Here is a 72,089-nt window from a genome sequence, read left to right on the forward strand (position 1 = left end):
CGCCGCGCTTCGGGCACGGCCTTGCTGCGCATATTAATATTCTGGTGTGTCTTGAACCTGGACTCAGGGCAGAATGTAATGCGCAGGCGTCATGTAGAGCTGTCTTTGGAGACTTTCGGTGGCTCCATAGTCATTCGTACTACGCAAACGCAGCATCTGCGCAGTACAGGGGGGTCCTTATCCGCCTGGGGAACTTTCTCGGCAAGACACCGTAAATCAGGGGAGATGTGGGCATGCTCAGTGACATCATGGGACAGCAGACAGGAAATAATACAATCTTAACTTAAATAAATAAATAAATAACAAGCAGGCAAGTGTTGGATATAAAAGGTTGTAGCTGTTTTATTATTGGTTTCAAACAAATAAATAAACAATCAACCAAAGTAGATATAAGCTTTAAGCAAGCCTAGCCACTACGACTCAGGCTGCATATAATAAATTCCCAACTTTATTTAAAACTTTTACAACATGATAAACAGATAACTGATGCATAACTTAATTTAAACCTACTAGTCCCCCTTTGCATAAATGGACCTTTTTTTTATTTTATTTTTTTTGCAAAGGTGACACTACCACATAATTACAGCCATGACAAAAAATAAAAAATAAATTGGGGGGAGGGGAACACCACAGCTCCTGTCTTCTGAGGCGAATGAGCCTGATGCAGCGGAGCTCTCTTTTATAGCCCTATTAGAGCCAGATCAAACCGGCTCAAACTTAAATAAACCAGGTTCCACACAAGACCTGGGAGAGGTCACTTGTACCCCTCTCCCAGGACATGTGACAGTCACCTGGCTCTCCCCAAGAGCCACATGTCTCCCAGGGGGAACCTGAAACCGCCCACACCTGCCGCTCTCCCATAAGGAAAAGGGGGAATTGAAACTGCCACCCCCCTTTTCCTATCATTCTAAAGAACAAAAAGGATTACAACAATACTAAACAAGTAAGGAGATATCTACAAGCAGTGTTCATTAGGGTATTTTATGCTGATTTACATGGGGCAAAGTTGTGGGGGAGAGTTTTACAACCACTTTCAGCGCTTGTTATTGTAGTTTGAAATCCAACTCTGTATCCCGACCGGAGCTGGGCCTGGGCTATACTGGACAGAACATAGGTTGGTGCAGAGGGCCATAGCTCCCAACTTTCCCTGATTTTGAGGGACTGTCGCTGATTTCGAGGGATTATCCCTGATTTGGAGCAATGTCCCTGTGTCCCTCTTTCCCCCTAATTTCCCCCTCATTTTGGTCATATATATATATATATATATATATATATATATATATATTACACAATCCAAAGGATAAAGCAGCACTCAAGGGGAGTGAAGGGTGTCCCGACAAACAACGTGCTGCCCAAAACAGTTACCAAAATCTGCTTGTCACTTTGAATTTTACCCGCTTGCCAACCGTATAACTTACATATATGGTGGCAAAGCAGCGATTCTGCATGTCTGGGGCACGCATCCCACTCCCACTGTCATTATACACATCGGGAGCTGATCTGTGGGTACCACAGACTCGAAGTCTGCCAGCGCCCACCGATCATTAGGCAGAGAGCCAGAACAGTGATTTGCCTATGTAAACAAGGCAGATCGCTATTCTGTCAGTATGGAAGGCATCGATCCTGTGTTCCTGCAAAGCGCGAACATGGATCAATGCCCCCCCTAGTAAAAGCACCTCCCACACAGTACACAAGCAATGGCTAGCACACAGTTAACCCTTTTCTCGTCCCTGATGTTAGACCCTTCCCAGCCAGGGTCATTAATGTAGTGACAGTGCATATTTTTTTAGCACTGATTGCTGTATTAGTATCACTGGTCCCAAAAAAGTGTCAAAAGTGTCAGTTAGTGTCCAATTTGTCCGCCGCAATATTGCAGTCCTGCTATAAGTCGCTGATCACATTACTAGTAAAAAAAAAAGAAGAAAAAATTCCATAAATATATCCCATAGTTTGCAGACACTATAAATTTTGCACAAACCAATATACACTTATGTTTAATGCACACTGGGCTTTAAAAAAAGTCTGTTATCTGGGGAGTAAAAAACGCTCATATAGAGCATTTTTTGTACAAAGTTTAGATGATTTTAGGAGAGTTTTACGTTTTTTCTGCCTCCAAGCTCCAATCAGAAACACGGACTAAAGGGTTTTTTCTGCCACTAAACGTTAAACTCAAAATATGCCTGCAATCGTCCTAATGTGCATGGGCACATAGGATAACATTGAGCTGTGTCTAGAGGCAATTTTTTAATGCCAATGTGCATGGAGCCTAAAGGCCAGTACACACGATACGAAAATTTGAAGTAAAATTTCATCTCACGAACCATCTGCTGATTTTAGGATCACTAGTATGGTGATTTCGACAGCCGATTCCGGGTTTTTTTGTCCGATAAAAGCTGGATGTGCAGACTATAAAAATTTTATCGGATGTAAACACAATGTCCGATTTTCGTATAATTTATCATTTAACCACTTAAGCCCCGGACCAATTTGCAGCCAAAGGACCAGGCTCCTTTTTGCAATTCGGCACTGCGTCGTTTTAACTGACAATTGTGCGGTCGTGCGACGTTGGCTCCCAAACAAAATTGGCGTACTTTTTTTCTCACAAATAGAGCATTCTTTTGGTGGTATTTGATCACCTCTGCGGTTTTTATTTTTTGCGCTATAAACAAAAATAGAGCGACAGTTTTGAAAAAAATGCAATATTTTAAAATTTTTGCTATAATAAATATCCCCAGAAAATATATATAAAAAAAATTTTTTCCTCAGTTTAGGCCGATACACATTCTTCTACATATTTTTGGTAAAAAAAATCGTAATTGCCGATTATTGATTGCTTTGCGCAAAAGTTATAGCGTTTACAAAATAGGGGATAGTATTATAGCATTTTTATTAATATTTTTTTTTTACTAGTAATGGCAGTGATCTGTGATTTTTATTGTGACTGCGACATTATGGCGGACACATCGGACATTTTTGGCACATTTTTGGGACCATTGTCATTTATACAGCAATCAGTGCTATTTAAATGCACTGATTCCTGTGGAAATGACACTGGCAGTGAAGGAGTTAACCACTAGGGGGCAGTGTAGGGGTTATGTATGACATGATGTGTTTTTTTTTATTGTGGGGGGCGTGGCCTGGCATGTGATGTCACTAATCGTCCTTCCCTATAAAAGGGAACGGACGATCAATGACAGCCACACTAGGAAGCACGGGAGAGGTTTGTTTACACAGACCTCTCCTCATTCTTCAACTCTGTGACCTGATCATGGAACAGGGTGCGTTGGTCCCGCGGCCACGGTCACGGAGCTCAGGACTGGGTCGGGAGCGCACCGCCGGTGGCGCACTCCCAACCCACAGCTGGGCACTTAAAGAGCCATGTACAGGTAAGTGATTGTGCCCAGCCATGCCATTCTGCCGATGTATATCGGCGTGAGGCGGTCCTTAAGTGGATAAACACTGCAGAGTGTGGTGACACTCAGATGGATTTTTTTGCTTTTTCTTTTTCATACGGCAGTCCAATGTTAAAACGATTCAGAGGGTGATATACCTGGATAAGAAGCCATATTGAGACTTCGAAAAGCATCACTCCTTATATCTACAGACCTTGCAGTTGGCAATCTGCTACATAGGATTTCCTGTGATTACCAGGAAAATAAATTAGGCAAGCTTCTCTTTACATTACCATGCAATACTGGTGTCCTTGGTGGGCGCCTATCGGCACATCGCCTCATTCATTTGTTTAAGTTGCATCATGTAATATTTTGCATATAAGACAAAACTATGACTGTATATACACTTACCAAATACCCCTGAGCAAGGTGCTCGAACCAGAAACGTGTCGGGTACCGGAGACCACTTTATACCGCAAAGTAATTTTTTATGTCATGCAAATCATGTAACCTGTCCTGTGTTCTTTGTCTTTTCTTTTATTCTTTTCTGATTTTGTAACATGTATATTTTTTGATATGTCTTTTTAAAAACCAAACAATCGTTTTATGATCAAATGATTTTATGTATACACAATAAACATATTTTCTTATCTGTGTGGTTGTTGCCTACAAAGTCCCAATGAAGGGGGTTCTTCTTTTCCGATTTTCGTATAATTTGTACGGTTTTCGTACGAACAAAAATCGTAAGAGCAAGACTATGCATGCTCAGAAACAAAAGAATACATACAAAACTATTCAACGCATTATGTCACTTCTGAATAGGGCTGAAACTAACGATTATTTTCATAATCGTTTAGTTGGCCGATTATTGTTTTAATTAACCACTTGAGATCCGCGCTATTGCCAAATGACGGCATTAGCGCGGATCTACTTTTCCGGGACTACGTCTATTGACGTTGTCCCGTGTACGAGCGGCCTGCGCGCCCCCTGAGGGGCGCGCGCGGCGCGCTCTGTGATCGGCGAGTCCATGAGACTCGCCTGATCACCGATCCGTGCAAGGGGTCGATCCCGACCCCTTATCACGTGATCAGCTGTCAGCCAATGACAGCTGATCATGTGATAGAACGGAGCCGGTAATCGGCTATTATTCCTCCTCACGCTGACAGCGCGAGGAGAAAAAAAAAAGCCGATCACCGGCGGCCGTGATCGGGACATCAGTCCCGATCACGGCCAGCAGTACAGGCGACCACCTGCCCCCTGCCAGTGCCCACCTGCCCACCGCAGTGCCATCCTGAATAAAAGTAAGTGCCCCCCATCAGTGCCCCCCATCAGTGCCCACAGTGCCACCCACAGTGCCACCCACAGTGCCACCCACAGTGCCACCCACAGTGCCATCCAGCAGTGCCACCAACAGTGCCAACCACAGTGCCCACAATCTGCCTCAAAGGTGCTGCACCCCAGTGCCGCCCATCAGTGCCCAGCAGTGCCGCCCATCAGTGCCCAGCAGTGCTGCCCATCAGTGCCCAGCAGTGCCACCTATCAGAGCCACCTATCAGTGCCACCTATCAGTGCCCATCAGTCCCATCTATCAGTGGTACCTATCAGTGCCCATCCGTGCCACCCATCCTTGCCACTTATCCGTGCCACCCATCCGTGCCATCTTATCTGTGCCCATCTTTGCCCATCAGTGCCGCCTTATCTGTGCCAATCGGTGCCGCCTTATCTGTGCCTATTAGTGCCGCCTTAACTATGCCTATCAGTGCCCACCAGTGCAGCCTATCAGTGCCCACCAATGCAGCCTATCAGTACCCACCAATGCAGCCCATCAGTGCCCACCAATGCAGCCTATCAGTGCCGCCTAATCAGCGCACTTCAATGAAGGAGAAAAATGACCCGTTTGCAAAATTTTATAACAAACTATTAAAACATGATTTTTTTTTTTTTTTTTGCATCTTTTTTTGTTTGTTTAGCAAAAAATAAAACTCCAAGCTGTAACTAAATACCACCAAAAGAAAGCTCTATTTGTGGGAAAAAAATGATAAAAATGTCATTTGGGTACAGTGTTGTATGACCGCGCAATTTTGAATTTTGACCCGCCCTTTGAAAAAGTCACGAGGTGTGACGCAACGCGTCAGGGAAGGAGCTAGGTGGAGCGCAAATTACTTCCGGTCGCGGCCGAGACCGGAAGTTCGAGTCTGCTACGGGATTGCTGTCACTATTTTTAATGTAAGTGTGGATATCATTATTAAAAAGCTGGTTATACGTTTCTACACATGGGAGTCCCTTTGTTTTCTTCTATGCATATTACTAATGGCAACCGGATGTGTTTGAAGAAAAGGGGAGAAAATTGAATATATATACATGGTGGTATATAGCGATATAAACAGCGGTACTCCATTGGGGCTGGATCGTTAAGGATTCTACGTATACCTGAATATATCCTAAACGCTCTTTTGCCAATTACTGGAGGTGAGAGGCTGGGGAAAATAGTTGGTGCACGCACTGGGCACTGAAGTTTGCACAGAAGTTTGCAGTGGACTATCACCAATAGATTATCACTTTTATATTTTTTGCATGGACTTTGATATTATTTATGCATGGTTCCAGTGGACATTTATTTTTGCCAGTATGCACTCTTGCACTTGAGTGATTATTTGTAATGTACTATTATTGTTTATGCACTTATACACGAGTTTGAATTTTTTTGCATTTATATACACACACGTATTTGGATTTATATTTATTTGCATTATCTATGCACCTTTAAAGCACTCGAAGCACTTTCATATACTATATTATGGTTTCATTTATGAGCTAGATTTCATTTTTACTATTCATAATATTTTATAGTATTTTACTTTTTCACTTTCTAGGTAGCGCCGCATTTATTCACTCATTTTATATGACCGCGCAATTGTCATTCAAAGTGCATCAGCGCTGAAAGCTGAAAATTGGTCTGGGACTGAGGGGGGTTTAAGTGCCCAGTAAGCAAGTGGTTAATCTATTATTCGGTTAATAATCGTAAAAAAAAAAGTGTGGTGTATAATTTAGTTAATATGTAAAGTTAAAAAAAAAAAACAATTTATTCTTAAATATCTATATGTAGTGGTAAATATAAGTAACCAATTATATGGTTAGGGAAAAAAAAATCTATAATCCACACTCTGAGAATAACCAACAGAAGAGATATACTGTATACACTACTAGAGGTTGAATCTGGTAAATATCATCTGAAAAAAAATAATGTATTTAAAGAAAAAAAAAAGTTAAAGTCTGTTTTGCAGATTTTCAAACAGAACTGTAATATATTATATGCTGGCCATACAAAAACAATGTTTTCCTTAAAAAAAAATGTTTTTTTAAGAACATTTGTTTCTTTTTTTTAATCATTAGTGCGGTCAAATGGACGTTCGGTTTCAACCACGGGAACATTTAGAAATAATAGAAAACCTCTAGATCAAAGGAATTTTCAGACAGTGTATGTGGTTTTCGTTCATAAATTACATTCATTTTAAAACAAAATGTTGAAAGCAATTAAAAAGCAAACAACATTCTTTCATTTAGCGAATGTACAAAGATTTTTCGCATGGATATTCTCATCTGAAGATTGATCCGTGTGGCCAGCATAAGGCTCGGTGCACACCAGTGCAGTTTGCTTTTGATCTGTTTCTTTCTGCAGTGCTTTTTGCTGCACGTTTTTGATTTTTGCTCACGTGATTTTGCTGCGATTTGCATTTTTACATTTTTTTAGGCTTTTTTTGCCCGATTTGTTTTTGGGCAGATTAAAAAACACACATTTCTGCAAAAAAACACACTACGTGCTTTTCTGCAGCTTCTCCATTGAAGCATATTGAACCAAAAAAGCACCGTTTGAAAAAAGACCTTGACCCTTTCCAAATACGCAGCGGCTGAAAAAAGCATAGATGTGAACATGTCCCATAGGAAACCATGTTAAATAAACTGTAGTGCGTTTCTGCAAAAAGCACCGAAAACACATAGGTGTGAACCAGGCCTAAGATGTTTAGTAACAGCAGCATGCTTGTTTTTTTGTATCGCCTCTCATCATTGGGTTAAACTAAAATTAGCCCTTTATTGTACAAAAAGAGCAAATAATCGCTACTATAAGGGGTTCGTTTTTTTTTTTACTGTTGAACAGTAATATATAGTACTTATATAATAATAAATACACTCAGAAGTAGGATGTGGGCATTATAACTAGGAGTCAGACATGAAGCTATATGAAGGGTGGAAGGGATATAAATATTTTATATTAAAGTAGTACTAAAAGTTGAGACTTGTTTTTTTTTTTTTGATGGATATTTTAAATATAATGCACAATACTGATAAACGTTTACATTAAATGTAATTGTAATCCCTTTCATTACCTCCACCTTCTCTGGGTTCAGATGCTGATCTTCCCTGAGTCTTTAAAGTCTTGTTTTTTTTTTCTTTAGTTAAAAGGAACAAACATGTTAAACTTACCTGCTCTGTGTAATGGTTTTGCACAGAGCAGCCCCGCTCCTCATCTTCTAGGGTCCCCGATCGACACTTCTGGCTCCTTCTTCCTTCGGAGTGCCCCAATAGAAAGCTGCATAGTATAGTATAGAGTGCCGCCTATAAAGCCTCATACACACGATAGGACTTTGTACAAACTTTCCCTTGGATTTTTGTACAAAGGGTGTCGGCCCTGAACTTGTATTGCATACACACAGCAGGACATTTTCAACCAACTTTCACCAAATCATGTGTTTTTCTGCTCTTTACCGCCACCTTTGGTCAACTTCTGTATTGTTGTCTGATCTTTTGCATTGGTTCTGAGCATGCCTGTTTGTACTTTGTACAAAAGTCCTATGGTTTTCTGTACACATGATCAGACTTTGCTCCATCGGACTTTTGTTGCCAGAAAGTTTGTCCGTTCGTACAGCCAACAAAAGTCAGATGAAAACCAAAAAAGTTTGTCCGATGGAGCATACACACAGTCGGATGTTGCTCCAAAACAGCTAATTTGCATGTTTGTTGTCAAAAAGTCTGATCGTGTGTATGGGCCTTTAGAATGATCAAGCGGCTGAACAGCTGCTATGATTGTTTTTATGGTGAAGGGAATCGCCAGCTGAAAAAGAAGATATATGAATGATGTCTGTAGCTGCAGGCATCATTCAGATATCACCGCTCAAACCCGATGACATCATATATTATTGGGCGGGCGTGAAGCAGCTAGATAAGTTTAGAAGAGTTTTACAGGGTTTTTTTGCCAGTGAGCTCCAATCAAAAACGGGAACCAGAAGGTTTTTTTCCGGCCTCTAAACATTGAGCTCAAAATATGCCTGTAATCATCGTAATGTGTATGAACACATAGGATAACATTGAGCTGCTTCTACAGGCAGAACACAAAACTCCTGTAGAAGAAATGTTTTTTTAAGCCAATGTGCATGGAGAGCTATTGGGATTTTTTTAACAAAAATATGTAGCAGAATATATATTGACTTAAAACTGATGAAGAAATTAGATTTTTTTATGGTTTCTTTTTTTGGATATGTTTTATAGCAGAAAGTAAAAAATATTGTGGTTTTTTTTATTGTCTGCTTTTTTTTTTGTTTAACCACTTCAATACAGGACATTTATACACCCTTCCTTCCCAGACCAATTTTTACCTTTCAAGCACTCTCACGCTTTGAATGCCAATTACTCAGTCATGCAACATTGTACTCAAACAAAATTTTTATAATTTTTTTTCATACAAATAGAGCTTTCTTTTGGTGGTATTTAATCACCACTGGTTTTTTTTATTTTTTGCGACATAAGTGAAAAAAGAGCGAAAAGTTTGAAAATAAAACACTTCTTATTAGTTTCTATAATAAAATTTAGCAAATAAGTAATTTTTGTTCATAAATTTGGGCCAAAATGTATACTTCTACATCTCTTTGGTAAAAATAACCCAAATTAGTGGATATTATTTGGTCTCTGCGAAAATTATAGAGTCTACAAGTTATGGTGCAAATCATCGAAAATTGATCACACCTGATCACACCTGAAGCACTGACAGCCTATCTCATTGCTTGAGGTCCTGAAATGTCAGGAAAGTACAAATACCCCCCAAATGACCCCTTTTTGAAAAGTAGACAGTCAAAGGTATTTAGTAAGAGGCATGGTGAGTTTTTTTGAAGTTGTAATTTTTTCCCACAATTCTTGGGAAAATTAAGATTTTTTTTTTTTTTATTGTCATAATAACAGGTTACTTCTCACACACATCATATGCATACTTCCAATTACACCCCAAAATACATTCTGCTACTCCTCCTGAGTAGGGTGATACCACATGTGTATGACTTTTACACAGTCTGACCACACAGAGAGGTCCAACATGCAGGGAGCACCATCAGGGGTTCTAGGAGCATAAATTACACCTCTAATTTCCTAACGACCTATTTCATTTGTGAAGGCCCTGGAGCACCAGGACAGTGGAATTACCCCAACGTCTATTCTAAACGTCATAATGAGTCTTTTGAACGGTTCATTTTTTTTTTCCACAAGTCTTCAGAAAACATGGAAAGAAAATTAAAACTTAATTTTTTTACATAAAATGGTCAGTTTATAAGATATTTCTAACTCAAAGCATGTATATCGTAAAAATGACACCCCAAAACACATTCTGCTACTCCTCCTGAGTATGACGATATCACAGGTGTGAGATTTTTACACAGCCTGGCCACATACAGAGGCCCAACATGCAGGGAGCACCGTCAGGTGTTTTTGGAGCATAAATTACACCTCTAATTTCCTAATGACCTATTACACTTTTGAAGGCCCTGGAGCACCAGGACAATGGAATAACCTACAAAATGACCCCATTTTGGAAAACACCCCAATGTATATTCTATGAAGCATTGCGAGTCCTTTGAATTGTTCATTTTTTACACAAGTCTTCAGAAAACGTGGAAAGAAAATGAAAATCTTTTTTTTACACAAAGTTGCCAATTTATAAGATATTTCTAACACACAGCATGTATATAGTAAAAATTACACTGCAAAATACATTCTGCTACTTCTCCCGAATATGGCAATACCACATGTGTGAGCCTTTTACACAGCCTGGCCATATACAGAGGCCCAACATTGAAGTAGTACCTTCAGGCATTCTATGGGGCATAAATTACACATCTTATTTTATTCCTACCTATCACACTTTTGAAGGTCATTGACCACCAAGACAATGGCATTACCCACAAATGACCCTGTTTTGCAAAGCAAACACCCCAATATACATTCTATGAGGCATGGGCTGCAGATAGGTACTCGGGTACTCTGATGGGCTGCAGATAGGTACTCGGTTATTCTGATGGGCTAGTGACAGGTCCTTGGGTACTCTGATGGGCTGGAGATAGATGCTCGGGTACTCTGATGGCCTGGTGACAGGTACTCAAGTACTCTGAAGGCCTGGTGAGAGGTACTCAGGTACTCTGGTGGCCTGGTGACAGGCACTTGGGTACTTTGATGGCCTGGTGACAGGTACTCCAGTAATCTTATGGGCTACAAATAGGTACTCAGGTACTCTGATGGGCTGGTGACTGGTACTCGGGTATTCTGATAGGTGCTGACAGGTACTTAGATGGGCAGTGACAGGTACTCAGATGGGCTGTGACAGGTACTCAGGTACTCAGATGGGCTGTGACAGGTACACAGATGGGCTGTGACAGGTACACAGATACTCATGTACTCAGATGAGCTGTGACAGGTACTCAGGTACTTGGGTACTCAGATGAACTGTGTCAGCTACTCGGGTATTCTGGTACTCAGATGAACTGTGACAGGTACTCAGGTACTTGGGTACTCAGATGAACTGTGTCAGCTACTCGGGTATTCTGGTACTCAGGTGAACTGTGACAGGTACTCAGGTACTTGGGTACTCATATGGGCTGTGACAGGTACTCGGGTACTCAGATGGACTGTGACAGGTACTCAGGTACTAAGGTAGTCTGATGGGCTGCAGATAGGTACTCGGTTACTCTGATGGGCTGGTGACAGGTCCTTGGGTACTCTGATGGGCTGGTGACAGGTACTTGCGTACTCTGATGGGCTGGAGATAGATGCTCTGGTACTCTGATGGCCTGGTGACAGGTACTCGGGTACTCTGATGGCCCGGTGAGAGGTACTTGGGTACTCCGATGGCCTGGTGACAGGCACTTGGGTACTTTGATGGCCTGGTGACAGGTACTCATGTACTCTGATGGCCTGGTGACAGGCATTCGGGTACTTTGATGGCCTGGTGACAGGTACTCAGGTACTCTGATGGGCTGGTGACTGGTACTTGGGTATTCTGATAGGTGCTGACAGGTATTAGATGTGCAGTGACAGGTACTCAGATGGGCTGTGACAGGTACTTAGGTACTCAGATGGGCTGTGACAGTTACTCAGATACTCATATACTCAGATGAACTGTGACAGGTACTCAGGTACTCGGGTACTCAGATGAACTGTGACAGGCACTCGGGTACTCAGATGGACTGTGACAGGTACTCAGGTATTCAGATGAACTGTGACATCTACTCAGGTACTCGGGTACTCAGATGACCTGTGACAGGTACTCAGATACTCAGATGGACTGTGACAGGTACTCGGTTACTCAGATGAACTGTGACAGGTACTCGGGTACTCAGATATACTGTGACAGGTACTCTGATACTCAGATGGGCTGTGACAGGTACTCGGGCACTTGAATATACTGTGAAAGGTACTCAGGTACTCAGGCACACAGATGGGCTCACAGGTACTTTGATGGGTGGTGACAGGTACTCTGGTGGGTGATGACAGGTCCTCTTTATTAGGGGGGGCAGTCAGTGTGGTTGGTGTGTACTATAAGCGGTAACAAGATGTTACCGCAATCTCCTACTCACACACGATTGGTGTGTGAGGAGGAGAACCCGGTAAAATCTCGTTACCACGGTTTGTTGACATTCTGTGATCGGCTGTGATTGGACACAGCTGGTCACATGGTAAAGAACCAGTTTCATTGGCTCTTTATTGCGATCGGGGGTTGGGCTGTGTCAGGGTGACAAGCCTCATCCCCCGATCGCCACTCTGTGTGTGCCCTAGGGGTGTGCATGAGCGCTGTGCATGTGAGCAATACATGTGACTGGCTGTGATTGAACACAGCCGGTCACGTGGTAAAGAGCCTTTTTTATTGATTCTTTACATGGATCTGGGATGGGCTGTGTCCGAGGGACACATCTCATCCCCGATAGCCAGACTGCGGGCCCCCGGGGAAACCAAGGACGTCATATGACGCCCATCCAGGATGGGAGATCCCATCTACAGATGCCATATGACTATAGCCCGGTAATGAAGTGGTTAAAGCCAGTGGCGGCCAGTTCATAAGGGGTGCAGCCCCCCAAAGTTCATAGAACAATTTATTTTTAAATAAATGATAATATGACTAACATTTTTTAACAACTTAAAGTTAAAAAACGTTAGTCATATTCTCATTTATTTAAAAATAAATTGTTCTATGCGTGTGCAGTGCAATGTGCAGGGCGCTGGACTAATAGATGTCTATTAGGTCCATCAATTTTTAACAAGCACATGATTAGATCTATAATTGGCTTGTTTTACATCGTCCTTGGGGTGCAGAGCACCTCAAACCCTCCCTCTTTTGATTTTAATCGATCAAAATTTGCCATTGTGTCACTTCTTGTTTCTGGCTTCTCATCCTGGCCAATCAGGAGGCTGAAGAAATGGAACACAGAAGCTGCTGGGTATCAGTGGAGCCTTGACAGCCCAGGCTGGAGGCTCTGTTTGTAGATGAAGACCCAGAGGGGATGGTTTGTGTCACTCGAAAAAATGTTATAACTAGCCGCCACTGTTTATAGCGTAAAAAAATAAAAACGGCAGTGGTGATCAAATACCACCAAAAGAAAGCGCTATTTGTGTGTAAAAAAAAGGATATCAATTGTATTTTGGTACAGTGTAGCAGGACTGCGCAATTGCCAGTTAAAATAACGCAGTGCCATATGGCAAAAAATGGCCTGGTCAGGAAGGGGAGTAAATCTTCCAGAGGCCAAGTGATTAATTTTCCCCTTTTCTACTATATAAACAATTGAGTATTGTCCTTTATTTTATTTTTTTATTTTTTTATTATCTGCAGTTATTTTCAGGACAAGCTTCTTCAAGGTCCAAGCAGTACTAATACACAAACATTGTTTATTAGTACTGCTTGCACCTTAAAAAAGCTTGTCCTGGAAATGTGGATGTTAGTGCTAATAAAAAAGTATCAAAGACAGTACTCATTTGTTTTTGGTGCAATATTGCACTAACACAGCTACAATCACATCCAACTACTAAGTGAAATGTAGGAAAGAAAATGTAAAAATAACTATATAGGATATTGACTCTTATATGTATCACTTTCTTTTAATATTGGTTTTATTTTCATATTTTTTTTGTTTTGTTTTTTCTCATATACATGTGTGTATATATATATATATATATATATATATATATATATATATATATATATATATATATATATATATATATATATATATATGTGTGTGTGTGTGTGTGTGTATATATATACCCATGAATACATTTGCTTTGCTGTAGAAGGCCTGGTCCCCATGTTCAGGTGCATATTCCATTCTTAGCACTAGAGGTCACTGGTTAGCTATCGTGCTGCAGCAGTCTGTCCTGTCTCCGTCACTCCAATTAGCGGATTCTTAATTAACATCATGAAATTACGCTTCTCTTCACTATACAGAGATCAGCCTTGTTAACAGGGAACAAAACCAATAAATTAAGCCAGTGAAAACCTTGAATATGGCATAAATACTAAAAAATGTATAACACTTAAAGTAAACCTTGCATAGAGCATCCCATGCAGTACATCAGAGGGTCACTCCTGGTAGGTGTGGATGAAAAAAAAGGATAATAATATTACAATAAACACCAAAAGCCAAAAAAAAATAATCATCTGCTAATGTGAAATCAAGGTGATGTGTCTGGGGTGTCTCGTTAATTGCTGTGAAACAAAGAAGCCCAGCTTTGAATTCAGCATGTACAATACAGTAGAACATGCAGAGATAGAGCAGGGAGCTGCTCCATAGTCATCATTTCATTCATAATTAGCTTAGCAGTAAACGTGCAGGAGAACCAGGGAGGGCTATACTCATCATATTGGATGGGATAAGATGAGGAGCTGCAGCAGCAGAAACAAGAGAAACAAGATGTCTCTAGCAGAGCCGCTTATGCTGAGACTAATGAAATACCTGAATATTCAACAAAGATGCTGACTGCTCATAAGAGCCAATTAGCCCATGAGCTGCATGATTTTTCCAGTCCTAGAGATCAATGGAACAACAATGTTCATTAGAATGTTCTGTTGGTTCTTACCACTCATCACCCTGTCCTGTACTATACTCCTCTACAAAATGCCACAGCAACTATTACTGCACGAGATTATATATATATATATATATATATATATATATATATATATATATATATATATATATATATATATATATATATATAAAATTATTCGTCTTAATTATGTATTTACATATTTACACCTCGTGTTTTATTGTTAAAAAAAAAGATTTTTCTTTGCAAAATAGAAAAGTTTGCTACAAAGGTGTGTCAAATTTTACACGAATAAATAAAAGTCTACATGTGCCGAATTTACCCAAAAATAACTCTGTGTAATAAATTGGAAAATTGATTCCCCCATTATAAAAAATATATACAACAATAGGGTCAAGATATTGTTACCTTTGTAGTGCTGTAATTTGACGCAAAATACAAACGGGCGCATTCCTAGCATATCCCTTCCTTTAAAGATAAAATATCAACACATCTATCTATCTATCAACTTATCTACTATCTATATATCCATCTATCCAACTATCTATATATCTATCTATTTACCGATCTACTATCTACCGATCTATTTATGTATCCAACAATATATCTACATATACATTTTATAAAGATATAAAGGTAAAAAAAATCTGACTATAAATAACAATATCTGACTGATATCTATCTATCTATCTATATATCGATATATATATATCTACCGATAGATAGATAGATAGATAGATAGATAGATAGATAGATAGATAGATAGATAGATAGATAGATAGATAGATCGATATCTATATATATATATTTACAAAGATATAAAGATCAACGCTTAAAATATCTATCTATCTATCTATCTATCGATATATATGTATATATATATATATATATATATATATATATATAGATAGATAGATAGATAGATAGATAGATAGATAGATAGATAGATAGATCGATATCTATATATATATATTTACAAAGATATAAAGATCAACGCTTAAAATATCTATCTATCTATCTATCTATCGATATATATGTATATATATATATATATATATATATATATATATATATAGATAGATAGATAGATAGATAGATAGATAGATAGATAGATATAGATATATATAGATATAGATATAGATATAGATATAGATATATATATATATATATATATACACACACATAAACATTTTTCTGATTGGCATTCACTTCGTGTTCGTTACGTTTGATCACATACATTTATTTGAAAACATATATCATTTTAGAAGCTGTTCTCAAAGGAAGCGGAAAATAAAAAATATTTAGCGTCGTATAGCCAATAGTAAGCGAAGTCAATATTCTTTTTGGTAACATACAGTTATTATAGGGCAATAACTTAAAGTATAGATAGTAAAGATAGATAGATTTTTTTCTATTTCATAGCCCAGTGACATGTTGAATATCAGGTGTTATTTGTTAATACCCCTCTGTTCCAGGTACCAGGACTGATCAAAGCCAGTCGGCTCTTCAGTAAATTGCGCTCCATTCTCCCTGAGCACATCATTATATTCTGGGGTGTTATCATGTCCTTGGAACTGTGTGCTTAATTAAGGAGTCCATTTACAAGTTATTTATTTTGTATTCACATATGCTCTTGTATCTCTAAACTGTTTCCTGTCTATTCATTCGCATACAAAAAACGATCAGTGATGTCCTGTACAACTGAAGTGAGGAAAAAGAAAAGAATTTGGATGAGTCTGTTCATTATGCTAACTCAAACTTCAGTTCTAGGATTCCACATTTTTGTAATGCATACTTCCTTCAACTATTGTAGAGATGGAAATATAGGCAATAATGTGCATTTTATACGCTATATGATAAGTAATGAGCATGCATTAAATCCCATACTGAACTAAAGAAAACAACAATATATAGAGCTATCTATATATAGATAGATATAAATAGATATATCTATCTATATCTATAGATAGATAGATAGATAGATAGATAGATAGAGACATATCTACATATATATATAGATATGTGTGTGTATGTGTGTATATATATATATATATATATATATATATATATATATATATATATATATAAAACATTTACTATTATATATTATTTTATTATTTTATTATTGGAGTTATTCCCAGTAAAGCCTTATTTGGAAAAGGACATTAATGATAGAAATTGACTATGGTCAGATTAAGAATTAGAAAAAGGTGCAATACATTACTTTACTAAATCGAAATAATAATTTAAAAAATGTATATATATATATATATATATATATATATATATATATATATATATAGTCGTTGCAGTCAATGCCATCGTGTGCTATTATTGTGTGTGTATGTGGGAGGGGGTCCAGTTCCAGTAAAGCCGATCCACGCACACCTTGGTAATGGGAGGGGCAGCTGAGGAAGCCACGCCCACCCTATGATGAGTGTATTGTCTCCTGTATCCCCTGCTGTGTATTCCTCCTACATTACACAAGCATGCAATGACAATCCATCTGCCCTTCCAATCAAACATGTAAATGGAGTTGCTTTTCAGGTGTGTGCGGGTCTTGCAGCTAATTAATAAAGAGTGACAATGACAGCACATAGGACACTTGTTAATGTTTTGCTGCCACACTTTGTGATTTCACAGCCTGTAGTGAGATTTTTGTTGTTGACACTACTAAAGGTAGTTGAGTATCTACCATTGGACAGAGGATTGAAGTGTTGTGTGCTGGGAGGTGGATCTGCAGCATCTTAATCATTAAACTGAGGACCTGAAAGTAAATGGTAGCTGCAGAAGCCCAGGCACGGAATTTACAGGCTTGCATGTGTAATCAGACTATAGAAGGCATCCTTTGTCCTGTGCCATCCTCTGCTGGCCAATGTGGAGTTGGTGTGGAGAGGCTCTGCAGTAGCCTTGGATATGATACAGCTCTGGTGGACTTGTGTGCCTGGCACGGATGGAAGCTGGCTCAACTCCATCTAGGTGAGTACAATGGACCTGACATGCATTCTGCTTGTCCTTGCATGGATGTCTGGCCACTTCTAAATTGGCACTATTTCAACATAGGTACACAGCGACCTTTGGAACTACAAGGTCCAGCGTGCACTGGTAGCCCTGACATGCCATGCTGGGATTTGCAGTTCTACCATACATGGAAGCCGCAGATTGCCAATCCTTATGGTTTTATTACAAGAATTAAGTGCCACTGGTGCCCTACTGTAATTCTTGTTAAGTGCCAACCCAACAGGAAGGACTACACAGTACTATGGGGAAGGCAGCAATCACCCATTGGGCGTTCACTGGCACTGTCACCATTTGTAGCATCATCCAGAATAGGCAGAGTGTCATGTGTGTGTGTGTGTGTGTGTATATATATATATATATATATTTATTTTTTTTTTACTTCTAACTTCATAATCACCGCCAGTATGTTTACCATAAGTGCACCCACCCCAACTCATACTATCCCACTATCCTCTACATGACTGCACCGGTCGAATCTGCACTCATACAACTGCAACTTCTCCATACACTGCGACGCAAATCGTCTGCTGGAAGGGAGTGCTCGTATAGAGATCATAGAGGAAAGAGGTGGAGTCTGAGGACAAACATGACTGGCAGAGGAATGGTTAATTGTCTACAATGGGACTTGGCAGAGCATTCTAACTTATAGTTCTACAAAACAAACACCAAAAAAGGACTAAAATTTATTAGAAAAAAAAAGGAGAAAAGAGTCCTTTATGGACGAGAGAAGCTCTATAGGAATCAGTGTAGATTACATAGGTAATAATTGAATGCAATTTATTTTAGTTTACTTTTTTTTTCTATCTATTTATCTATTTCTATCTTTGGTATAAATCTGAAGCATGCAAAAATGAAAACACTACTTTTACTTTACTAATAATATATTATTATTATTATTATTATTATTATTATTATTATTATTATTAATATGAATAATAATAATAATAATAATACTAATAATAATAATATTTATAATGATGGTAGTAATAATATTATTATTATTATTATTAGTAAGTATACTATGTATAATAACACTGATGATAATTATGATGATAATAATAATAATAATAATAATAATAATAATACAATCTTCCGGCAAAAAATATATTTCTTCTACATACAAAATTTGTACAGTCCGAACAAAACATAAATTCTTTCAAGTTAATCTCATTCTCATAATTCTAGTTTTTTTTTTCCAATAAATGTAATCGTACAAATAAACACCTTTAATATTGGGCGGGGGTCATCGTACGATATATTGGAGCGCACCGAACGTTATCTGTACTGGCGTATCCAATGAATATTATCAGAGAAGAGCACACAGACTTTCTCTTCATTTGTTCTATTCTATGAAGCCTAAAGGCGGCTCTTGAGGATATCGGTATTAATTAGTGCAGTGGAAGGATGTGTGATCTCGGTTTAGTTTGGACTGATAATTAATGATTTTCCTATCATTGATGGGACACGTGATGTCTGCCCTGGTTGGAGGTGAGTGATGACAGGTGAAAAAAAAAGCGCTCCTTGTTACCTGCGCTGAATTTTTTTTCCGCGTTGGATTTGCGGCGTTCAGCCAGCAGATGTCGCTGTTTCACCACAAGCAAGCAGCGCCTAGAGAGATGGAGAGAGATGGAGAAGAGAGCACACACTCCCACACTCCTCTATACACCCCATACACCTCCAGCACCTCAGCTTCAAAGATCTAACCATCTACTAGCCACCCGCAGAGCCCAGATCCAGGCAATTATTTGCTGCAAGTCTACAAACGCTACAAGCTAAAGAAGCAGCATTATGCAGAAAATAATTGCGCTTGTTTTTGTGCTTGCCCATTTCTTTGGAAGGAATATAAGGTACTTCTGTATTATTATAACTAACAAGATCCAAAGGAGAATTACTTGTCCGAAGAAGGACTCAATAAGGACCTACAAAGGTCAACACATCTTCTTCCCATTACTGATTATTTGTTTTTAATAAAATCCTACATTTCTTCCAATTAATTTTCACTTTGACAGAAAATGATTTCAACTGACCAAAACCATTTAAACAGGGCGTTGGTGTTAAGGTTAAATAACACTTAAAAAAAAAAAAAAGAAAAGAAAATTAAGATTAAAAAAAATAACATGGTGTAAAAAACGTAGCGAATTAGCGGCAGATGAGACTGCAATGTGTCGCATTGTGCACACTACGCAATCTTTTACGCACCATCCTAATTCCTAACGACCCTCTACGTAACCCTGTCTATAGAATGAATGCCACACTACGGAACACATTTACCTTATCAGCCATTGACAAGAGAACCCAATTCATCAAAATGCCTTCCACTTCAACCAAATCAGAGCCTTTCCGCTCCTAATAATGCTGCCATGGCATTGCAATGGCTCTGCCTAGTTACATACCCATATACTAAAACACTGCAAATAATTCCTATATACTAAAACACTGCAAATAATTCCTATATCTCTGTGCAGGATTATGGTTAGTTATAACCCCATTTTTTAAAAAAAAAAATCTTTATTTTTCTGAACGATTTTTTGAAATTATTCTGCTATTCATTTATTTGATATATTGTAAAAATGTGTATAGTGTTTCAAATTATATTGTTAGAATGTAATAATAGAAAGGAAAATGCCACAGATCGTTCAATGAAATTCAATGAAATATTTGTAATATATTTTTAGTATCTAAAATATTATAGATAGATAGATAGAAAGAAAGATAGATTGCACACACGTATATGTGTTTAAAATTCACAATTGGCTACGTTTTAAAGGTTGCAATAACTATCTAGTAAATATTATTTTAAAAATAATTGCGTGTGTATTGCAAATTGGGATATTAAAATATGATTTTAGCATTTCAATGTTTGTTACTGAATAAATAATAATAATGTAATGCTCTATAACTGTATAATGATAAAATGCTGTAATAAATCATCTAGATAGATAGATAGATAGCGATATACATATATATATATATATATATATATATATATATATATATATATATATATATATATATATATATATATATATATAGTTTCTAAATGGGTAAGCCTTTGGGGTAAATGGGCTTCCAAGTAATGTATGCACGTAGCAGTCAGTATGTGAATAGATGGGCATGAATTGGCAGTGTTTGGAATCGGCCTGTCATTGAATGCACTGAGGTTCTGGGCACACATCTCCATAGGAGCAGTAGGTCTGGAGGGCTGCTGGGAGTTGACATGATGGAGGAGAATGACAAGTCTTGCAGGTTTTTTGGGGTGTTTAAAGTGGTTTAAAAGTCAGGTGTTTTGGAGGGATGAAACTCTTATTCAAATGCCAGTGACTGGTGCTGTGATTCGCAGGCATTGAGTTGCTTGGGCTGTCTGGCAATGGATAGGAGGAGTGGAAGGGAGGGAGGGCAGGGGGAGACATGAGAGAGGGGGAGACAAGGGGGAGCGGGTTCAGGCACCGCTAGCACTACAGGCAGAATGGGACATTGATGTGGCCCAGGCAAATAGGGCTCAGGCCCAAAGAGACGTGCCAAGGATACCTGCACTGGATGCCACCCTCTCCTGGCAAGGCTCGACCGACCCCCCGCGGTAAGCAGAACTCTAAGTGTGCATTGTGGGGACTACACGACAGTATAGGGGAGAAATAGCACAGGAGACCAACACCTGACTATATAGTGACATATAGAATGCATGTAATGATAGGCACTAGTATGTGCCATTCTAGCTTCCTGCAATCTGCAGCCTCTCTGCTTTTTTACTATAGATGGATATCCTATATATATAGATTATATATCTTTTATTAATGTTTTGATTATGTGTAAATGTGTATATGTCGGGTGTGCGGGTGTGTACACACACACACACACACACACACACACACATATATATATATATATATATATATATATATATATATATATATATATATAAAATTGACATGCATGCATGCAAACACAGTCATACACTAATACACACACACACATCTACAGTACATATAGGACACCTTTGCTAAATACTGAACACTATAAAAAATAATAATTTCGTGACATTTTAGACTATTTGAAATGAGAAAGAAAAATTTAAAAATAAAATGACAGGGCATGTGTGCAAATCCTGTATTATTGCTATGTGGTCTCCTAGATACGCTGCATCTGATTAGCATTTGATGATAATCACTGTCCCCTATATACATATGCATATGTATTTGCATAACGGTCTATGGGGAGGGACACGTTGAGCTCACTGTACAGGTAAAGCCTCTCTGCCTCCCTCCATATGATCATCCATGTTCAGCCTGTACAATCTTGGCACACAACTAATACGATTTTTTTTTTTTTTAAACAATTTTAAAAAAAATGAAGTGACAGGGCCTTCTATTTATTTATGGAGAGTTAGGAACACAGCAAAATTATATAATCCTAGAATAAAAAATAAAAAAAAACAATTAAAATAAAATTACATAGAGGGGTTACCTTTGAACTGATGAATATTCACTGCAATTATTCATTCATGCGCAAATGGAATAAGTAGACAGAAATGTTCTTTTTTTTTCTTAATTGAATAATTGAAGTGAATATTTACACATTATATTGTCTGAAGATTTTAAAGTATATCAACTTAATTGCCTTTATGCTTAACACAGCAATACATAATAATGGTTTAACTTGTGGAAGCATTAAGGAGAAAATAGAATGGATAAATGATACCTATTTATTATAATACAAAAAAAAAAAAAAGCACAATTGCATCCTAACAAAATTAGCATTATATTGCTACTATGTATGTCCTACAATGTCCCCCAATGAATATGCTGCAGCTTAATTAGTGACAAGTGTATAAGAATCCCTTGTCTATAGCAGTCTACTCTATACTAGTGATCCTCAAAATGCCTTTCACACACAAAGAAACAAATTGTTCAAATGGTAAAACAGAGAAGCCCAAAATGGTTTGTTTGTTTTTTTTTTTTAATTTATGGAAGATGCCAGGGATAAAAAAAAAAAAAGAATAATGAAGGAAAGGAAAAAATGCAAATATACCTTTACATATGCATCAGTATTTAAACATAATACAGACTGGAACCAACGGGAGCAGGAGAAAGGAATGTCGTTGTTATTATTCATAGGACGTGTTTCCAGCCCCATCGCCTGCTCTTCAGCACGGACAGTCAGAGCAATCCTCTCCCAGCAACACTGCATTTTGTTTCATCTTGGGATTTTCCTTCCTCTTCCTTTGCTTTTTTTTTTTTTTTTTTTTTTTTTAAAGCATTTTTTTTTCTTGTTAAAAAAAAATAAAAAAATCAAATCAACATTTTCAGTAATGAAAAGGGTGGGGAGCGCAGATCCAGTGCTGAGCCGGATTAGCATATATTTTTTAATGCCCTAATTTCCTTGATGTATGTAAATGTAGCCCAGGCTTGCTGGAGCAGGCGGGTGACGTCAGTGGACGTGACCTCGCTGGAGGAGCAGAGAGTGGAGCTGCTGGAGAGGAGGCAGAGCCCTGGCTCTCATCTCTACTCCCCAGCTAAGGGAGGGAGGGCAGCCAGCAGTCAATGGAGCTCCGGAGATACACAACAACACATATGTGCAATCAGCTACTACAGCCCTGGGTGGCTCATATATGTGCCCTGATTGCCGTGACAGGCATGTGATAACGTCCACATAGGAGCCTATGTACAGACATGCGGTGAGAGGGAGTGACAGGAGCCAGGTAGAGGCAGCACAAGAACATGTATGATAATAAGGAGGGCGTGTCTGCACCCAGATCCTGTTGTTCCAATCTGAATATGCCTTTCTCTGCTTAGAGCACATGCTTTTGTTTTAAGGCTGTCAGTCTTGATGACCTCACTGCTCCACAAGGGGTTAAGAAATTATACTCACCTTTAGCGTAAAGGGGGCCTAAAGGAAGGAAAATCACCACTAGAAATTACTGGAGAATAAAATTACCGGTCAATCTGCTCTTAGAATGAATTTATTATCACCAAAGCATACAACAGACCCAACAGATGTATAGCTATAAAATTGTATGAACAATAAGGCACCATGTATGTACACGGTGCATACTAGGTGTGTGCAGGCATGATTTCTACAGCCTTTATCTTATATTTATACATTATTATAGTATGATAGAAAATAGGTGGATATCATTTAATTTATATGATTTGGATTTTGAAAAAAAAAAATAAAGTTTTCACTTATATAAAATTAGGTTTAGGAGAAATAAATATTTACAGTTTGTTTGTTATCTTTTTTCCTTGCTTTACAATAATAAAACCAATCAACTTATTATAAAGGCTTTAATGATAGGTATAACACTGTGCTGTCATATATGGGAGATAATGATAATACGGGGGGAAGTATTGGATACACAGCAAGACAATATACTTGTGTGTGTACAATATATATCGTATATATATATATATATATATATATATATATATATATATATATATATATTTCTATCTATATATCTATCTCTCTATCTCTCTCTCTGTATCTATCTATCTATCTATCTATCTATCTATCTATCTATCTATCTATCTATCTATCTATCTATTAGGGAGATAGATAGATAGATAGATAGATAGATAGATAGATAGTATATAGATATACATATTTCTCTCTGTCTGTCTATCTCTCTCGTCTGTCTCTCTCTCTCCCCCTCCACCCTGCCTCTATTACCATCTCTCTCTCGCTCTCTCTCCTCCCCCCATCACCCCCTTTCTCCCCTCCTCCTCTCTCTTTCTGTCTCCTCTCTCTATCTCCCCCTCTCTCTTTCTCTCTCTCCTCTCCCCCATATCACCCCTTTCTCTCTCTCTATCCTCTCTCTATCTTCCCCTCTGTCCCCCTCTCGCTCTCTCCTCTCTCTGTCTCACATCCCTCATCTCTCTCTCAGCTCCCTCTCTCCCTCTCTCTCTCCCCCTCTCTCTCTCCAACTCCCCCTTTACTCTCTCCTCTCTCCCAGCTCCCCCTCCCTCTCCCCCTACTTCTCTCCCCTCTTCCTCTCTCTCTCTCTCCCCCTCCCCCTCCCCCTCTCTCTCCCTCTCCCCCTCTCTATCTCTCTTCCCCCCTCTTTCTCTCTCCCCCTCTCCTCTCTCTCCCCTCCCCCTCTCTCTCTCTCCCTATCTCTCCCCCTCGCTCTCTCCTCCCTCCCTCCTCTTCATCCCTCTTCCCCTCTCCCCCCCTCTTTCTCTCTCCCCCCTCCTCTCTCTCCCCCTCTCTCGCTCTCTCCTCTTTCCCTCTCTCTTCCCCTCTCGCTCTCTCCCTCCCCCTTCCCCTCTCTCTCTCCTCTCCCCCTCTCCCCTCCCCCGTCTATCCCTCCCCTCTCTCCCCCTCTCTCTCTCTCTCTCCACTCTCTCTCTCCTCTCTCCCCTCTCTCCCCCTCTTTCCCTCTCTCTCCCCTCTCTCGCTCTCTCCTCTTTCTCTCTCTCTCTCTCTCTCTCTCTCTCTCTCTCTCTCTCTCCACACACCCCACACCTAATTCCTGTCCACCTATCTGTATATAGGACATACATGATTCATGTCCCTATAGCCCCTGTGTGTGTCTGTCTCCCATGAACTCGCCCCCCTCTCGCGCTTTCATTTTTTCTTCCCTTGTACTCCTTTCCTTTAGCTCTTCTCGCCCATGTCTCTCTCATTATCGCCTCCCTTCACTTCTCATTAACAGTCACAATCTTGAAGCCAATTTAAGTTTGCTCCAGTCATGCCCCTCTTCTCCAGACCCCCTCCCCCCCCCCCCCTCCTTCCTTGTCATTTTCTCCCTCGGACAGGTCTCCACTCGCCTGGCTCATCTCCTCACCCACCATCTCTGCAACCTACTCATCTACAACTACATCATTGGCATTGGAATGGGCATTAACTCTTCCACCCCCCCCCCCCCCCCCCCAATTCATCACCAAAAACCCAGATGTACAGATCTTGTCAGTAACATCATAAAAAAAATATTAATACCAAACAATAAAATAAAACAAATAATAATAATAATAATAAAGATAATAATAATAATGCCATTAATACTGTGGGTGGGTAGGCTGCCTGGCAGTGCCATGGCTGGTGCAGCAGTAACAAAGGAGGCGATAAATCAGGGGCTATGTTCTGTAAATATATGCGATGCTCTTGTAGGGCTGCAGTCTAGGAACGAGTGATCTTCCACTGACCAGACATTTCAAATTTGTTCCGTCTGCCACATGAGGACTATGAGAGGGGCTGGAGCAAATTCATTATCTGTGACATGCTCGACGTATAGTGGGAACTGCAAAGGACCGTGGCAATGGCTGGACAATGGGGCTTCAGTTCACCAGTAACAAAAGAATTAGAGGGGGAAATGGTTGGGTTTCACAGCACGTCCTCCTCAGCAGAGAGGGCTGGACCAGACCTTGTCCAGCCCCCCCAAAAAAACTTGCAGACCCCTTCTCTAGAACACTTCACTCTCCAGCCAGTGTTTATTAAGCATATCTCTCAGGGGGGTACCCCTCCCCTGTTTTTTTTTTTTTTTTTAGAGGTGGGGGGGTGGTGACCTTCAGTGATATCTAAAAAGGAACTTAACAACAACTATACAATGGGATTAAGCTGCATTTTTCATCGCTTTGAGCCATTTCTGGAGCTGGAAGATAATTTGGCTGTCACTGGTTTAGATGGGATATTTTATTCTGCATATCTCTTCCTGTTGGGTGAAAGTGTCCTCAGACGTGTAAGTAGTGCATTTCATTGCTCATCAGATACCTGGCCTTTGTAGCTACAGGGGAATGTGGGGACAAGTGTGCTCTCACTTTACAGATTGGGTTAAAGGAAGCTAAACTTTTCACAGGCTATCAACTTGCAGTTGTTTAATACCCCAGGCAGACAGGCTGCATAGATGAAAGTCTCCAATTCGGATCTGATGGTGTGTGGGTCTCCTGCTTGCTGTAGACCTGTTGATTTTAGGAAGTGTAGTAATTAATTACTAAGGTAGCCACGTGCTTACTGAAAAAAAAAAAGTTAATCAGCATTTCTGGGTAGCTGTAAAAGTAGCAAGGCCTTCACTAAGCAGGAGATGCCCAGCACAATGTAACTATTTTATTGCTCTTGAGATCATCTGACCTGATATGACATATTAAACCCACCAATCATGGCACTGGAGCCAAAACTTAAATTGAATCTCACCAATTAAAACGGATTGATCAGCAGCAGCAACACCTCAGGCACAGAACTCTGATCCTTCTAGGGGACAAATTATGTTTTTTTTTTTTTTTTTTTTTTTTTTTTTGGAGTTCTGCAATAGCAGATGCATGCATTAGAATTTAATATGTAGGTGTTACATTCTATTTTGCGTTAATTTGTGTATGTATTATTGCCATATGTTTGAAATGTCCTCTATGTGCCTCCGATTTTTTTTTTTAAATCATCTCCTACGAATATGTGACTTATTAAAATACAAATATAATATTAATTACACGTGCTTGACCCCTCTGATCTATCATGCTCAACGTCAAGTTCACGGCTTGTGAGTCACAAGGGGACTGAGGCTCAGTACAATCTTCTGTGTAGGCCTAGGCACAGTGTGACAGCGCCAGCTCCTGTCTAATGGCTGGCCTCCGAATTAGGTAGGCTTCTTTGATTGACAGCTGAAAGATCTCAATTTATTCTCAAATTTCTTTCTTTTTTTTTTTTCTTCTTCTGCTTCTTTTTTTTTTTTACTTCAATGTTCTGTAGACATCTATTGTGCATTTAATGTTCTGAATTCCAAAAAAAAAAAAAAAAAGCTTTCTTTTTACAGATCTATGCACTATAGTGTATAATCTCATTTAAAAATATTCTATCCACCATGGAATGTGTAGCACTGGATGCAGCATTTGAATATTGTGTTGCTATCATCAACCAGCATAAGATCCTTCTTTGGATAAGCTTTTATCTTAAAATGCTAGTGGTCTCTTATATTAGGAAGACTAATGTAGTGTTTTTATAATAAATCAAAATGCATGTTTAATACACTAGGAGGTCTAGTTATAAACATAAGTTTCACGCAGGATTCACAAATGTTTTCAAATAGAAAAAAAGTGTGAATCTTGTGTGAAGGATGTCGAAATCTTGTGATAAATTATTTGTAAACAGACCCTTTAAATAAAACGTAGGCATGCGAAAAAAAAGTATATATATATATATATATATATATATATATATATATATATATATATATATATATATATATATATATATATATATATATATATATATATATATATATATATATATATATATATATATATATAAGGCTAAACGCTACTGTTTTATGTCAATGTGTATAGCTATGCACAACGGGACTGATTTACAAAAGCAGTATTGTTTTATATTGGCCTCTCATCACTTTGTAAAAACAATAAAAAAAAATAAAAAAAATTCTGGTTGGTTATGGAAATTATTAAAATAAACAAACGAACTCCTTTATTTAAGCAGCTCCAGATATATGCATTTATTTTGGCACGTATATATTTGGGTGTGTGAAATGACAGGTTCTTCCTGAGAAATAATGATTTTTTTTTTTACCTCTTTCAGATGCTGCTGTGGGTGGATACAACAGCCTGAAAACCAAGTTGGAGGTAAAATGCAAATAATGATATAAGCCCCCCTTATATGTCTCTTATTTCCCTGATGCATGTACGTGACAATGCATGTGTTACTAGAGTTTCATTTTAAGCACCGTTGTTTTACTTTCATGTATCATTTTTATGTGATTTTATGTTGCCCTTTTGTATCTCATTTCATAAGTGTGTTCAGAGTGTAGTTACATTTTGCATAAGTCAAATGCATTGACTACTTTAATATAATTTTAAAGCAGTCAGAAGACAACAGAGCAGCAATTATGCCACTATGGAGAGTCAGTGGGGTGTAAATATATTCCCAGTCTTATGAAATAAAAAGATAGACGTACCAAAAAAAAAGAAAAGAAGAAGTGATGCAGATGTGAGAGATTATTGTGCTAATGAGAATAATAAGTAGCCCTTTCCAATTTGGGTGATTTGTATAACGTCACTGAGCGGTAGAGTGAATAATAAGCAGTCCTCTCCAAAGTGGGTGAATTGTGTGACGTCACTGATAGGTAGAGGCCAATTACAGCTCCTAGGTTTACACCTGATGTCATAGAGCACGTTTGTATGATACGTGTACGTGGGAAGCCATTTCAGCCATCAATGGCCAGTCAACTCAATATATGTAAATCCTGCGAAAATGAACTTGAGGTTTGCAAACTGCAGTTGCTAAGGAGTGCTATGCAGCTTCTTTGTAAGAATGCATTGTTCATAAGGCGTTGTTGCAAGGCTGCATGTGACGTCACATATACCTAGGCCCCTGTATTTCATTTGCCAAGTCACATACAGGGATTGCAAGGAGGGTTTACATTTATACTAGACAACAGAATAAATTCAGTGGTTACTGTTTCTTGCGTTGCCAGTGTGTTAAGGGAGTGTGAAACAGTCACTATTTGGGATTATATATACTAAGTATGAAGCCTTGTTACATAAGCAGTAAAGGTCCATCAGGTAAGGGTAATCATCATCATAGATTCCCCTGTATGGGTAGAGTGGTGCTGTGTGTATATATATATATATATATATATATATATATATATATATATATATATATATATATATATATATATATATATATTATATATATATATATATTTATATATATATAGACACTTTAGGTTATATGCAGCAGCCAGAAAAATAGTTATATGGAGACACAAAATAGATAGATCCAGAATGGCCTATGACTGTGTATTTTAGCAGATGCATAGTATATTGTTTGTGTCCAGCTGTAGATAAATAGATAGATAGAGAGATAGATAGATAGGTAGATAGATAGATAGATAGATAGATAGATAGATAGATAGATAGATAGATAGATAGATAGATAGATAGATAGATAGATAGAGAGATAGATAGATAGATCCAGAATGGCCTATGACTGTGTATTTTAGCAGATGCATAGTATATTGTTTGTGTCCAGCTGTAGATAAATAGATAGATAGATAGATAGATAGATAGATAGATAGATAGATAGATAGATAGATAGATAGATAGATAGATAGATAGATAGATAGATAGATAGATACAGAATTGTCTATGGCTGTATATTGCAAAAGATGCACAGTGTATTGTTTGTGTTCAGCTGAAGATAGACAGGTAGATAGATAGATAGATAGATAGATAGATAGATAGATAGATAGATAGATAGATAGATAGATAAATAGATAGATGTAGATTATAGGTAGATGGATATATTCAGAATGGTCTATGGCTGTATATTGCAGAAGATGCATAGTATATTGTTTGTATCCAGCTGTATTAAATATCAGGCTCATTGTTACATAAGCAGAACCTGATCTGTTAGCACACAAGCCAGGTGTTGGAGGATTAAGGATCCAGGACTAGTGATGGCCGAACGGTTCGCCCGGCGGTCGTTTCGCGGCGAATTTCCGACTTTCGCCGTCCGCGGGTTCGAACGCCTTTTTCCGTCGTTCGCCCCGGCGGACTTACGTGTTTAATGTATACAAGAACTTTAACCTTTCGTGACACGTTTATCATGTGTTACAGGACAACCAATTGAGACATGACAGCTCATGGACACTTGGACATTCCCCCTAACCTATAAATACACCCGATCCGGTGGCCATTTTACATTCTTTCTTCTGTCACTGTAGGGAAAGGATCCTGTGTGGAGTAGGGACAGAGAAAACGCTAGCTATTTGGTACACAAAAGTTCTTTTCAGGACTGGTATAGGTGTTAGGTCAGCAGCCTGAGTTTCTTTTGTCAGTTTAGATAAAGGGACAGAGCGCTGTATGCTGCTATTTTAGGGACAGCTCAGCCAGATTAGTCTTTCTTCATCATCATCATCATCATCATCATTAGCTGTTACTATCAGGTCCACAAAAGAGCTGTTCCAGCTAATCGTTCCAGCCTACTCTTTTTTGCCAATTTGTATAGGGACAGGCAGGAAGCAGTGTGTCAGGCAGTGAGGATAATTTTAAAGACTTGCTGTTACTATTAGTTCCACAAAGGTTCTTTTCAGGACTGGTATCAGTGGTACGGTAATAGGCTTGTACACGTATAATATTCTTTCTTCCAAATATAGAAAGAATATTATACTTGACTGCTGCCCTTCTGCTGCAGTCTGCTAATCATTCACAACTCACTTGTTCCACAAAGCTCTTTATCAGGACTGGTAACTTGGTCTGTCTAGGGTGCTACGGTACATAGGCTTGGGTGCGGTACAGTCTGCTGTTCTGTAAGGACCGCTATCGGTCCACAATACATAGGGTTGCCGTGCACTACTGCTGACCGCTGCCCTATACTGCAGCAGTCCTTCATTGGTATAGGGACTGACGTACAGTCTGCTAATCACTAACACACAACCTGCTTGGTCCACAAAAGTTCTTATAAGGACTGGTAACTTGGTATAGGGTGCTACGGTACATAGGCCTGAGTGCGTTACAGTCTGCTGTTCTGTAAGGACCGCTATCGGTCCACAATACATAGGGTTGCCGTGCACTACTGCTGACCGCTGCCCTATACTGCAGCAGTCCTTCAGCGGTATAGGGACTGACGCACAGTCTGCTAAACACTAACACACAACCTGCTTGGTCCACAAAAGTTTTTATAAGGACTGGTAACTTGGTATAGGGTGCTACGGTACATAGGCCTGAGTGCAGTACAGTCTGCTGTTCTGTAAGGACCGCTATCGGTCCACAATACATAGGGTTGCCGTGCACTACTGCTGACCGCTGCCCTATACTGCAGCAGTCCTTCATTGGTATAGGGACTGACGTACAGTCTGCTAATCACTAACACACAACCTGCTTGGTCCACAAAAGTTCTTATAAGGACTGGTAACTTGGTATAGGGTGCTACGGTACATAGGCCTGAGTGCGTTACAGTCTGCTGTTCTGTAAGGACCGCTATCGGTCCACAATACATAGGGTTGACGTGCACCACTGCTGACCGCTGCCCTATACTGCAGCAGTCCTTCAGCGGTATAGGGACTGACGTACAGTCTGCTAAACACTAATACACAACCTGCTTGGTCCACAAAAGTTCTTATAAGGACTGGTAACTTGGTATAGGGTGCTACGGTACATAGGCTTGAGTGCGGTACAGTCTGCTGTTCTGTAAGGACCGCTATCGGTCCACAATAGATAGGGTTGACGTGCACCACTGCTGACCGCTGCCCTATACTGCAGCAGTCCTTCAGCGGTATAGGGACTGACGCACAGTCTGCTAAACACTAACACACAACCTGCTTGGTCCACAAAAGTTTTTATAAGGACTGGTAACTTGGTATAGGGTGCTACGGTACATAGGCCTGAGTGCGTTACAGTCTGCTGTTCTGTAAGGACCGCTATCGGTCCACAATACATAGGGTTGCCGTGCACTACTGCTGACCGCTGCCCTATACTGCAGCAGTCCTTCATTGGTATAGGGACTGACGTACAGTCTGCTAATCACTAACACACAACCTGCTTGGTCCACAAAAGTTCTTATAAGGACTGGTAACTTGGTATAGGGTGCTACGGTACATAGGCCTGAGTGCGTTACAGTCTGCTGTTCTGTAAGGACCGCTATCGGTCCACAATACATAGGGTTGACGTGCACCACTGCTGACCGCTGCCCTATACTGCAGCAGTCCTTCAGCGGTATAGGGACTGACGTACAGTCTGCTAAACACTAATACACAACCTGCTTGGTCCACAAAAGTTCTTATAAGGACTGGTAACTTGGTATAGGGTGCTACGGTACATAGGCTTGAGTGCGGTACAGTCTGCTGTTCTGTAAGGACCGCTATCGGTCCACAATACATAGGGTTGCCGTGCACTACTGCTGACCGCTGCCCTATACTGCAGCAGTCCTTCATTGGTATAGGGACTGACGTACAGTCTGCTAATCACTAACACACAACCTGCTTGTTCCACAAAAGTTCTTATAAGGACTGGTAACTTGGTATAGGGTGCTACGGTACATAGGCTTGAGTGCGGTACAGTCTGCTGTTCTGTAAGGACCGCTATCGGTCCACAATAGATAGGGTTGACGTGCACCACTGCTGACCGCTGCCCTATACTGCAGCAGTCCTTCAGCGGTATAGGGACTGACGTACAGTCTGCTAAACACTAATACACAACCTGCTTGGTCCACAAAAGTTCTTATAAGGACTGGTAACTTGGTATAGGGTGCTACGGTACATAGGCTTGAGTGCGGTACAGTCTGCTGTTCTGTAAGGACCGCTATCGGTCCACAATAGATAGGGTTGACGTGCACCACTGCTGACCGCTGCCCTATACTGCAGCAGTCCTTCAGCGGTATAGGGACTGACGTACAGTCTGCTAAACACTAATACACAACCTGCTTGGTCCACAAAAGTTCTTATAAGGACTGGTAACTTGGTATAGGGTGCTACGGTACATAGGCTTGAGTGCGGTACAGTCTGCTGTTCTGTAAGGACCGCTATCGGTCCACAATACATAGGGTTGCCGTGCACTACTGCTGACCGCTGCCCTATACTGCAGCAGTCCTTCATTGGTATAGGGACTGACGTACAGTCTGCTAATCACTAACACACAACCTGCTTGTTCCACAAAAGTTCTTATAAGGACTGGTAACTTGGTATAGGGTGCTACGGTACATAGGCTTGAGTGCGGTACAGTCTGCTGTTCTGTAAGGACCGCTATCGGTCCACAATAGATAGGGTTGACGTGCACCACTGCTGACCGCTGCCCTATACTGCAGCAGTCCTTCAGCGGTATAGGGACTGACGTACAGTCTGCTAAACACTAATACACAACCTGCTTGGTCCACAAAAGTTCTTATAAGGACTGGTAACTTGGTATAGGGTGCTACGGTACATAGGCTTGAGTGCGGTACAGTCTGCTGTTCTGTAAGGACCGCTATCGGTCCACAATAGATAGGGTTGACGTGCACCACTGCTGACCGCTGCCCTATACTGCAGCAGTCCTTCAGCGGTATAGGGACTGACGTACAGTCTGCTAAACACTAATACACAACCTGCTTGGTCCACAAAAGTTCTTATAAGGACTGGTAACTTGGTATAGGGTGCTACGGTACATAGGCTTGAGTGCGGTACAGTCTGCTGTTCTGTAAGGACCGCTATAGGTCCACAATAGATAGGGTTGACGTGCACCACTGCTGACCGCTCACCTATACTGCAGCAGTCCTTCAGCGGTATAGGGACTAAGAGTTTTGTCACAGGGTCATTTAAAAAATGACATGCAGAGGAAGAGGCAGGCCCTTCCGCAGGGGTGGTAGGGGTAGGGCAGGAGCAACAGGCTTGAGCCAAAGTGGGAAGTTGCAGAAGGTGCGTTCAATTACTTTAAAGGATGCACCAGACTTGGTTGAGTGGCTCGCTCAGCCTTACTCTTCTGCACCCTCCTCATCCTCTCGATCTGCACCCTCTTCTTCACTCTCTGCTATGTGCACCCCCAAAGACACTACCACCAACAACACGACCACCACCACCACCACCACATACCTTCCGCTTGAGTCACTGGAATTATTTTCCGATCCATATCAAGAGGACATTTCTGATGCGCAGCCACTCTTGGTATTGGATCAGGAAGAGGAGGTAGCAACAAGCGCTACTCAGCAGTCTGACGCCAGTACCCAGATCAGCCCAAGGAGGAGGTTGGTCCCCGGTGTTGCTGCCTACTCTACTTATAGCGGTGGGGAAGGTGACGTTGATGATGACGTGTCTAGTGATGTCACGTGGGTGCCCACAAGAGAGGAAGAGGAGGGGAGTTCAGAGGGAGATATGGACCAGCAGATAGGGAGGAGAAGCAGCAATGACTTACATTGCACAGCAGGGACAAAGCAGACTGCAAATGTATCAGGAGCGAGTCATCGACCATGTACGGTCACATCTGGCGCTCCCAGGACACCGGCACATGGCTCCGCAGTGTGGGCTTTTTTTAACGTGTCCGCTGCTGACAATAGCGTTGCCATCTGCAATCTTTGCAGTCAACGCGTTAGTCGCGGTAAGCCCAATACTCACCTAGGGACGACCGCCTTAAGAAGGCACATGAGCAGCCATCACCGAGCCCAGTGGGAGCAACGGAACACACAAAGCCACACTGCAGGCTCTCACCGTCCAGCCTCGTCTTCTACTTCTCCTTCTCCTCTCTCCTCACAATTGTCCTCCACTCCACCTTCCATCACGCCAAGCTCACATTTTTCTGCAAAAAGGCAGGCTTCCGTGGGCCTAATGTTTGAGCGTAAAAAAATGATGACGCCGGATAACCCTCTTGCCCAACGGTTGGCGGCTGGCTTGTCAGAACTCATAGCCCGCCAACTACTGCCATATAAACTGGTGGACTCGGAGGCCTTTCGCAAATTTGTGGCCATTGGAACACCACAATGGAAGGTCCCAGGAAGGAAGTATTTCTCAGAGAAGGGCATCCCAGAGCTATATGGCCATGTTCAGCGGCAAGTGAATGTATCTCTGGCACACAGTGTCGGTGCCAAGATACATCTGACCACAGACACGTGGTCTAGCAAACACGGGCAGGGAAGGTATATCAGTTTTACTGCCCACTGGGTGAACCTTCTGACGGCCGTCAAGCATGTAACCCGTGGCACCCGTGTAGATTTGGTTTTACCGCCACGGATTGCATGCAGGCCTGACTCTTCTTCTCCTCCTCCTACTCCATCCTCCTCCCTCTCCTCCTCAGCTGCCTCCTCCTTTTCCGCTGCTAGCGTCTCTTCCACTGCACCGCCCAAGCTCCCCAGAACCTATTCCACATGCCAGGTGAGACGTTGCCATGCCGTGCTGCGTCTGTTGTGCCTGGAAGCAAAGAGCCACACTGGCCCGGCACTCCTTTCAGCTTTGCGTTCACAGGCAGATGAGTGGCTAACACCGCTCAATTTGACAGTTGGTAAAGTGGTGTGTGACAACGGTGCCAATCTGCTTAGCGCATTGAAACAGGGCAAAATCACGCACGTGCCGTGCATGGCACACGTCTTAAACTTGGTCGTGCAGCGATTCCTTGTCAAATACCCTGGGGTCCAGGACATCTTGCGGCAGGCAAGGAAAATCTCGGCCCATTTCAGAAGATCTTACACGGCCATGGCTCGCCTTGCTGACATTCAGCGGCGACACCATCTGCCGGTCAGACGTCTTATTTGCGATTGCCCGACGCGATGGAACTCAACCTTCTATATGCTTGATAGGCTGCTCCAGCAGAAACGTGCAGTTAACGTCTACCTGTATGAACTCTGCGAAAGAAACGGTTCTGGGGAGCTGGGTTTTTTTTCACCGCGCCAGTGGCTGCTCATGCGCGACACATGCAGACTTCTGCGGCCATTTGAGGAGATCACCAAACTGGTCAGTCGCAGCCATGGCGCCATCAGTGACATGGTACCTTATGCCTTCTTTCTGGAGCGTGCATTGCGTCGTGTCATTGATCAGGCTGTGGAGGAGCAGGAGCGGGAAGATGAGGAAGTCGCAATGCTGGATGAATTCCCAGGGGGGGCTACTCTATCTGAGACAAGTCAACAACAGGAGTCTGATGAGGAGTCAGAGGAGGATGGTGCCGGGGCGGATGAGCAGGAGCAAGAAGAGCATGCTTTAAACCTTTCTGGGATCCCTGTTGTGCGAGGATGGGGAGAGGAGAATGAAGAGGACGACATTATCCTGGATGATGAGCAGGAGCCAGGCCACCACACCGCTTCCACTTTAGTGCAAATGGGGGCCTTCATGCTCCAGTGTTTTAATAGGGACCCCCGTATAAAAAGCATGAGGGTCAAGGACCAGTACTGGGTGGCAACGTACTTAGACCCCCGGTACAAACACAAAATGGCGGAAATGTTACCGCCGTCGCAGAGGGCTGTCAGAATGCAGCACTTCCAGGCCTTGCTTCGAGAAATGCTGCATTCTGCTTTTGCGTGCGCTGGCAGAGGAGCAATTCCCACTCCCAGAGAAGGATTTGCGGGTACCAATCCAACAGCGCCTGCAAGAAGAGGCCGGTTTGAAGATGTGTTGGTGACTTCGGATATGAGGTCATTCTTTCAGCCGACCCATCGACAGGTGTCATCCGGATCCAGCATCAGGGAACGCCTAGACCGTCAGGTGTCCGACTACATTGGGTTAACGGCCGATGTGGACGCTCTGAGGAGTGATGAACCCCTAGACTACTGGGTGGGCAGGCTTGACCTCTGGCCAGAGCTTGCCCAATTTGCAATCGAACTGTTGGCTTGCCCCTCATCCAGTGTCCTGTCCGAAAGGACGTTCAGCGCAGCAGGGGGGATTGTGACCGATAAGCGTACTCGCCTAGCTCACCACAGTGTTAACTACCTCACATTTCTAAAAATGAATGAGGCATGGATCTCGGAGGAATTCAACACATGTGATCAGTAGACCATGTATATGTCTATAAACAATTTTTGGAATCAAGCACACAGACCTTCTTAATTCATTTGGCTCACTTCCCTGACCCAAAAAAGCACACCGTACTATATGCCCCTACCCTCCTCTTTGAAGAGGTTGAGCGGTGTCATATTTCTACTGGGGCTGCTTATTATGAGGGGTTCCCACCATCCCTGTGCTGTGCTGACTTCCTCCTGGGTGTTCTTATTATGAGGGGCTCCCACCATCCCTGTGCTGTGCTGACTTCCTCCTGGGGGTTCTTATTATGAGGGGATCACACCATCCCTGTGCTGTGCTGACTTCCTCCTGGGGCTGCTTACGGTGCTGCTGTCAGCGCTGTATGTCACGGAGCTGCTGTCAGCGCTGTATGTCACGGAGCTGCTGTCAGCGCTGTATGTCACGGAGCTGCTGTCAGCGCTGTATGTCACGGAGCTGCTGTCAGCGCTGTATGTCACGGAGCTGCTGTCAGCGCTGTATGTCACGGAGCTGCTGTCAGCGCTGTATGTCACGGAGCTGCTGTCAGCGCTGTATGTCACGGAGCTGCTGTCAGCGCTGTATGTCACGGAGCTGCTGTCAGCGCTGTATGTCACGGAGCTGCTGTCAGCGCTGTATGTCACGGAGCTGCTGTCAGCGCTGTATGTCACGGAGCTGCTGTCAGCGCTGTATGTCACGGTGCTGCTGTCAGCGCTGTATGTCACGGAGCTGCTGTCAGCGCTGTATGTCACGGAGCTGCTGTCAGTGCTGTATGTCACGGAGCTGCTGTCAGCGCTGTATGTCACGGAGCTGCTGTCAGCGCTGTATGTCACGGAGCTGCTGTCAGCGCTGTATGTCACGGTGCTGCTGTCAGCGCTGTATGTCACGGAGCTGCTGTCAGCGCTGTATGTCACGGAGCTGCTGTCAGCGCTGTATGTCACGGAGCTGCTGTCAGCGCTGTATGTCACGGAGCTGCTGTCAGCGCTGTATGTCACGGAGCTGCTGTCAGCGCTGTATGTCACGGTGCTGCTGTCAGCGCTGTATGTCACGGAGCTGCTGTCAGCGCTGTATGTCACGGAGCTGCTGTCAGTGCTGTATGTCACGGAGCTGCTGTCAGCGCTGTATGTCACGGAGCTGCTGTCAGCGCTGTATGTCACGGAGCTGCTGTCAGCGCTGTATGTCACGGTGCTGCTGTCAGCGCTGTATGTCACGGAGCTGCTGTCAGCGCTGTATGTCACGGAGCTGCTGTCAGCGCTGTATGTCACGGAGCTGCTGTCAGCGCTGTATGTCACGGAGCTGCTGTCAGCGCTGTATGTCACGGAGCTGCTGTCAGCGCTGTATGTCACGGTGCTGATGTCAGTGCTCTGTATTACGGTGCTGCTGTCAGTGCTCTGTATCTCCTGCACCCTCTTGTTTGCCTACCCTGGTCCCTGACCTTCCCTCTCCTCCATTGCCTTCATTAGCTCCATAGTCCTGAATTGTCAGAACAATTTCCCAAATAAAAAAAAAATGCTTGTAGTTATCGATCCCAAATTCACCTCATACATGTATTATGCTATTGTCCAGGTGGTGGGACTACGTGCTACCCCCTAATAATTACCCCGTGGCCGCAAATTCGACCTAAAGGTTTGCGAAATTCGCCTCCCATTGAAGTCAATGGAGCCCGCGGCGAACGGTCGTTTTCGCGAACGTTTGTGTCCGTTCGCGTTTCGCGTTCGCGAAACGTCCCGTCGGAAGTTCGTCCATCACTATCCAGGACTAGATTGTTTGTCCAACATTCAGTATTTTATTACAGCCTTTATTAACGTACCTTAGATACACGACTATGCCTCAGTATATAAGAGCAGCCAGCATAGCATAGCATGCAATGATGCAGAATTAGAAGTGTGCCCATGCAATAATCCCCCTCCTCCCACCACCTTCCATCCACCCCAGATCTGGGCCAGAAATCAGCAATTCTGGACAATTCCAAGCGAGCTGAGCTGTGTCATCCTTCCATGGTGGGGATGGAGTATATAGCAGCAAAGGGCAGCAGCACACACAGCTAGGACACACTGAAAGCATGAGCCCAGCAAAGTGGTAAGGTAATGACACGGTGACTCACTGCGGATCACAGATTTGAAGGAAAAAGAAAAGGCAGCAAGGCCCTGCTATAAGCAAGAAGCAAATGCCTTCCGTTGTTGAGAGGAGGTAGAGGAGAGTGAGGAGGAGGTAGAGGAGAGTGAGGAGTGTGGGTGTGCTCCCCGGGATGCAGGCGGTGTAGGGCTCCCCTGGGGTACAAGGCCTTGGGGTTGGTGCTGTAGGGTAGAGCTGTGTGTAGAGATGCTGGGAGCTGTCCCCGCTGCGCTGGTGCTGATGCTGCTAGCTAGGGGCAGCCCGCTGCTGCTGATCACTCATGCATATCAATAGCCGCGTATACTTGAGATCTCTCTCTCTCTCCCTCTCTTCTCTCTTTTTTTTCTCCTCTTCATGACATCATCATTACATTGGTCTCCCGCTGTCCAGAACCTTTGACCTTGCCGGGCTGGTCCACATTTTTTTTTTTTTGCCAAAAGAAAACCCCCCTCCCTCCAATGATGGCCCTTTTCTCCTTTTTCAGACCGGTGGCAGCAGCAAGCCAGCAAGACTGCATCTCCTCAGTCTCTCTCTATCTCCCCCCCACCTTCTCCTTCCATCGCACAAGGAGCTGCCCCCCTCATCCACACATAGATGCCCGAGATGTTTGCCATCAACTGCCACCATTGGGAGAAAAAAATAAATAAATAAAAAACCCTGGGCACGTCTAAAACCAGAGGATCAGGAGGAGAGCATTGAATCATCTTGTCACTTTGGACTGGAATGAGATTTTCTTGCTGGGCTGCACACAAGCCTTCACATCTTCTCCAGGAGTCTTGGGTGAGAATGAAGCGATTTACAATGCAAATAGAGGCCTGGCCAAGAGATGGATGCACATTGGGAGCTTGCTGGTGGTCTTTGCTGCACACACATCAGGGGATTATTACTGATGGGAATAACTCGCCAGGAGCAAAGTTGAGGATAAACTTTGATGGCAACAGATCTCTGATGGCTTGGTTATGGAGACCATGGCTGGTGATCGGGAGCGATGTGTTTGGTCAGGGGATTGTTACAACAAGAGACTGCTCTACAAGCCTCATCCAGCCTCATGTGATCAGCAGAGGGATGGTGGATCGCTGGGACCTGGACACACGAGAAGTGGTTGTTATCTTTGGTTATCTAGCTGTATGAGTTTATCGGTTTTCATAAAGCTAGATAACCGAAAGTAAAAACTCCTTCCAGAACATCACACCGCTGAAGGATGTACAATCCACACACAAGGGGACTGCTGGAACTGACTCAGCCAATCACAAATTGGACCCCCCCACCAAAAAAAAAGCTAGACATATATGTATATTCATGTCATTTATGCCACTTGATGGTGTCCCCCTATGTTTAAACACGGATTGCAATGAGGAACCTGCTTTTATTAGCACACAAGGATAATGGATGGTAATGTATATGCAACTTTCGTTCAGCATAAAAAAGTATTGATTTTTTGACTAGTGTGACCCCAGAAACATGGGCCTGACTGCAGCGTCTACAGACATCTAAACCAATGGAGCTTCTGCTAGCAGATTAGTGGTTAAATGAAGCACAATACAGTAGTGTCATAAAACATATACTGTATTCCTATGTGATATCATACTCAGTAGAATCACACTCTGCTAGTTTAATTGTTGCATGTACTTGGGTCCAAAGTTGCATAGGTAGCATAATACCACAGTGTCCTACAATAGACATGACATGTAGTGTAATAAAATATACATTACATGTGGTGTAGTGTATTAGTATTGTTCGTGTATTTGTAAAGGTCCAATAGGCCAGGACAGCATAACTCCTAGTACTTGGAGTTTTCCCTGCAGTCTAATATCAAAGTTTAACATTATACATATACCACATACTGTATGCCATAATGTACATTTTGTATAATGCTTGAAACAGGGCTAGTAGACCAACAGTAACATTTTAAAATTTAGAATTCACAGAATAACAGTTGTCTGTTTTTTGTGTGCTGAAGTTATATAAACATATTGGGATAAGGCATATACAGATCGTGGATATGCATAGGTCTAGTAAAGCACTATGAAATTACACACAGTAATTTGACTTTTCAGTGTGTTTGGCTGTTATGTACATGGAGCTTGGAGCATAAAAAAACCACAGTGAAATAAAATACATATACTACATGATGTAGGAAAATGCACACTGTCTGTTTCTCATTTAATTGAAAACAAACGATGATTTTTTTTTTCTGACTCTTTGAATGCCAGAATATTAAGCCTTCAATTACACTTATAGGCTGTTCTGGCACATAAATGGTAGTCCTCAATGATAGTGTAATATATATATATATATATATATATATATATATATATATATATATATATATATATATATATATATATATATATATATATATTTATATAGGCATACCCCACTTTTAAGTACACAGTGGGGTTTATTTATTTACTAAAGCTGAAAAGTGCAAAATCAGGCTCACTTCTGCATAGAATCAAACGAGCTTCTAACCCCAGCTTGTTCAATTGAGTTTTTATAATAAAACCTGGAATCTCATTGGTCTCTATGCAGAAGTGAGCTTGATTTTGCACTTTTCAGCTTTAGTAAATAAACCCCATTGTGTACGTAAAAGTGGGGTATATATATATATATATATATATATATATATATATATATATATATATATATATATATATATATATATTTATTGTATATAGCATTTTACTCTGGGATATGAATAAATCCCATACTTTCCAAAGTGCCTTATTAAAAAATCTGGGATTCCCATGTGTTGTTTCCATGTACATATAACATAGCAGCACATACTACAATAGGTATTCTACATCTGCTATGATGCAGACTCAGCGTTGCTGAAGTTCTATATGTATATAAGAAACCATAGTAACTATTACCATAGCAATCAGTCTAAGTTTCCATTGTGACTGAGTGCCATGCACAGCATATTAACATATGGAATTTTGGATCATCAGACCCAACCAGAATAGTTCTTGAATAGTTAAATGTAGAGAACACTAGGATATTACTGTAGTATCTTGAGATTGTGTGTGGGTGGCATGCATATAGTATATAGCATAGTAGCAGTGTGCAATACAACACATACAGTATATCAGGTGGTATAATTTACACTAATTTCAGGGACAATAGAATTATACTTAAAAGATGTGTTTTTATGTACAGAGAGCACAATGCCACTATGTAATAAATATATATTTTTACATGTGGTATAATGCCAATGAATATTTGGATCACTAGTACTGGGGTAGTTGTAGTCTATGTGATCAATCCACAAAGCTTGAACAGAATGGTAAGGATCTCTATTTTAAAATTGTGACTTTAGTTGTCAAAGCTGCTTAGGCTCAGCTGAAAATAACTGTCACTTTTTTGCTACATAATGTGGTCTCAATCCAGGGACAGTATAAGTTTACTGAATAAGTTTTGTTTTTGTTTACATAGAGCATCACAGCACTCTGTAATGATCACATTACATGTAGTATAATACAAGCCTACTATTGAAGTGTATATATGGATCACCAAAATTTACAGTTTTATTCTAAAGGCTTTATTCACAAAGCTTTAACACAAGAGTAAGGATCCCCATTTTAGCCATGTGACTTTCATTTTCAAAGTTGATTAGACTCCACTGAAAATAACTGCCACAAAAAAAGTACTCTTAATCCAGGGACACTATAATTCAATTGAATGCATTTTATTTTTATGTATACAGAGCAACACACCACTGTGTAATAATAAATATATTACAGGTAGTATAATACAAGCCCAATAATGAAGTGTATATATAGGTCACTTTACTGACAGTTTTATTCTAAAGGCTTTATTCACAAAGCTTTAACACCAGTGCAAGGATCCTCATGTTAGCCACGACTTTCATTTTGATTAGACGCTGCTGAAAATAACTGTCACTTTTTTTTTAAACAAAGTAAACATCTTGCTCTATAAGAAACAAAATCACTATTACATTGGAATTCTAGTGTCACTGGATAAAGTATACATTATTAGTAAAAAAAAAAAAAAAGGGACAGCTATTTTCAAAGACCTTTAGAATAAACCTGTCAGTACTAGTGACCCATATTTACACTTCAGTAGGAGGCTTGCATTATACTACATGTAAACTATTTATACAGAGTAGTCTCTCTGTGTAGTGCTCTGTGTACATTAAAACAAAATGTATTCAGTGTAATTATAGTGTCCCTGGATTAAGCTTACATTCATTTTCCAAACGTGACAGTTATTTTCAGTGGAGTCTAATCAACTTTGAAAATGAAAGTCACATGGCTAAAATTGGGATAACTCTTGTGTTAAAGTTTTGTGGATAAATTCTTTAAAATAAAAGGTAGTCTATAAAACAGTATCAATGATCTATATACACTACTCAGTGGTAGGCATGTTTTATACCATTTATATATGTTTATACTTATATAAATGTATATATTTATACAATATATAATTCAAGCTGATCACTGAAACTGTATATATGGATCTCTAGTACAGATGTCCTTTTAAGGCTTAAGGGTGAAGATCTTTATTTTAGCCATGTAGCTATCATTTCAAAGCTCATTAGACTAAATTAAAAAGAACTGTCATTTTATTTTAACAATGTACACTTAATCTAGGGACACAGGAATTCCAATATAATCCTGATGTTTCTATCTACATAGAATAGAATACCACTCTATAAGAAATATATACAAAAATAAATTATATTCTATCTATCTATCTATCTATCTATCTATCTATCTATCTATCTATCTATCTATCTATCTATCTATCTATCTATCTATCTATCTATCTATCTATCTATCTATATGTATATATATATATATTGTGGTATATTGGAAAATCTGCACTTGGATCCTTAGTATAGTTTTATTCTATAGGCTCAAGGGTAAATATCTTTATTTTAGCCATGTGACTATTATTTTTAAAACTCATTAGACTCAGTTAAAAATAACTGTAATTTTTTTTTTTTTTTTTTTGAAATAATGTACACTTATTTCAGGGACACTAGAATTTCAATGTAATCCTTATGTTTGTACTTATAGAACATATTACCACCCTGTAATAGAAATGTGGTATAATTAAAAATGTGCAAATTAATCATTAGTGTAGTTTTATTCTATAGGCTCAAGGGTAAGAATCTGTTTTTGCTATGTGTCTATTATCTCTATCTTTATTTCTACCTTTATCTTTATTTCTAAGCTCAGTGGACTCAGCTAAAAATAACTGTCACTTTTTTTAAATAATAATGTACACTTAATCCAGGGACACTAGAATTCCAATGTAATTCTTATATTTTCACTTATAGAACCTAATACCACTCTGTAATAGAAATGTGGTATAATGGAACATGTAATTATGGATCATTATCATTTTATTCTATAGGCTCAAGGTTAAGAGTCTGTATTTACAGCTATGTGACTATTATTTTCCACGCTGATTAAACTTAAAAATAACTGCAATTTTTTTGTAATAACGATCCTTTACTTGATGGTTTGGGTTCCTGATGTGTACAATAATAAATGTATACTCATAGATATGAACCTATAGAGCAGTCAGATGAATTTGGTGCCATGTAGACTTGGCTATCATCTGGAGAAGGTTGCTATAGTTGATGACTGGTCAGTCTTCTCCATATTCATCAATAAAGGGAGATGCAGAGTAGGATAAATCTGATGGCTGGAAATGTTCCTTCTTCTATTGGAAATACAAGGACAGATGCTTGTCTCTTGTGAGTGGGTCTCCTTGAGGAAGGCAGTGAAGCAGAAAGACATGATGGAGAAGAGTTCGCCTCCCCCCTTGTCAAAGTGTTAAAAATGTTCTTGTCTTACTCTGCAGCCAGCAATGGGAATGGAAGTGACATTACTCCAAGGAAGCCACCTGTGCTCCTCCCTGCATCTCCTCTACATCTCCTCTCCGATCTTCTAGAAGGTTGGCCACATCTAGCCTGGAAACAGCTCAGGCATCCCCCCAACCCCCCCCCCCCCCCCCCAAAAAGTGAAATAATTAGGACGTAGACACAAGTGACAAAAATGGAAGAGGAGGAGGAGACTGGGAGGGAGGGGGGTCTGTCCTGCCTAATTGATTCGGTTAAACGGAATGCAGGAGATGTGAACGGCTGGACGCTCCTATTCCCACGCTCGGGGGCAAGTGGCAGTGCCATGGGCAGGCAGCCTGTGATAGACAGACAGCCATGCAGGGGGGGAGGGGAGACACAGCAAGTATCCCCAACACCACACTCAGCTCACAGCTTTAAGAAAGTGCAGGCATTTCCCACCCACAGCCATCTGCAGGCTCCCCAATGAGAGCACCAACTGCTTAGCAGCAGCACACTGTCTGCTTTTTGTTCATCTAATAATTACCAGGATCCTGATGCTATGAGTGTATATAACTATATAGAAATATATATATATATATATATATATATATATATATATATATATATATATATATATATATAGATAGATATATATATATATAGATATAAAAATATATAAATATGTATATGTAATCCTGATGCTATGAGAGTGTGTGTGTGTGTGTGTGTGTGTGTGTATATATATATATATATATATATAGATAGATAGATAGATATTAGTGTACTGACATGCATGCATCGTTACTATATTGATGAGGTCTTTTGTATATATATATATATATATATATATATATATATATATATATATACAAAAGACCTCATTAATATATTAACAATGCATGCATGTCAGTACACTAATATCTATATATCTATATATATATGTTCATAGCATTTTCTCTCTCTCTCTATATATATATTTATATAGAGAAAATATAATAATAACATATTTTTTTAGGGTACTGACATGCATGCATTGTTACTATATTATTAAGGAGGTTTTTTGTATATATATATATATATATATATATATATATATATATATATATATATATATATTAGGGTATTGGCATGCATTGGTACTTTATTAACAAGGAGGTCTTTTGTTATGCACTCTGGATCTTTTTTCTGCTTTATGGTGTAATAGGGTTTTATTACTTCAGGTAGAAATTCTAAATTAAATGTTTACTCCATAATGCAGAACAACATTGATTTAGGAAGTTTACTGATGACTGTGATCAGGCAGATGGAAAGTAAACACCTATGGATGATACTCAGTATGTTCCTATTATATAAGGTTCCTGTAGCTCAGGTCAATCCATGACTAAGAAACAGTCACACAAAAATGAGAATTTCCCATTCAGCAATGTTTTATCTGATGTAAATTATTAATGGGATCTAGTATACTGCACTGTGTAGTGTAATTATTGAAAGGAGCAATACTAGTAGCAAATTACATGTATATAATGTTTACACAACAGTGAACAGGTATAGTCTATGCACCATAGGGATTTAAATAAAATAATAATAATAATAATATAATATTATTATAATAATAATAAAAAAACTCCCTCTCTCTCTGTATATTATATATATATATATATATATATATATATATATATATATATATATATATATAATTGATATATCTATCTATCTATCTATCTATATATATCTATATATATATATATATATATATATATATATATATATTTTTTTTTTTTTTTTTCTGTTTGAAAATAGTCCCATGATGTTCTACTTGGTTTCAGATGCATTTAAGATAGTATTATAATATTATGTATAGATTCCATACTCCATTATTTATAGACGTTTTTCATAGATGTTATCAATAGCCTCAAAGTGACAAATGCATAGTTTCTGCCAGAATATGTTTTCATAATAATGTATGCTTCCCATAAGGGCCTTCATATTCATCCACTGAGAAGCCATGCAAACAGATACACAATTAGAACAACATGGGGTCTATTTATCAAAGTCCTTGGGCTGCAAAATGGGGCCAGAAGGGTAGCAAGGGCTGCTTTTGGTCTGATCAAAGACCCCCAAATCCATTATCATTTAAAGCAATAGATTTCATTAGATAAAGTTTCAGCTAGCTCTCTAAAGGCACACTAAACATTAAAAATAATATGCTGGGCCTTCTCCCCCCCCCCCCCCCCTCAAGTATAAAAAGGGCTTAGCTACAAAAGCTCAGAAAAACATTACAGCGGCTTATGGTTTTTTGTGGATTCAGGGCGGTTATGTAAATCCTGTAGAGGGGGCCAGAAAACCCAATAATGCAGGCGTATATGTTTAATGTTTTCTAATAGGGAGGGAAATGCTAAGCTCAGGCATTCGCTTCTCCAGTATTCTCCAAACTGGTGTAACAGAACAAGAAATCATCACACACTACGTAATAAACGTGATATTTACATTATTATATGAGCAATTTTTTTTAGCTTTAAGCTATATTAACCTATTAATAAAATTTGCCTTTAAATTATGCTTCACTTTCCAAGGCCTGGTTTTATAATGTATAATGACTGAAAAAAAAAAGCTTGCACCTTTAGAGCTACAATAGAGGCATTACCTTTGTGTCATTAGTTACTGTTATAAAGATCACTACCCCAAATATAAGAAGCTCCCTCTTTGCGGGTTAGTTAGGCCTGGGGCCATGATATGCAAATTGGATTGTATTTAAAAGCAGGCATGTGGGTTTGATTTAATTTGCACAGCCTAATCATAATGGCAAAACTAAAAATATAAAACCGTCCGACCCCTTATACTGAATGCATACTCAAAGCAAGCATAGGCATGTTAGGTCATTGTAAAACCTACACACGATAGTAACTCACTGCCTTGATTAATTCAGTAATATTTTTTTTTTTTAGGTTTTTAATCAACCTCGTTTTTTTTTTTTTTGTGTTACTGATTTCAACTCCTATGTATTTTACAATATAGTGCATAATGTTTTAGGCGCCATAGTTACTGTTTCATTTATTCCAATAAAAAAATGTTATATGATTTTGGCATATTATGCCATGGCTTGATATATGGTATTGCTTCATAGATCACCAAGTCAAATAAAAAAATCACTGTCTTAATCACTATGTGTGATAGGAACTGAGCTGAATACATGTTTTGCTTCTGAGCAGAAGACAGCAGGCTGCAGGCTTTGGGCCTACTGGAAATTAAACAAAAGCCAAGCCTGTGAAACATTAAGCATCGCCCATCGCTTACTGTAACAGCGTGATAGCTTGGCTTTGAATATTTACAGGAATGGCCTTTAAAAAAAAGAAAGAAAAGCCCTCTCCTTTATAAATATGCGGGGTTTTCACAAATGTCAATCGTTATCTTTTGCCATGGTGAAATGTATATATGTTGAATGCATGTTATATGAAGATGATGTGGGGCTATCTGATTTTTACACTGTACATACATGTTCTAATGTACAAGCGTTTATCTTCATAACCAGGGATAAGATAATATATTGTTTTTTCTGTTGCATCTATGTAGGTTTCTCGTTCTTTGCAGTTGTGCTATCACATGAGATTAGGGTATATCAAAAGGCATTGCTCACAGATGTTGTCAGTAAATACCTTTATTGGCACATTGTTTATGTTGCTGAAGCCACTGGCAAAATATTAGTACAGGAAAAATTGGGCTATAAAGAGACTGCTTTCATTTTTATTTCTAGCTACTACTTTTATGGTGTTTGAAAAACATGCATGGTTGTGTCTTATAGATCTCCCCTTGTCATGTGTTTGTAAGTGATTGTGTTATTGTAATCATGTATTTTCCAGTTGTGATATACAGCAGGTCATGGGTGGCTATTTTAATTGACAACAAAACTGATCACAATAATATTGTGATATAGATTTAAACCACTGTTGCGATTAAAAATTGTAGTAATATGTGTTTAAAATTGGTGATCACTCTTTGATGTGTTTTTAGTACTCTTAAAAAAAAAATGTACATTTGACTGATCAACCAAGCTAAGGCTTTCCAGGGCGTTCGGAGGTTGATGGAACCTGCATGCAGAATTTGACCACCCTCAGGCACTGCCATTTTGTGGCACTACCATTAACACGAATGTTCTGCTCAGCTGGACGTTCGTGTTTAAGTGAAAGGAGGGGGAGGGGAAGGAGATGAGCGGTAATAGCAGACACTGGCAAGGCAACTTATTTCAGCAGCAAACAATTGCTATCAATGCAAATTTTCCCAGCTGTCCAAGTGACTGCTCCCCCAGACAACCATCAAAGTTGAGATTGCTCAAGGTTAAGATATGAGATTGCTTACTGATATGCCTTTAAATGGGCAGAACGGTTGTCTATCATCTTGTGTGTGTGCGTACCTTTACTGATATCTGATTGCTTTAGGCGTAGTGCTTAGTAAAGGTGCCTATAACATATGGGGGTTGAGTTACTAAAACTGAGGAGTGCAATATCTGGTGCAACTCTGCATAGAAACCAATCAGCTTCCAGGAATTTTGTCAAAGCTTAATTGAACAAGCTGAAGTTAAAAGCTCTTTGGCTACCATGCACAGCTGCATCAGATTTTGCATTCTCCAGTGCAATCAACCCTATTATGTTAAATGAATGTAAACCAAATATATATATATATATATATGGGTGTGATTTAGTAACATAGTGGGGGGTTATTTACGAAAGGCAAATCCACTTTGCACTACAAGTGCAAAGTACACTTGAAATTGCACTGAAAGTGCACTTGGAAGTGCAGTCGCTGTAAATCAGAGGGGTAGATCTGAAATGAGGGGACGCTCTGCTGATTTTATTATCCAATCATGTGCAAGCTAAAATGCTGTTTTTTATTTTCCTTGCATGTCCCCCTCGGATCTACAGCGATTGCAATTCCAAGTGCACTTTCAGTGAAATTTCAAGTGCACTTTGCACTTGTAGTTTGCACTTGTTTGCACTTGTAGCGCAAAGTGGATTTGCCTTTAGAGGCATCTTTGCCTTTAAATAACCCTCATAGTCTGTGTATGATTAAAAAAAAAAAGAAAAAAAACAATATCATAAATAATTCTTACTATCCAAATCTACAGGATAAGAACAATTTATTTGAAAAGTTCATGTGTGAGAAAGCACAGGCCAGACTAAAAGCCTTTGAAATGTTCAGTTGCCTCTCGCCACATTAAAGTGGTTATAAAGGCTAAAGGTTTTTTTTTATCTTAATGCATTCTCTGCATTAAAGTTACAAACCTTTTAGGTGTAGCTCCCCCCCCCCCCCCCCCCCGCACCCCTAAATAATTACCTAAGCCCAATCTCGATCCAGCGTTGTGCCCAAGAACAGCGGCGCTGCTCTCTCTCACCTTCCTCACTAGACTCATTGGGGTTCATTTACCAAAGGCAAATAGACTGTGCACTTTGCAAAGAGCAGTTGCCCTCTGCAAGTGCAGTTGCTCCAGAGCTTAGTTAATGAGGTAAGGCTTCACTTTGCAAAGAGTACCCAATCACGTGCAAGAAAAACAAACAAACAGTATTTTTGCCTGCACATGATTGTGTGATGGAAGTCAGCAGAGCTTCTGCTCATTTGCTGAGCTCTGGAGCAAATGGAATTGGAGAGTGCAACTGCACTTTCCAAAGTGAACAGTCTTTTTTCCCTAAGTAAATCAGCCCCTTTGAGAGCAGTGGGAGCCATGGGCTCCTGCTGCTGTCAATTAAATCCAATAGACGCACACATGAGTACCACTACTAGGAAGAGGCTTGCTGGGGGAGGGCCTCAAACGGCAGAGAGAGGCAGGAACGCTGATGGAGGACCCCAGAAAAGGAGAATCGGAGCTGCTCTGTGCAAAACCATTGCACAGAGCAGGTAAGTATAACATGTTTTATTTATTTATTTATTATTATTATTTTTTTTTTAAAGAACCTTTATAATCTTTAAGGAAGATTGAACTATAATGCATAAACTTGCTGACATTTGCAGGTTTATTCAATAAGAAAGTGTTAGAAGCAATGATAATGTGCAAAGTCCAACAGCCCATTACAACCAATCAAACATGTACTCTTCACCAAGCTTACTGCAGTAATGGTACATTTGAGTGGTAAATATGAGTTGCTGCATTGTGGTGCTCTTTACATTGCTTTAATGAATATGTTTTCCATTGTAATTCTCTGCAGCTAGTTTAGTGATCTAAAAACCCCTGCCAGAGAGCACAGCTATGTCCTCTACCTCCACTGCAGCATTATTAAACACAAGCCCAGTTGTACAGTAAAGGAGCAGCAGCACAGAGATGGGATAGGCCTCATTCACATGACTATAACATGGCTGTAAATATGTTACTGATCATTAGGCAAGGAGCAAAAATCCATGCATAAATGATCAGTATACATTTTTTAATGTGTAAATTTTTTTTTTCAATGGTATACATGTGTACATGCATGTCCTCAAATAATTTTTTGGGATTTTGTGTTATAGATCTCATTGCAGTACATGTTTATGCACCTGTTTTTAATGTCTCCATTGAAAACAATGCAGCTGCATTCAGGTCCGCTAATAAAAAGCGGTTGTGAAGACTTTTTTTTACAGCCATTAGGCCTCTTTCACCCGGGGCAGATCAGCACTGATCCGCCCCATGGATATCCGCTTGCTCAGCGGGGATCTCCGCTGAGTAGGCAGAGGACAGGTCTGTCTCTGCACACTGTGCAGGGACGAACCTGTCACAGCGCCGCTCTCCCCTATGGGAGATCGGGTGACGACGGACCATACAGTCTGTGGTCACCCGATCTGATCCGCAGACGAATGGAAAAATAGGTTTTTCCTCCTTCACACTTTTTCGGATCGGAGTGGGTTGGATGTCAGCGGACATGTCACCGCTGACATCCAATGCTCCATAGACCTCTATGAAGCATCCATTCAGGTCCACCTGAAAAACTCACAGGTGGATCTGAAAGGATCGGCCATGTGAAAGAGGCCTTAGACTGAGCAGGCAGATGACAGTGTGCAGAGACTGACCTGTCATCTGCCTGCTCAGCTGGGATCAATGGATCGATCTCTGCTGAGCAAGCGGAGTCCGTGAAAATGGACAGACATGTGTGAAAGAGCCCTTAGGCCACTGCTTTCTCCTTCTGTTAGCACATGTGAACTGCACCAGTTTCTGATTGGCTGAAAGTGCTGAACCATTTCAGTGCACATATTTAAGAAGGTAAATTAGAGAAGTTATACTGGTGGTCTTTAGAATGAAGTTTCCTTTGTAATGAAAGCATAACTGCATTGGTTGCTTTAACAAATTCAGGCAATTACTCTTGCATATCAAACACAGTGTGATTTACCGATTGTTGTATTACAGTAGATCATCCCTATACTGACCAGAGAATTTTGTTGCAGGTTTTGATGTCTCCTTACCTGTTTGGGTTTTTGAAGTCAGTAATGTTCTTACACCAGTGGAGTATGTGATATTTTTTTAATTTTCACTACTAGTTATTATCATTTTTTATTTTTGGAAAACTGTAATAATGATTTTGCACTTTCCAGCTTTAGAAAATAAACCCCATTGTGTACTTAAAAGTGGGGTATGCCTGTATTACATAAACACGTGATTAAGTAAGAGAGGGGGGAGGCACCAACTGAATGAATTCTACTGGTTTCAGTACATTTTATGTAAAGTGTACACTTACAGGTCCATGGGATGAAGATAAAAACGTCCTGGGGTACTCTGCGATCTCCAGCATCGATCCCTCGGCTGTAAGGATGTTGATTTCAGTCACAGGCTTCTGTGCAGTGTCCACTTGACAGGAAGCTCCAGGCTGTCCAGTCTGAAACGCGGAAAGTGTAAGTGACGTCACCACAGCATGGATGCCCTTCCTGCCATGGTGACGTCACTTTCACTTCCGCATTCCAGACTGGTCAGCATGGATATTTCTGTCAAGTGGACACTGCACAGAAGACTGTGACCGAATTCAACACCCTCACGGCCAAGGGATCGATACCAGAGCCTGCAGAGTGGCATCAGAGTACCCCAGGACATTTTTACCTTCACCCCATGGACCTGTAATGCCGCGTACACATGATCAGAAATTCTGACAGCAAAAGTCGGATGTAAGCTTTTGGTCAGAAATTCCAACTGTGTGTATGCTCCATCGGACTTTTGCTGGCAGAATTCTAGACAGAAAAAAATTGAGAGCAGGTTCTCTATTTTTTGGTCGGAAAAGTTCCGATCTAAAATTCTGATCTCTTGGCTTAGCATCAGTGAGAAGATCCTGCCTAGCTAGACCATTGTATATACTAAATTTCAGCATCTCTACCCATTAGAAAAACAAACTAAGTGTTTTAAGTTATGGTAACATAGTGAACATTTCAATGGAGTCCATTCCAATTCTGTTCTACCAGGGATCTCCAAATGCAATGCAAGAGAGTTAAATAAGTGACACGCAGACCCGGGCTGGGTGAGCACATATGCCATGAGAGAAAGAACATATGGGCTCTTAATAATAAAACATTAACAGTGCACAGGGTTAAATGAGGTAACATGTCATTTCCTGCTCTGCATGTGACTTTTTAAAGTAAGGCTAACAGCATTGTGATCACTTTATTACATGATACTCTCTATGTGTAAATCAGTCTGTCCCTTCTGCATATACAGGCTTGTTTAATAAGGCAGTTCAAACAGTAATGATTATAGGCAAGTAGAGCAGTCCTTAGCAACCGATAAGAACTGCAGATCAACTGATCTGGCTACAGAAAAATTGTTGCAATGGGTTATGGAAAGTAGTCTTTCTATGACTTGGCTGATAGTATTATATGGCATGTCTTGAAAGGTTCTATTCCTTTTCTCCATAGTAAGTGGAATAATTTGAGTTTTTTTTTAAATGCTAGAGAATATTTGCACTTAATAATAAAAACTAAGAAGCTGTCATTGTTAACACTAATATTGTTCTGTTGTGAACCTACACAGTTCATTTGTTGCAAGTGATGCTGAAATTTGTTACATCACTTGCCTCTATTAGGACCTGTGTGATATTTTCCCTCAGCTCTCAGCTCTAGATTGAATTAGCAAATACACCCATAGGGCTCATTTACAATTGCTTGAGCTTCAATACATATTAAAGCGCCTACTGCTTCAACAAACTTTTATGATGTGTTTTTGATGCTTCGGTGGTGCTTAGATGAAGCTTCAGCGATGCTTCCGTGGACCTTCAGTGATGCTCTTTTGAAGCTTTGTTGAAGTTTGGCAGATGCTCTGTGTGTGTGTGTGTGTTGATATCTAATGCTTGTAATTTCCCCAAAACAAAGTAAAGCTAAAGCTGAATTAAAGCTTCTCAAAAGCTGCAGGTGATCCAAGCGAGCTTTGCCATAGACTTCTATGAAGGCTTTGAAGATGGTTTAAAGCACCACTAAAGTGACAGGCAAAGCCGAAGCAAAGCAAATCAAATGCAAGGTGAAAACAGGGCTGTAAGCTAACAATTTTATTTAGTGACAAGGGCTTTGACTGGCGTTAAAAGAGCTTTAACAAAGCGTGTCTGAAGCTCTGTTTTGAAGCAAGTGTAAACAAGTCCATACATGTACGAAATTGTCACTGCACTGAATAACATGCACAAGAGACACAGTGGTAGATTTACTAAAACTGGTGCACTCAGAATCTGGTGCAGCTATGCATAGTAGCTAATCGGCTTCTAACTTCAACTTGTTCAATTAAGCTTTGGCAATAAAACATGGAAGCTGATTGGTTTCTGTGCAGAGTTGCACCAGATTTTGCACTCTCCAGTTTTAGTAAATCAACCCCCGCACTATACTGCTAGGCTTCTACTCTGTCACCATGTTTTATCATATCTGAAAGCAAAAATTGTCCAAATGCATGCATAGTTTGGATGTATCTGCACATCATTACCTGAGATTTGACTGGTTGCTCTGAAAACACTTCTGCTTTCCCTTTTTTTTTTTTTTTTTTAGCTTTTATTAATAGAAAATATATAACCTGAAAAAATAATAGAATTCAACAAAAAGTATACATTATCTAGCATTAATCCAGTATTACATAAGTGATAAGCTGTAATATATGTGATTGCTTTTATGATTACTTTTCTATAGATTCGAATAACAGTGTAGGTTAGTTTTCTAAATATACCTGGCAACATTTTAGTTTCAGGTTCCTAAAGTAGAACATCAGTCAGAACTTTTTAAAATTTGTTTTGGAGAGTTTGAATAATTCAAACATCCATTCTTAACTATGGTTCCATTGAACCTTAGAGTTCCTCCAGAAGTTGCTATGGGATCCATGAGCTGTAGCTGATTGATGTCCTATATGATGGTGCCTGCTTAGTTTCAGGACCATACCACCTGGAAAGGCCAGCAACCTGTCACCAATTATTCTTTTAGCTGTCCATATGGGTGGCATTCTAACCACCACTGTAAGTGTTATATGCGTCCTACTGACCACCAATGTAATGGCAATTTATGCAATTGACTCCCAATGAATTGGGTTTAGTAAAGGTTCCCCTGAGACCTGATTATTATTTAGGAATTCCCTGAGGCAAAAAGGTTAAAAAAGCATGAATAAGAGCCTCTGACTGGTTTGTATTGCTGTCTGCATAACCATTCGGGAGATGGCCTTCACTTTTGTCCCAGGGAAAATGGTCACCAATACAGGAAATAAAGGGAAACTGCTGAAATGGGAACTAAGAAATGTTTTAATCCTCCTTTATTTGAAAAATAACATGTTTGGCTTGGAGACACACTTTATAATAGGGTGTAAATAAGCTTCTAAGGCAGACAACCGGAATCATTGCTGTCTTTTCTTGTGCCTCTTGTATTGGAAGAAGGTTGGAGGATTGGTGTGACTTTGCCTGCCCCCTGATAATGGAGGGGCTATGTACAGCTCCTATTTTTCCTTTTTAATTCTTACTCATTTTTACTACAGGCATAAGAACTTTATAAACAATAAATGTTTCTTTACTAAAATAGCTATAGCTTTTTTTAAAATTACATTTGGCTTATATCGTCAGTTTATAAGTAAGTAGTGTCTGGTGGAGTTCTTTTTTCACCTTGTATGATTACACATAATGACTTTTTATATTTTCTGGGCTATTTCTACATCCCTAGATGAAAGGTAATTTTGTGATGCAGATTGTAAAATTACTCCAACTCTCTTGTATGACCCACTCTATAAGGTAAAATATATTCTGCTCCTCAGCTCTTTTCCAGTTTGATTAAAATCACCTGGATTTAGTCAATGAAGTATTGTGGAGGGTTTGTCAGGTGATTATAATCAGAAAGGTCATAAGAAGAGCAGAATATTTTTCACCTAATGGAGTGGGTCATGCTGGAGTGCCTGCTACCGCTAGTTATACTTGTACATACAGTATATATATATATATATATATATATATATATATATATATAATATATTTTTTTTTTTTACATACCCTGGCAGAATTTATGATTTCTTAGCCATTTTTCAGAGAATATGAATGATAACACAAAAACTTTTCTTTCACTCGTGGTTGGTGTTTGGTTGAAGCCATTTATTATCACTCAACTGTGTTTACCTTTTTTAAATCATAATGATAACAGAAACTACCCAAATTACCCTTTGAATTATTGGGTATCCACACAATTTAGATGGCACTTGGACATGACATAAAGCTCTGATACTCCTAAAATTTACAATTGTGTCCTATGATCATTGCAGATGCCCATGTCATCCTATCACAGAGAAAAAAAACAGGTGTAACATGAAAAGAATCAGAATGATAGCCATGGAGGTTGGCTGCAGGTGCCTACTGAGGTATACCAGTCGTCCCAGTGGTCAATTGTACACAATTTTCAGATATGAACCCATGAAAATGTTAACGTTCAAATGATAGTTGAGTTTTAGTTTAAGTCACCCACTAAATTATTATGTCCCTGGGGTACCCCAGGGGTATTCAGTAACAAGCTCTTCCCATCAAAACTTCTGGCTTTGTTGTTGCTCATTTTGATGTCTCTTTATCCTGCTACGAGAGTAAAAATACAACAGGTAGAGTGGTTCCCTTTGTAAGATCTGAAGACATTTTTGGAGATCTGAGAACTCAGCATGTCGACTCTCACCACCAGAGTCCCTGAAAATCATAAGAAACCGCTAAGTGATAGAACTCTCAAAAATATACCGAAAACTGAAATAGTTTTTTGGCAAATTAAACAGGTCTACATAACTTTGCACAGCTCACCACTTCATTATGTCCATATGTGTCCTTCTTACATGATTTGAGTAATGTTCTATAACATTACATAACCTTATTTATTCCGAGACCTAACTAGACCTAAAGCCTTCCATACAAGTCCCATCATTTACAAATGCAGTGAACTATTATCTTATGACTTCTTAAAAATCTTTTGCATCATGTCAATCTCAGCTGGGGGCAGCCTTAAGGAATGTGTCTGTATATATTTAATGTATATGTATATATATTAAAATGTCCCATAGACATATGAGAAGTCTAAGTGCAAAATGATCATTCTTAAAATGAACATTGTTTATGCTCATATTGATTAAATCAGGCTTTCTACCCCAGAGAAACCCTTAAAATAAATTTCAGGTCTCCAGGAACCCTTACAAACAGGGGAAAAAATGTCCCTTGCATGTCCCTTGGTCAATAGAAAAAAAAATTCACCCTTATAATGGGGATCAGACTACCACTCAGAAAGCTACAAAGATAATTGGTGCCATGTTGCTGGCTTTACCTACTGGCATTGGTCCGGAAATTATACAGGCACTATCTATAAGCCACAGCTCAGGGAATCCCTAGTGGCCTTTGGAGCAACCCTAGGGTTTCATGTTGGTTGAGAATGGCTGGGTTAAAGATTCAAATGTACACAGTTCTAGTGGTTTCAGCTTTATCTTTAGGAAATGCTAGAAAGCCCAGTGTGGCTGACTGACCTTTTCGGCATATATGCTATAGTGATTATAGATTAAATCATCCATATCATTATGTAGTCATCCCGTGCTTCTGGATACTTTTATGGCACATTACTTACAGTAGATCATATATAACTCTCTAAGGTTTATGTGTAAAACTCCTAGCCCACAGCCTCCAATCCAAATTCAGTTTAATAGTCAGACCAATACAATATGCATTGTGGTTGGTTCCTGTGGATAATGCAGTGCAGAGTTCCAGCTGGATTTTTTTCTTAAACTCCCCCGTGACGTTTATATATAATTTAATACCAAACTGCACTAATAGCTAATGTTGGTTTTCTATATATATTTTTTTTAAATAACCTTGCTGTCCCTTCCAAGTGTGCTTCCATCTTTAGTGTGGGCATGTGAAGTCCACTGGTATCTCCTTCCAGGATACAGCGCTTATCTCCGCCTTACATCACGTAATTTCCTGTTTGGAAATAATGCAATGCTACCAGTGGAGGATGCCCATTGACTCCTGGGATAGATGCAACTCATATCCCAGGAGCCAATACGGCAGCCAGAAATGGTGAGGTACACTGGAAGAGGAGCAATTACCCTTTACAAATAAGGTAATTACTATATACTACAGAAAAAAAAACTCAAATGCGGAATTATAAAGCAATAACGAATGGGCAGGTGCAAATTTCAATCGGTGGAACTAAGCTTTAAATGGGGTTACTGAATTAGCCCTTATATAGGTAAAATCTTTATGCTTATTAGTTATTGTTTAACCAGTTTCTCAACAAAATGTTATCACTGGATTTTTAATATAGATATTAGTTACCTCCCAAAGGTATAAACAAAACACAGAGGCCAAGTCGGATTTGATATTAGTCAAATCCATTGTACTTGTGTGAACAAATAACCAGACAATTGTATATGACTGCTATTAAAATATTAATGTTGGTTAGCTCCATCAAGTTTTAGTGCAGATTCCCTGTTCCATTCATTAAGTGGCAGCAGGAAATATGTTTAGGTCTGGTAGTATCTTGGGAGCAGTAAGCAAGCAATGCATTCATTAAGTGTAAACAGTCCTTGTGGGACAGGTCTGTCTGCGCTTTCTGCTTTACAAGACAGGTTTACTGACTGTCTGCAGGACAGTGTATTTGCATTGATACCCTCATTGGTGATTTTACACGTGTCAGGTTTTTTAGCACAGCTTGCACTGAAGGCCAAAGCCATGTGTTTATTTACATTCAAACACTGTTAACACAATCAAGCATTCGCTGTTAAGTGGATGCATGTGCATGGTTTATTGCTAGTCCAGGGGTTCTATTTACCTAGCGCTTTTGTCTCCTCCAATTAGCATTTACATTACAAAGTGTATGGTTTTCTTCCCTGAACAAGTTCAATTAAGACAATAATATGTTTGCTGGGAGGCCTATTGTTTACCAAAAGCACTCAGCAGAGTCAAATTACTCCGCTCTCACAGTCTGTCATGCAGTGTCTTGATGTACCGTAAGAAAAAATACAACCTGTCTTTCTCTCCTTGCATTGAAAGAACTGACTAAAAAAAGTACCCGATTTACTAAGGTTACAAAATTGCTCACCAGACCCTCCATCTTGGCTTGTGCACTAAGGATACCTTACTGTGATTTATCAATAGTGAATGACACATACAAAGCTCATGACTGTAATGTAGAACACACCTCCACATGGGTGGACCAGCTTGTTGTCACGTATACATCAACTTAACTCCTTAGACCAAACTGCAGGGATTTTAAAATGTAATAACATTATTCAAAGTTTTTTCCCACTTCCAATTTTTTTTTTTATAGTGTATGTGGACACCTTGTACTGTAAACTATTGAGCATTTATTGTTATAAATGTAATAAAATATGAAATATATATTGGATATTAAAGCTAATTATTTGTTAATGTATCACCCATAGTAGGCTATATTCCATAGCCTGTCCTCTTAGGCCAGCCCTGTCTGCCCATATACATGTGCATTTGCAGGGGAATGAAAGCAAGAAAGCAAGCAGGCAGGCATCATCATTTTTTAATGCAAGTGTCAGTGAATACTACACAACCTTGCTGACAGAGTCAACTGAGACTTAATATAGCAGTCTAGCAGTCTTTACATAAATGAGCAATAATAAAAACAAAAAACAATATATATATACACACACATACACACACACACACACACACACACACACACACACACACACACACACACACACACACACACACACACACACACACACAGTGGATATAAAAAGTCTACACACCCCTGTTAAAATGTCAGGTTTCTGTGTGATGGAAAAAAATGAGACAAAGATAAATCATTTCAGAACTTTTTCCACCTTTAATGTGACCTATAAACTGTACAACTCAGTTGAAAAACAAACTGAAATTCTTTAGGGGGGATAAGTATATAAAAAAATAATAATGTGGTTGCATAAGTTTGCATACCCTTTTATAACTGGGGATATAGCTGTATTCAGAATTAATCAATCACATTCAAACTCATGTTAAATAGGAGTCAGTACAAACCTGCCATTTTTTAAAGTGCCTCTGATTAACCTGAAATAAAGTTCAGCTGTTCTAGTAGGTCTTTCCTAACATTTTCTTAGTCACATCCTACTGCAAAAGCCATGGTCCGCAGAGAGCTTCCAAAGCATCAGAGGGATCTTATTGTTAAAATATATCAGTCAGGAGAAGGGTACAGAATAATTTCCAAGGCATTAGATATACTATGGAACACAGTGAAGACAGTCATTATCAATATGGCACAACAGTGACATTACCAAGAACTGGACATCCCTCCAAAATGGATGAAAAGACGAGAAGAAAACTGGTCAGGGAGGCTACCAAGAGGCCTACAACAACATTAAAGGAGCTGCAGAAATATCTGGCAAATACTGGCTGTGTGGTACATGTGATAACAATCTTCCATATTCTGCATATGTTTGGGCTATGGGGTAGAGTGGCAAGACGAAAGCCTTTTCTTCCAAAGAAAAACATACAGACTCTGCTAAATATTGCAAAAACACATCTGCAGTCTCCTAAAAGCATGTGGGAACATGTGTTATGGTCTGATGAAACCAAAGTTGAACTTTTTGGCCATAATTCCAAAAAATATGCTTGGCGCAAAAACAACACTGCCTATCACCAAAATAACACCATACCCACAGTGAAGCATGGTGGTGATAGCATCATGCTTTGGGGCTATTTTTCTTCAGCTGGAACAGGGGCCTTAGTCAAAGTAGAGGGAATTATGAACAGGCTCAAATACCAGTCAATATTAGCACAAAACCTTCAGGCTTCTTCTATAAAGCTGAGCATTAAGATGAACTTCATCTTTCAGCATGACAACAACCCAAAGCACACATTCAAATCAATAGAGGTATGGTTTCACCAGAAGAAGATTCAAGTTTCAGAATGGCCCAGTCAGAGCCCAGACATGAATCCCATTGAAAATCTGTGGGGTGTTCAGAAGATGCCCTCACAATCTGACAGATATGAAATGTTTTTGCAAAGAACATTGGGCAAATACTGCCAAATCAAGATGTGCCATGCTGATACACTCCATATACCCAAAAAGACTGAATGCCTTAATACAATCAAAAGGAGCTTCAACAAAGTATTCGTTTAAGGGTCTGCACATTTATGTAACCATATTGTTTTATTTTTCTATTTTTATTCTCTCCACCAAAAAGATTTCAGGTTGTTGTTCAACTGAGTTGTACAGTTTATAGGTCACATTAAAGGTGGAAAAAGTTCTGAAATGATTTATCTTTGTCTCATTTTTTTCCATCACAGAAACCTGACATTTTAACAGGGGTGTGTAGACTTTTTATATCCACTGTATATAGTGTAATGGGAGGTTAAAATAAAAAAACAATAATAATTATTGCGATTATTATTATTCTTTTTTCTTACTATACAGAATTTTTAGAGCGCCAACAATTTCTTAGCACTTCACAAAATAAAGAGAGACAGTACAGTTGAAATACAATAGAGGGTTAGGAGGGCCCTGCTCACTACAGCTTACAATCTAATTCAAAATATACACGGTTAAAAAATCTTATGTTGTAAATTGCTAACATACCACCATAACTTTCTCTTTAATATTATTTGTATGTGTGTGCATGTTGTGTATGTGTGTCTAGTGATGCATTGTGCATTTATATAAATCTGTAATAATAACAAAAAACACCCAATATGGACAAACAAATGAGTGTGTTTAACAAAAGATCCAGCATTGTATATATATATTTTTTTATGCAGGTGATGCCAACTGCCACTAGATTTTCCATGGGGGGGGGGGGGGGCACATTGGCCTACGTCTGAGCTGTTGTTTATTTTCTGAAGAATGGGAAGTCACTGTGTGGTTTGGCAAATGCTGCATTGTCCCCAGCCTTTGTGAATGTTGTTTGTGTCTGGAATATTTTGCTGGGGAATGGGGCAGAGTGTAAAAGAAGTTTATCTAGAGCAGCTCCACTTTGTAAAACAGTTGGAGTGGACTCGCAGCTTGCATGTGTGTGCATGTTAACTAGTGGGAATCAGGCCTTATTCTTTGTGAAAAGGGAGCAGCAGATTGCCTTGCAAGGCCAATGCTAAAAAGACAGCTGAATTTAACACCATCTGGAAGAAAAGGTCCCTTCACGACTTTCTCACACCGTCAGACAAAACTAGTCTCTCTTGTTCTGGGCTCTTGTCTATGCAGCCATACAATACTGAGTCATTATACTTTTGCTGAGAGAAAATATGAGAACACAATATGTGTAACCAGTGAATGACCAAGTTCCATTGTGCCTGCTTAAGTCGATTGAAATCTACGTCTAGAGCCATGAATGGTGGCATTGTCTCCCTCACCGGGGCTATACTAAATGTCAGGCCAGTGTAAAGAAAATCTTCAAGCCTGCAAATAACATACCAGATCTCAATTATAATATTTTCCCACACTAGAACTAATATCATTGCAAGGCCCTACAGTGCTGGAAATAACACACAGAAAAGGGGGACAAAGGCTGGAGAGGCAAAATAATGCAAGTGTTTGACAATTACTTTTACTAAAATGTAAATATTCTCATTCTGCTGAACTTTACGACATGAGAAGATTAGGAATGTATTTTATTATGAATGGCGGTGACATAGATGCACACAAAGAAAATTATGCATACAAATGTGAGCTAAGCAAACACATAAATGTGGGTCATGCAGAAAATATTAAAAATAGAACATGTGCAATAAACAAAAAAGACATATATTAGATATACAAAAATGTGGGAAAAGCAAAATATATACAACATGTAATGCATACAACATATATGTTATGTTTAATGTGGATATTGATAATATAAGGATATAGGTCTAGCAAATGCCTGGGACTATGTGATTACATATTATACAAAGACACGTGACATAAAAGTGGATAACTATACTATATATTTTTTTTAATATCCAGGTTTGTAAGTGCATATATATTTATATATATATATATGTATAATAATAATAATAATAATAATAATAATATATATATATATATATATATAATATACATAAATAAATAAATATATATATATATATATATATATATATATATATATATATATATATATATATATATATATATATATATATATATATATATTTATGTATATTATATACATACACACACACACACACACACACACACACATATATATATATATACATATATATATATATATATATATATATATATATATATATATATATATATATATATATTTATGTATTTATGTATATTATATATATATATATATATATATATATATATATATAAATGTGTTTTTTTTTTATTGTATGTTGTAAGCAAGTGCACATATATTATATATACTCATGCACATTTAGAATTCACTTGACAAACCTTTAATTGCCCAAAATAAACATGTTTATTGCATGACTTGTCAACAACTAAGGCACAATAAGGTAAGTTATTCCCAGTCAAAGCATTGACGTTATTATCACTGGTCTTTGATGCATTGCCTGAGCTGATACATATAACAGATTATTAATTCAGAAAGCGTTTGATGGCTTATTTCCTTCCAGCTTATTGCCTCGTCTGAATGCTTGTTTTAATTGGCATTTTTGCTTAGGAAATCAGTTATGTCACCGAAGAATCCGCCTCCCTCTCTGTCCTGTGTAACTGAGAAGGGACTCAGGTTTTAGAAGAGCCTAGTGTTATGAGGCTGTGCATACAATGCAGTATCACATTATGTATATGAAAGGATCCTGCTGAAATATAATAGAGCAGACTGGGGGACTCACATCTACAACTGAAATACAAGAAAGCAGGCGTGTCCACTTCTATTTGCAAGGCAGAAATTCATGTATGTGAACCATCAGATGAATTACTTGTTTTACCATTAGAAATGGTGGTGGTGTGGGTATGTGTTTTATAGTGAAGGAGAACTAGGGGCACAAAATATTTTCTTAAATGTGTACATACAATGTACTGTATGAAGAACAAGTTATTGTCCTTACGCATCAGTTCAAACATACAGCAACAGCAAACAATGGGGTAAACTATGTTAAAATGTATCTAAATCCAAGAACAAAAGTGTAATATATTGTAGTATATACCTTACCTGTCCTTACATGTAGAGGCTGCATTCGCCTTTTTTCCCTTTATTCTCACCTGGAGATCCTATCACTAACACATATCCTGTCCTAGGCTGACAACGCTCACTTACTGTACCATATAGAAAAGCAATGTTGTCAACCTACCATGCTCTCTTGATTTAAATGTTAAACTTCCCTTCCCTTCTCCTCCACTCTCCTCTCCTTTCCTTGACCCTTCTCTCCTGTCTTCTTCTCTTCTCTTTCCTAATCTCCTCTTCTCTTCTCTTTCCTCCTCTCCTCTCTTTTTCTCTTCTTCTCTTCCCTATTCTTATCTCCTCTTCTCTTCCTCTCCCCTCCTTTCATCTCCTCTTCCCTTTCCATCCCATCTGTTCCCTTCTCTCCTCTCCCCTTCCCTCCTCTGCACTTCCCTCCTCTCCTCTCTTATTCTCTTCCCTACTCTTATCTCCTCTCCTCTTCCATTCTCTCCTCTTCTCTTACTCTCCCCTTCCCTCCTCTCCTATCCTCTTCCCTTCTTTTCTCTTCTCTTCCCTCCTCTTCTCTTCCCTCTTCTCTTCTCTTCTCTTCTCTTCTCTTCTCTTCTCTTCTCTCCTCTCCTCTCCTCTCCTCTCCCCCCCTCCTTGTCCATTCTCTTCCCTCCTCTTCTCTTCTCTTCTCTTCCTTTCCCTTCCCTTCCCTTCTCTTCTCTTCTCGTCTCTTCTCTTCTCTTCTCTTCTCTTCTCTTCTCTTCTCTTCTCTTCTCTCCTCTCCTCTCCTCTCCTCTCCTCTCCCCTTCCATCCTCTCCTCTTCCCTTCTCTTCCCTCCTCTTCTCTCCTCTTCTCTTCCTTCCTCTCTTCTCTTATCTTCTCTCCTCTCCCTCCTCTCCTCTTCCCTTCTCTTCGATTCTATTCCTCTCCTCTCCTTTCCTCTCTTCTCCCCTCCTCTTTTCTTCCTCTCCTCTCCTATCCTCTTCTCCTCCTCTCCCTCTCCTCTTCTCACCCCTCCTCTCCCTTTCTCTCCTCTCCTCTTCCCTTCTCTTCCCTCATCTTCTCTCCTCTGCTCTTCTGTTCTCTCCCTCTCCTCTCCTTTCCTCTCCTCTCTTCTTCCCTCATTTTTTCTTCCTCTCCTCTCCTCTTCTCCTCCTCTCCCTCTCCTCCCTCTTCTCTTCTCTCCCCTCCTCTCCCCTGAGCAATGCAAAGGAAATTGCAAGCATATTGGACTTTTGGCAGAATCACCAGGGATTTTGGGATGATGCAGTAAAAGGATTCATTTTTACCCTGCAGTCACCTCACTCGAGTATAATGGAATTATAAAAAAAAAATACATTACCTGGACCCGATAGAGAAAACAAAGTGAATGGGAAGAGAATGACCCCTTTAGTAAATCAGCTCCATTAGGAGAGTGGTAACACATCACAAATGAAAGACAATAAAAAGTAGTCTTACACTAAGCATGGCACCCACACACACCCACACACACTCTAGCCAATCTGATAAATCGTGTTTTCCTTTAAATCTACCCTGCTGGAGTTTACTGTTCAAGCAAAACCCATCCAATGTACTATGTATCATCTAATACAGTAAGGCAGCATGCACACTTCCCAGTTAGCACTTTCATATGACATTGACCCTCAGCTCATTGCCATAAATAAATTCTTTATGAAGCTCTTTTTCCCTTACAGAACCCTCTTTGTTATTTCATGTGGATTCCATTAACCATTATCACCCCAGAAAGAATATTCCCACCTTTGCTTGTATCAGCACTGTGTGTCATCTGCCAGCATTCTGTATGAAAGTGATTGGTGTTTACAATGGGTCAATCTTTACGTAATACGACTACATGCATCAGCACTATGCTCTGCCTTACAGTTACTTTTTCAGCTAGTCTTCATGTAAATACTCATAACAATTCTAGGCAAGATTTTTCTGGTGCAAAAGGCCTTATGTAAATGATCATTAAAATGCTTGAGTTTAATTGCCTAGGGCATATATGTAATTAAATGTAAAAAAATTCTAGTTGTGTATCTCCTTGGTCTTTTTTTCAATTTGATTCTCTGTGTATGCGTATACAATATATGCATTTACATTGAAAACAATACATCTGTGTTCAGATCCAAAAGGAAAAACTATTTGAATTGTGTATTTTTATTTAACGGGCATGTGCATGTACCCTTCTGTATAGTAAATTCACATTTAAGATGACTATTTAATGTTTTGCATGTGTATATATATATATATATATATATATATATATATATATATATATATATATATATATATATACACCAATGAACTTCTAGGTTATATTACCAAAGTTTAATTGAACAAGCTGGGGTTAGAAGCTCATTGGTTTCTATGCAGAAGTGAGTCTGATTTTGTACTTTTCAGCTTTAGTAAATAAACCCCATTGTGTATATATATATACACACACACACACACACATATATATACATAGTATATACATAGTATATAGAAAATGGCATTATTTGCAGCAAACGATAACCCATATGATACACAGTGCTGGGTGCAGCTAGTTATTATAAGTGCTTACTTCCAACCAAGTTTTTACAAGTCTGAAGCTAACCGTAAAACCACTTCATCTTTAAAAAATAAACTCTAAGGGTGGAAATGTGGGATTAAACAGACAGAGTATTGTGGTGACCTCATTTTTGGCTTGATTCCTATAATCAAAGCTTGTAGTGTCAGATTGTTGGTTGGTGTGTGTACCTCTCAGCAGGTGAAGCAATGATTACTTGCTTTACACACAACATTATGATATGGCTGGGGTCTGCCTAGGTTGTCGGGTCATTCCATTAAATGCTGCCCTCCTGGTTGTTGAAGAGGGAGAACTCCGCAGCTGCGGACACTTCACAAGCATTTTATATGCAGCTTAGAGGCTTTGATCATACAGTCTTATATTTCATGACTGATAAAATATTTTTACAATGCCAGGACTGTATTTCCTGAGCTTATTAGATAAAATATTACACAGACCAATACTGATGTGGAAACTGCAGTAACATATAGCAACCAAGCACATGTCAGTTGATAAAAGTCAGATTAATGAACTTTTTTGGGTTTCTAGCCTTCTGATTGCTATAGAAGTCATAGCAATTTAGGGCTTATCTTTAATGCAATTTTTACCAAAATGTTATACTCTTTATTATGCTGCAAAAGGGTATTAGTCCCTATTCACACCTGTGCGCTTTTACGCTGACCAATGTGTGACAATTCATGAAATTCATGATTCATTATTTTCTATGGGGCTCATTCTTCTCACCCGTGCTTTTCTCTTCTGTGAATTGTGGAAAAATGTACAGGTGTTTTTTTTTTGTTTTGTTTTTTACATTGCACCCTATTTTTCCTTTATCTCTTTAACACAATGATCTTCATTTACTAAAGCTGCATCCACATATTACTAGCAAGGATGAGTAGTCCTCCCTCTCCTTGTCTGACAGCATGGTGCTTCCTTCCTCATACATACTTGTACACAGACATACACTTTCTCAAGGCTGAACTCTGCTGTACTCACTGGATGATCTCTGGGATGTACCTTACTGTGGATGATCAGTCAAGTAAGTCACACATACAGTAGCTCATTCTAAAGAAGTTGCAAAAAAAAAAAGAAAATACTAAAAACAGCCGTAGGAAAAAAAAAAATGTTCATCACATGTGTATTTATATATATAATTAAAATTGGGTTATGCCTATATATATATATATATATATATATATATATATATATATATATATATATATATATATATATATATATATATATATATATACACATATACATATATGTACACTGTAAAAATACATATTCTATACATTATATGCTATATATTATAACAATGGTTTCAGTGTATCTAAAACCATTGTTATAATGGTCCCATTGTTATAATGTCCCCCTTGCTCACTCGCTGTCTGCTGGTTGGTCTGGCACTTACCCCATCTAGGTGGCAGGCATCAGGTAAGGTGCATCAGGCAGTGGGCATCAGGCAGCAGCTCCTGTGCCCTCTCCTCCTCCTCACTTCTGCTGTGCGTCTCCTCCCCTCATCTTAGGTGTCCAATAGGTTCGCCTGTCCTTTTAGCCAATTGGGTGATGGATTTCAAGACCCGCTTCCTGATAGGCCTTGAGGAGGACAGTGTTACAATAGTGAATATTCATTTGGTAACGTGACACACCTGGGTGGGCTCATTTCGCATTCTCTGCTCCCCAAGCCCACCCTATTTTGAAGCCTATTAGAGCCTCTAATAGAACTCTAATCAGGTGCTTAAAAAACACCCCCCTCCTCATTGAAATTCATGCATCCGGTGTCCTGCAAGGGGCTGGACGCATGGATGAGGGGGCAGCACCCGTGTGCCCTTAATGGACGGGCCACACCTGCTATTTATGACACAGTAAACCTATAGACAGTAAAAGACAATTAAAATATATTAAAAGAAAGCTGAAGTTAGAAGCGGATTGGCTACACAGCTGAACCAGACCTTGCACTCTCCAGGTTTAGTAAATCAACCCCAATGTGTATCATAGCTGTTGATAACATTTGCACACAATGACAGTAGACCTTTCCACAAATCCATCAAATGCAGTAAGTAGTCTGTTGGCTGTTGGGGTTGGTCCAAAGTCTGGGGAATCTGTGCACACCTATTACAGAGATGAAGTCAGCACACCCCTTGTGCACTGACTGTGATGTCACCAGTCAGCTGGAGGAGAGATCTTATGTACATGTGTTCATAAATATACACATGCCAGCTTGAATATTAAAACGACTCTCTTCCCCCAAAAACTAAAAAACAAAATGGAAGACTCTTTACTTCTTCAGTAAGGCTGCTTTCACACTGCAGCGGGAGCGGCGTCGGCGGTAAAGTGCCGCTATTTTTAGCGGCGCTTTACCGTCGTTTTAGCGGCGGTGTGCGGGCGCTAGCGGGGTGGTTTTAACCCCCGCTAGCGGCCGAAAAGGGGTTAAACCCGCCCGCAAAGCGCCGCTGCAGCGGCGCTTTGCCGGCAGTTTTGCCGCGGTGTCCCATTGATTTCAATGGGTAGGAGCGGTGAATACACTGCTCCTTCACCGCTGCAAAGATGCGGCTAGCAGGACTTTTTTCACCGTCCTGCCAGCGCATCGCTCCAGTGTGAAAGCCCTCCGGCTTTCACACTGGAGTTAAAGGGGCCGTTTTTTTTCAGGCGTTACACAGGCGCTATTTTTAGCGCTGTAACGCCTGAATACCACCCCAGTGTGAAAGCAGCCTTAGTGTCTGTCTCTCAATTCACCACCTTCTTCAGCTGAACCCTCTATGGGAATCACCAGCATCCGACACTTCCTTCGGTTTGTGTCGGATTCCTTCATCTCTTACTGTGCTCTCTGGTTCCATCTGCTGGCCAATATCATACTGCAGGACACATAAGTGCTGAAGGGACCAGAAGCATCCAAGACATTTTTTTATTTATTTTTTGTTTTGCTTTAATGCCAGTTTAATTTAATTCGGGTTCATTTTAAAATTGCTTAGGGACTGTTCACTTAGCAAGTTGATTGTAAACGGTGAAGTGTATGTTCACCTTGCAAAGTGAATAGCAGTAAACCAAGTGTGTTCACTTGTTGGAGTTGATTTACTAAAGGCAAATAGGCTGTGCACTTTGCAAAGTGCAGTTGCACTCTGCAAGAGCAGTTTCTCTAGCGCTTAGTAAATGTGCAGAAGCTCTGCTGACTTCCATCATCCAATCATGTGCAAGCAAAAATGCATTTTTTTTTCCTTGCACATGATTTTTTGCAAAGTGAAGCTTTTCCTCATTTACTAAACTCTGGAGCAACTGCACTTTACAAAGTGTACAGTCTATTTGCTTTAATAAATCAACCCCATTGAAATGAGAATACAAAAAAATAAAAAATGTTTGACTAGCAAAGGATTGTTTGATTAACCACTTGCCGACCGCTTTCGGCATATACACATTGACAGAATGGCACAGCTGGGCAAAGTAACGTACCTGTACATTACTTTGAAATTCCCACCATGGGTGAGCACATGCCTGCCGCGAGCTCCTTGACTGTGCCCACGGGACCTGTGGAATCGATCAGTGTGGGGATATCCACGATCGCATCATGGAGCTCAAGAACGGGGAGATGCCGATGTAAACAGCATCTCCCCGTTCTGCCTAATGACAGGACACTGATCGTCTGCTCTCTGTCATCTGGAGCAGTGATCAGTGTCATGTCACACACAGCCCATCCCCCAGACAGTTAGAAACACTTCTCTAGGGCACACTTAACCCCTCCCCGCCCCCTAGTGGTCAACTCCTTCACTGCCAGTGACATTTTTACAGTAATCAATGCAATTTTAAAGCATTGATCGCTATATTAATGCCAATGGTCCCAAAAATGTGTCAAAATTGTCCAATGTGTCCGCCATAATGTTGCAGTCATGATAAAAATCGCTGATCGCTGCCATTACTAGTAAAAAAATATATATTAATAAACATGATATAAGACTATCCCCTATTTTGTAGATGCTATAACTTTTGCGCAAACCAATCAATAAACGCTAATTGCGATTTTTTTAAACAAAAATATGTAAAAGAATATGTATCGGCCTAAACTGAGGAAAAAATATATGTTTTTTGGGGGATATTTATTATAGTAAAAAATCATGCGTTTTTTTCAAAATTGTCGCTATTTTTTTGTTTATAGCGCAAAAAATAAAAACCGCAGTGGTGATCAAAATCTGTGGGAAAAAAAGGATGCCAATTTTATTTGTGAGCCACGTCGCACGACCACGCAATTGTCAGTTAAAGCGACGAAGTGCCGAATAGCAAAAAGTGCTCTGGTCAGGAAGGGGGTAAATCCTTCCGGGGCTGAAGTGGTTAACAATAACGGGGCTCCATCTTACTAAGCTCATTAAACATTAACTTCGCAAAGTGAACAGTCTTTTTATTTTATTTTAGTAAATCACCCTATAATGTTGTAACTGGTGTACACAAAAATAGGAATTAGAATAAAAAAATATTACTAGCATAATGAATCAAAATGATATAATCACATGTTAATGTCCACGTGTTCAACTCATTATAATAAAAAAAAGCCTAAATAGCATTCATTGATTAGGAAAACATAAAATCAGCTTGCTGATCAATATGAGGATGGAAGGGGGGTGCAATTTTTTTTTTTGCAGGTCCTAAAAAAAGCAATAAATGGATTAGGAAAATTCCTGATTTCTTATTATATAATGTAGCTGCATTTGTAGACAAGCACACATTTCATACAAGGAAGATCCAAGGATCAGAGGATTCTTTAAACACTGCAGGAACTTGCTTATTTAGAAAACTGATTCCACTAAATGAGGATCCATGATAAATTGACTACTTAGTGAGCAAAGTTGTACTCTTAGTAAATCAGGGCCATAGACAGGATGTTCCATAAAGTAAATCATTGCCAAAAATATATTATTTCTATAGTGTAGTTCCACTATAAGGCAAAAAAATAAATAAAGAATCCGTGTGTTTATAGTAGTTGCAGTGAAGCTTTCGGGGA

General features: G+C 39.7%; 1 long non-coding RNA gene across 1 annotated transcript; it reads left to right on the top strand.

Moving 5' to 3' along the window:
• The first annotated feature begins 21,176 nt into the window (after nucleotides 1-21,176).
• LOC143940732 (uncharacterized) lies at nucleotides 21,177-41,389 on the top strand. Its single transcript, XR_013263927.1, has 3 exons — nucleotides 21,177-21,342; nucleotides 28,281-28,324; nucleotides 39,728-41,389. It is a non-coding gene; the product is annotated as an uncharacterized LOC143940732 (long non-coding RNA).
• Nucleotides 41,390-72,089: the final 30,700 nt, after the last annotated feature.

The sequence above is a fragment of the Lithobates pipiens genome, unplaced genomic scaffold (genome assembly GCF_037356315.1).
Source record: "Lithobates pipiens isolate NorthernLeopardFrog02 unplaced genomic scaffold, aLitPip1_a1.2 Scaffold_3, whole genome shotgun sequence".
NCBI classification, from domain to species: Eukaryota; Metazoa; Chordata; class Amphibia; order Anura; family Ranidae; genus Lithobates; species Lithobates pipiens.